Genomic DNA, 68056 nt, shown 5'->3' with positions numbered 1-68056 from the left:
TGTATATCTGTAAGTGTGTGTATATATGTGCGATTGTGTGTGCATGTTTGTCTGTACGTGTGTGTGTGTGTGTATGTACGTACGTACATGTAATTGTGTGTGTCTGTATACATGTTAAGTGTGTGTTTGTATGCACTTACATGTATGTGTGTGTTTGTTACTGTTCAGTGTATGCGTACCTGTGTATATGTGTGTATTTGTCTGTTTATATATATGGGTTTAGTGTGTGTTTATAAGTGTGTACGCTTGGTTGTAATTAGTCAAGTGTGTGTGTGTTCAGTGTGTGTTCAGTGTGTGTGTGTGTGTGTGTGTGTGTGTGTGTGTGTGTGTGTGTGTGTGTGTGTGTGTGTGTGTGTGTGTGTGTGTGTGTGTGTGTGTGTGTGTGTGTGTGTGTGTGTGTGTGTGTGTGTGTGTGTGTGTGTGTGTGTGTGTGTGTGTGTGTGTGTGTACATAACAAGCTCTTACTGCCTAAGAAAATATTTCTTTTTTCAATTAACCTCGACTCAAATCTTCATGTGTTCGGCAATTAAAAGTCCTTTTACAGCCACAAGTGCGTGTGTGTGTGTGTGTGTGTGTGTGTGTGTGTGTGTGTGTGTGTGTGTGTGTGTGTGTGTGTGTGTGTGTGTGTGTGTGTGTGTGTGTGTGTGTGTGTGTGGTTTTTAACAGGCCACAGAGGTCTGACCTGAACAGGAAGCAGGTTTCCTGGTCTCTGGTGATTAAAAGCTTCTTCCTGAGACGAGAGGTTGAAACGAGTTCTTTCTCTGACGGACTTGTAGCTGCGACTCTGAGCGACTCGAAGACTTTGATCCACGAGTCGACGAGTCAACGAGTCAACGAGTCAACTAGTCAACAAGTCAACGAGTCAACGAGTCAACGAGTCAACGAGTCAACGAGTCAACTAGTCAACAAGTCAACGAGTCAACGAGTCAACGAGTCAACGAGTCAACGAGTCAACGAGTCAACGAGTGGAAACATCAGTTGTAGTTGTTTGACTCACTTCATCAGAGGCTGCAGGATGTGAGAGATTTACCTTTTTAACTATTGAACTTTACTAAGACATTTTTTTTTTTATTTAGTGTAAAAAACACTTTTATCCTTTTTTTAAAATACTTTGTTTTCAGTAGAACTATTGAATTTGTTCGTCTGCAGTTTATCAACATTATTGTTTCGTTAAATGCAAGTTTAAAATGAGAAAGAACTAAACAAACAAAGACTAGACTTTCATAAAACATGACATGAAGAATTCTAACTCCGCCCTGCTCCCTCTCAGTGAACTCAGCAGCAGCCATTTTGACGTCAACACATGTTGTTGATTAAAAACAAGCAAGAAAAAAAACACAATGGAATAAAACATTAACTTCAAACATAGTGTTGAGGATTAAATATCACGATATAAAATATCGTGATACTGTAGTTACAAGGATATATGTTTAGTATTGTCAAGTACTTGACTCTTGTGTTGTGATAGTGTAGTAACAAGTATATATGTGTAGTATTGTCCAGTACTTGACTCTGGTGTTGTGATAGTGTAGTAACAAGTATATATGTGCAGTATTGTCGAGTACTTGACTCTGGTGTTATGATAGTGTAGTAACAAGTATATATGTGTAGTATTGTCCAGTACTTGACTCTGGTGTTGTGATAGTGTAGTAACAAGTATATATGTGTAGTATTGTCCAGTACTTGACTCTGGTGTTGTGATAGTGTAGTAAAAAGTATATATGTGTAGTATTGTCCAGTACTTGAATTTGGTGTTGTGATAGTGTAGTAACAAGTATATATGTGTAGTATTGTCCAGTACTTGACTCTGGTGTTGTGATAGTGTAGTAACAAGGATATATTTGTAGTATTGTCCAGTACTTGACTCTAGTGTTGTGATAGTGTAGTAACAAGTATATATGTGTAGTATTGTCGAGTACTTGACTCTGGTGTTGTGATAGTGTAGAAACAAGTATATATGTGTAGTATTGTCCAGTACTTGACTCTGGTGTTGTGATAGTGTAGTAACAAGTATATATGTGTAGTATTGTCCAGTACTTGACTCTGGTGTTGTAGTATTTACAGACCACATGACTCTTGATGAAGTCGTAACATCAGCTTTAAAAGCTGCTGGAGTCACTGTATCCTCTCGTCCTTAGTTATCACCAAGATTATATTATATTATATTATATTATATTATATTATATTATATTATATTGTATTATATTGTATTGTTTTATATTATGTTATATTATATTATATTGTATTATATTATATTCTATGAAATTATATTATATTATTTTATATTATATTATATTATATTATATTGTATTGTATTGTATTATATTATATTATATTATATTATATTATATTATATTATATTATATTATATTATATTATTATATCATATTAAATTAAATTAAATTATATGAAATTATATGATATTATATTCTATGAAATTATATTATATTATGTTACGTTATATTATATTATATTATATTATCACTCACTTGTACGTCACTCATCTAGAGCTACTAACAGACGTAACTACAGTCACTCTGGTCTATAAAACACTCTATAAATATAAATTACTTTCTTATACAATCACATCCTGTCGTATGTAACGTCGCACAATGATGACACATCAGAGCTGAGCCGACACACAGAGCAACTGGATCTGCTGTCCGTCAAAGTCAGAGTCAAACAGGCTGTAAAACATCTTTTATTGCTGCACAGACATGTTGACACCAAACAACTGCTCGGTTCTGACCAGATTAATGGACTCGGAGCAGGAAGTTATGTCGCCTTTAATTACAGGTTTATAAATACATGTCATTTAATATGACGACTTTAGGCAGATAAAATACTGAAAATAAATGTTGAAATGAATCTATATTTATTTAACTGAATAAACATAATACAGTTGTAAATAAAATACTAAAAATATGTTTTTAAATAAATCTATATTTATTTAACTAAATAAACATAATACAGTTGTAAATAAAATAATATAAATATAATTTAAAATAAATCTATATTAATTTAACTAAATTTAACATAAAAAGGTTGTAAATAAAATACTAAAAATAAATGTTTAAATAAATCTATATTTTTTTAACTGAATAAACATAATACAGTTGTAAATAAAATAATAAAAATATAATTTGAAATAAATCTATATTAATTTATCTGAATTAACTTAATACAGTTGTAAATAAAATACTTAAAATAAATGTTTAAATAAATCTATAATAATTTAACTTAACTAACATAATACAGTTGTAAATAAAATAATAAACATAGAATAAACCAATAAAATTATATCTAAATTAATTTTACTGAACTAACATAATACATTTGTAATTAAAATAATAAAAATATAATTTGAAATAAGTCTATATTAATTTAAGTTAATTAACATAATACAGTTGTAAATAAAATACTGAAAATAAATGTTTAAATAAATCTATATTAATTTAACTGAATTAACATAAAACAGTTATTTTCTAAACCTTGACATAATATTTTTGAGTATGTTTTGTAATCAAAAAACATTTAATAATTTGTTGCGACTATACACGTCATTATCATATTTCTTTCTAAATAAACTATACAATATACATTTAAAAAAGAGGAAATACGAATTATTATATACATTTTAGAGATTATATAAATCTAAAACTGTCAGTAAATAATAAATGCTACTAATTTAATCTCATTCTAAAGCTATAATATAAACGCTTTAAGGCTGTCATAGTAAAACAAAGTATCGAAAATGTAAATTAGGAAAGAAATCTTATTTGTGGTGAAAGATTGTTGATAAGTTAAGATATGATTGTATCAATATATAAGTCACAATTAAACTAAACATTAAAAGCCTTTTTTCGTTTGTATTTAAATAATCTGTCAACAGTGACGAGTTAGAAAAGAAGAAACATTTGAATAACAACACTGCCCTCTAGCGGCTTCTACTTGAAGCTGCCTTGACGCGCTCTTTTATAATAAACACGTGATTAAAGATGTTTTATTTATCTATACAATTTCTCGAATGACGGGAAAATATTAGTGTTTCAAAAATAGCAACACAATTGTGTCACTTTATCTTATTCTTAACATTTAATTTAAGCAGTTTCATCATTTTGAAAGTACTTTGCTACGTACTTTAATAACAATAATATTTATATTAATATTTATATTGATATTCATTACCTTCACTTTACATTAGTTTCAATCAGGTTTTATTTATACAAATATTTGGTAGCAAAGAATGTTTTTGTGAAACGTAACTTTTCAAATTGTATATTTACGTCAACAACGTTGTTAGAAACAAGAGTTTATTCATTTTATATAAAGTGTGTATTTACGTCAACAACGTTGTGAGAAACAAGAGTTTATTCATTTTATATAAAGTGTGTATTTACGTCAACAACGTTGTGAGAAACAAGAGTTTATTAATTTTATATAAAGTGTGTATTTACGTCAACAACGTTGTAAGAAACAAGAGTTTATTAATTTTATATAAAGTGTGTATTTACGTCAACAACGTTGTGAGAAACAAGAGTTTATTCATTTTATATAAATTGTGTATTTACGTCAACAACGTTGTGAGAAACAAGAGTTTATTCATTTTATATAAAGTGTGTATTTACGTCAACAACGTTGTGAGAAACAAGAGTTTATTCATTTTATATAAAGTGTGTATTTACGTCAACAACGTTGTAAGAAACAAGAGTTTATTCATTTTATATAAAGTGTGTATTTACGTCAACAACGTTGTAAGAAACAAGAGTTTATTCATTTTATATAAAGTGTGTATTTATGTCAACAACGTTGTAAGAAACAAGAGTTTATTCATTTTATATAAAGTGTGTATTTACGTCAACAACGTTGTAAGAAACAAGAGTTTATTCATTTTATATAAAGTGTGTATTTACGTCAACAACGTTGTAAGAAACAAGAGTTTATTCATTTTATATAAAGTGTGTATTTACGTCAACAACGTTGTAAGAAACAAGAGTTTATTCATTTTATATAAAGTGTGTATTTACGTCAACAACGTTGTAAGAAACAAGAGTTTATTAATTTTATATAAAGTGTGTATTTATGTCAACAACGTTGTGAGAAACAAGAGTTTATTCATTTTATATAAAGTGTGTATTTACGTCAACAATGTTGTGAGAAACAAGAGTTTATTCATTTTATATAAAGTGTGTATTTATGTCAACAACGTTGTGAGAAACAAGAGTTTATTCATTTTATATAAAGTGTGTATTTACGTCAACAACGTTGTGAGAAACAAGAGTTTATTCATTTTATATAAAGTGTGTATTTACGTCAACAACGTTGTGAGAAACAAGAGTTTATTCATTTTATATAAATTGTGTATTTATGTCAACAACGTTGTAAGAAACAAGAGTTTATTCATTTTATATAAAGTGTGTATTTACGTCAACAACGTTGTGAGAAACAAGAGTTTATTCATTTTATATAAAGTGTGTATTTATGTCAACAACGTTGTGAGAAACAAGAGTTTATTCATTTTATATAAAGTGTGTATTTACGTCAACAACGTTGTGAGAAACAAGAGTTTATTCATTTTATATAAAGTGTGTATTTACGTCAACAACGTTGTGAGAAACAAGAGTTTATTCATTTTATATAAAGTGTGTATTTACGTCAACAACGTTGTGAGAAACAAGAGTTTATTCATTTTATATAAAGTGTGTATTTACGTCAACAACGTTGTGAGAAACAAGAGTTTATTCATTTTATATAAAGTGTGTATTTACGTCAACAACGTTGTGAGAAACAAGAGTTTATTCATTTTATATAAAGTGTGTATTTACGTCAACAACGTTTTGAGAAACAAGAGTTTATTCATTTTATATAAAGTGTGTATTTACATCAACAACGTTGTGAGAAACAAGAGTTTATTAATTTTATATAAAGTGTGTATTTACGTCAACAACGTTGTGAGAAACAAGAGTTTATTCATTTTATATAAAGTGTGTATTTACATCAACAACATTGTGAGAAACAAGAGTTTATTCATTTTATATAAAGTGTGTATTTACGTCAACAACGTTGTGAGAAACAAGAGTTTATTAATTTTATATAAAGTGTGTATTTACGTCAACAACATTGTGAGAAACAAGAGTTTATTCATTTTATATAAAGTGTGTATTTACGTCAACAACGTTCTAAGAAACAAGAGTTTATTCATTTTATATAAAGTGTGTATTTACGTCAACAACGTTGTGAGAAACAAGAGTTTATTAATTTTATATAAAGTGTGTATTTACGTCAACAACGTTGTGAGAAACAAGAGTTTATTAATTTTATATAAAGTGTGTATTTACGTCAACAACGTTGTGAGAAACAAGAGTTTATTAATTTTATATAAAGTGTGTATTTACGTCAACAACGTTGTGAGAAACAAGAGTTTATTCATTTTATATAAAGTGTGTATTTACGTCAACAACGTTGTGAGAAACAAGAGTTTATTAATTTTATATAAAGTGTGTATTTACGTCAACAACGTTGTGAGAAACAAGAGTTTATTAATTTTATATAAAGTGTGTATTTACGTCAACAACGTTGTGAGAAACAAGAGTTTATTAATTTTATATAAAGTGTGTATTTACGTCAACAACGTTGTGAGAAACAAGAGTTTATTCATTTTATATAAAGTGTGTATTTACGTCAACAACGTCGTGAGAAACAAGAGTTTATTCATTTTATATAAAGTGTGTATTTACGTCAACAACGTTGTGAGAAACAAGAGTTTATTCATTTTATATAAAGTGTGTATTTACGTCAACAACGTTGTGAGAAACAAGAGTTTATTCATTTTATATAAATTGTGTATTTATGTCAACAACGTTGTAAGAAACAAGAGTTTATTCATTTTATATAAAGTGTGTATTTACGTCAACAACGTTGTGAGAAACAAGAGTTTATTCATTTTATATAAAGTGTGTATTTATGTCAACAACGTTGTGAGAAACAAGAGTTTATTCATTTTATATAAAGTGTGTATTTACGTCAACAACGTTGTGAGAAACAAGAGTTTATTCATTTTATATAAAGTGTGTATTTACGTCAACAACGTTGTGAGAAACAAGAGTTTATTCATTTTATATAAAGTGTGTATTTACGTCAACAACGTTGTGAGAAACAAGAGTTTATTCATTTTATATAAAGTGTGTATTTACGTCAACAACGTTGTGAGAAACAAGAGTTTATTCATTTTATATAAAGTGTGTATTTACGTCAACAACGTTGTGAGAAACAAGAGTTTATTCATTTTATATAAAGTGTGTATTTACGTCAACAACGTTGTAAGAAACAAGAGTTTATTCATTTTATATAAAGTGTGTATTTACGTCAACAACGTTGTAAGAAACAAGAGTTTATTCATTTTATATAAAGTGTGTATTTATGTCAACAACGTTGTAAGAAACAAGAGTTTATTCATTTTATATAAAGTGTGTATTTACGTCAACAACGTTGTAAGAAACAAGAGTTTATTCATTTTATATAAAGTGTGTATTTACGTCAACAACGTTGTAAGAAACAAGAGTTTATTCATTTTATATAAAGTGTGTATTTACGTCAACAACGTTGTAAGAAACAAGAGTTTATTCATTTTATATAAAGTGTGTATTTACGTCAACAACGTTGTAAGAAACAAGAGTTTATTCATTTTATATAAAGTGTGTATTTACGTCAACAACGTTGTAAGAAACAAGAGTTTATTCATTTTATATAAAGTGTGTATTTATGTCAACAACGTTGTGAGAAACAAGAGTTTATTCATTTTATATAAAGTGTGTATTTACGTCAACAACGTTGTGAGAAACAAGAGTTTATTCATTTTATATAAAGTGTGTATTTATGTCAACAACGTTGTGAGAAACAAGAGTTTATTCATTTTATATAAAGTGTGTATTTACGTCAACAACGTTGTGAGAAACAAGAGTTTATTCATTTTATATAAAGTGTGTATTTACGTCAACAACGTTGTGAGAAACAAGAGTTTATTCATTTTATATAAATTGTGTATTTATGTCAACAACGTTGTAAGAAACAAGAGTTTATTCATTTTATATAAAGTGTGTATTTACGTCAACAACGTTGTGAGAAACAAGAGTTTATTCATTTTATATAAAGTGTGTATTTATGTCAACAACGTTGTGAGAAACAAGAGTTTATTCATTTTATATAAAGTGTGTATTTACGTCAACAACGTTGTGAGAAACAAGAGTTTATTCATTTTATATAAAGTGTGTATTTACGTCAACAACGTTGTGAGAAACAAGAGTTTATTCATTTTATATAAAGTGTGTATTTACGTCAACAACGTTGTGAGAAACAAGAGTTTATTCATTTTATATAAAGTGTGTATTTACGTCAACAACGTTGTGAGAAACAAGAGTTTATTCATTTTATATAAAGTGTGTATTTACGTCAACAACGTTGTGAGAAACAAGAGTTTATTCATTTTATATAAAGTGTGTATTTACGTCAACAACGTTTTGAGAAACAAGAGTTTATTCATTTTATATAAAGTGTGTATTTACATCAACAACGTTGTGAGAAACAAGAGTTTATTAATTTTATATAAAGTGTGTATTTACGTCAACAACGTTGTGAGAAACAAGAGTTTATTCATTTTATATAAAGTGTGTATTTACATAAACAACATTGTGAGAAACAAGAGTTTATTCATTTTATATAAAGTGTGTATTTACGTCAACAACGTTGTGAGAAACAAGAGTTTATTAATTTTATATAAAGTGTGTATTTACGTCAACAACATTGTGAGAAACAAGAGTTTATTCATTTTATATAAAGTGTGTATTTACGTCAACAACGTTCTAAGAAACAAGAGTTTATTCATTTTATATAAAGTGTGTATTTACGTCAACAACGTTGTGAGAAACAAGAGTTTATTAATTTTATATAAAGTGTGTATTTACGTCAACAACGTTGTGAGAAACAAGAGTTTATTAATTTTATATAAAGTGTGTATTTACGTCAACAACGTTGTGAGAAACAAGAGTTTATTAATTTTATATAAAGTGTGTATTTACGTCAACAACGTTGTGAGAAACAAGAGTTTATTCATTTTATATAAAGTGTGTATTTACGTCAACAACGTTGTGAGAAACAAGAGTTTATTAATTTTATATAAAGTGTGTATTTACGTCAACAACGTTGTGAGAAACAAGAGTTTATTAATTTTATATAAAGTGTGTATTTACGTCAACAACGTTGTGAGAAACAAGAGTTTATTAATTTTATATAAAGTGTGTATTTACGTCAACAACGTTGTGAGAAACAAGAGTTTATTCATTTTATATAAAGTGTGTATTTACGTCAACAACGTCGTGAGAAACAAGAGTTTATTCATTTTATATAAAGTGTGTATTTACGTCAACAACGTTGTGAGAAACAAGAGTTTATTCATTTTATATAAAGTGTGTATTTACGTCAACAACGTTGTGAGAAACAAGAGTTTATTCATTTTATATAAATTGTGTATTTATGTCAACAACGTTGTAAGAAACAAGAGTTTATTCATTTTATATAAAGTGTGTATTTACGTCAACAACGTTGTGAGAAACAAGAGTTTATTCATTTTATATAAAGTGTGTATTTATGTCAACAACGTTGTGAGAAACAAGAGTTTATTCATTTTATATAAAGTGTGTATTTACGTCAACAACGTTGTGAGAAACAAGAGTTTATTCATTTTATATAAAGTGTGTATTTACATCAACAACGTTGTGAGAAACAAGAGTTTATTCATTTTATATAAAGTGTGTATTTACGTCAACAACGTTGTGAGAAACAAGAGTTTATTCATTTTATATAAAGTGTGTATTTACGTCAACAACGTTGTGAGAAACAAGAGTTTATTCATTTTATATAAAGTGTGTATTTACGTCAACAACGTTGTGAGAAACAAGAGTTTATTCATTTTATATAAAGTGTGTATTTACGTCAACAACGTTTTGAGAAACAAGAGTTTATTCATTTTATATAAAGTGTGTATTTACATCAACAACGTTGTGAGAAACAAGAGTTTATTAATTTTATATAAAGTGTGTATTTACGTCAACAACGTTGTGAGAAACAAGAGTTTATTCATTTTATATAAAGTGTGTATTTACATCAACAACATTGTGAGAAACAAGAGTTTATTCATTTTATATAAAGTGTGTATTTACGTCAACAACGTTGTGAGAAACAAGAGTTTATTAATTTTATATAAAGTGTGTATTTACGTCAACAACATTGTGAGAAACAAGAGTTTATTCATTTTATATAAAGTGTGTATTTACGTCAACAACGTTCTAAGAAACAAGAGTTTATTCATTTTATATAAAGTGTGTATTTACGTCAACAACGTTGTGAGAAACAAGAGTTTATTAATTTTATATAAAGTGTGTATTTACGTCAACAACGTTGTGAGAAACAAGAGTTTATTAATTTTATATAAAGTGTGTATTTACGTCAACAACGTTGTGAGAAACAAGAGTTTATTCATTTTATATAAAGTGTGTATTTACGTCAACAACGTTGTGAGAAACAAGAGTTTATTCATTTTATATAAAGTGTGTATTTACGTCAACAACGTTGTGAGAAACAAGAGTTTATTAATTTTATATAAAGTGTGTATTTACGTCAACAACGTTGTGAGAAACAAGAGTTTATTAATTTTATATAAAGTGTGTATTTACGTCAACAACGTTGTGAGAAACAAGAGTTTATTCATTTTATATAAAGTGTGTATTTACGTCAACAACGTTGTGAGAAACAAGAGTTTATTCATTTTATATAAAGTGTGTATTTACATCAACAACATTGTGAGAAACAAGAGTTTATTCATTTTATATAAAGTGTGTATTTACGTTCACAACGTTCTAAGAAACAAGAGTTTATTAATTTTATATAAAGTGTGTATTTACATCAACAACATTGTGAGAAACAAGAGTTTATTCATTTTATATAAAGTGTGTATTTACGTCAACAACGTCGTGAGAAACAAGAGTTTATTCATTTTATATAAAGTGTGTATTTACGTCAACAACGTTGTGAGAAACAAGAGTTTATTCATTTTATATAAAGTGTGTATTTACGTCAACAACGTTGTGAGAAACAAGAGTTTATTAATTTTATATAAAGTGTGTATTTACGTCAACAACGTCGTGAGAAACAAGAGTTTATTAATTTTATATAAAGTATGTATTTACGTCAACAACGTCGTGAGAAACAAGAGTTTATTAATTTTATATAAAGTGTGTATTTACGTCAACAACGTTGTGAGAAACAAGAGTTTATTAATTTTATATAAAGTGTGTATTTACGTCAACAACGTTGTGAGAAACAAGAGTTTATTCATTTTATATAAAGTGTGTATTTACGTCAACAACGTTGTGAGAAACAAGAGTTTATTAATTTTATATAAAGTGTGTATTTACGTCAACAACGTTGTGAGAAACAAGAGTTTATTCATTTTATATAAAGTGTGTATTTACGTCAACAACGTCGTGAGAAACAAGAGTTTATTAATTTTATATAAAGTGTGTATTTACGTCAACAACGTTGTAAGAAACAAGAGTTTATTCATTTAATATAAAGTGTGTATTTACATCAACAACGTTGTGAGAAACAAGAGTTTATTAATTTTATATAAAGTATGTATTTACGTCAACAATGTTGTGAGAAACAAGAGTTTATTCATTTTATATAAAGTGTGTATTTACGTCAACAACGTTGTGAGAAACAAGAGTTTATTAATTTTATATAAAGTGTGTATTTACGTCAACAACGTTGTGAGAAACAAGAGTTTATTAATTTTATATAAAGTATGTATTTACGTCAACAACGTTGTAAGAAACAAGAGTTTATCCATTTTATATAAAGTGTGTATTTACGTCAACAACGTTGTGAGAAACAAGAGTTTATTCATTTTATATAAAGTGTGTATTTATGTCAACAACGTTGTGAGAAACAAGAGTTTATTCATTTTATATAAAGTGTGTATTTACGTCAACAACGTTGTGAGAAACAAGAGTTTATTCATTTTATATAAAGTGTGTATTTACGTCAACAACGTTGTGAGAAACAAGAGTTTATTCATTTTATATAAAGTGTGTATTTACGTCAACAACGTTGTGAGAAACAAGAGTTTATTCATTTTATATAAAGTGTGTATTTACGTCAACAACGTTGTTAGAAACAAGTTTATTCATTTTATATAAAGTGTGTATTTACGTCAACAACGTTGTGAGAAACAAGAGTTTATTCATTTTATATAAAGTGTGTATTTACGTCAACAACGTTGTAAGAAACAAGTTTATTCATTTTATATAGTGTGTATTTACGTCAACAACGTTGTGAGAAACAAGAGTTTATTCATTTTATATAAAGTGTGTATTTACGTCAACAACGTTGTTAGAAACAAGTTTATTCATTTTATATAAAGTGTGTATTTACGTCAACAACGTTGTGAGAAACAAGAGTTTATTCATTTTATATAAAGTGTGTATTTACGTCAACAACGTTGTTAGAAACAAGTTTATTCATTTTATATAAAGTGTGTATTTACGTCAACAACGTTGTGAGAAACAAGAGTTTATTCATTTTATATAAAGTGTGTATTTACGTCAACAACGTTGTGAGAAACAAGAGTTTATTCATTTTATATAAAGTGTGTATTTACGTCAACAACGTTGTGAGAAACAAGAGTTTATTCATTTTATATAAAGTGTGTATTTACGTCAACAACGTTGTGAGAAACAAGTTTATTCATTTTATATAAAGTGTGTATTTACGTCAACAACGTTGTGAGAAACAAGAGTTTATTCATTTTATATAAAGTGTGTATTTACGTCAACAACGTTGTGAGAAACAAGAGTTTATTCATTTTATATAAAGTGTGTATTTACGTCAACAACGTTGTGAGAAACAAGAGTTTATTCATTTTATATAAAGTGTGTATTTACGCCAACAACGTTGTGAGAAACAAGAGTTTATTCATTTTATATAAAGTGTGTATTTACGTCAACAACATCATGAGAAACAAGAGTTTATTGAACGACGAACAAGATCAAGCGATGCTGAGGATCATTCTCTCTCTCCTCCTCCTCTTCCTCTTCTTCTCCTTCAGTTGTCCGGTGGTGTCGGCGAAGAACATCACGTCTTCTCGAGCCTCCACCTCGCGCTGCAGGAAGCTGAGGGCGGCGCCGTTGAAGCCCATCACGTCCTGCAGAACGAAGACGAGGTCAAGACACGTTCTACTCTGGTGACTCCAGGTGTCATCTACTCACTCGGATCTCCTGGACTTTACTGAGGGTGTTCGTGCGCAGCTGGTCCATGACGGGCAGAAGCATCTGGTTGCTGGAGATCTGACCGAAGTGGATCCTGGTGAGAAAATTACCATGGTTTCAAACTCGCAACCTTGAGCAACTGATGTTGTTTAGAAGGAACAAGAAAAAAAAAATGTATCTGCCAATCAAATGAGGTCTGAATCGGCAGATCTGTTGTGTGGAGTCCCTCAAGGTTCTGTTCTGGGTCCTTTATTGTTTTTGCTGTACTTGATTCCCCTCGGTAAAATCATTCAGAGATTTCCTGATGTTTCTTATCATATTTTTGCTGATAACATCCAGCTCTACTGCTCTGTTGATCCAACTGAGCCCCAGAAGCTGAACTTAGTCAATTGTTTGCTAGAAATCAAACAATGAGTGAAAACACTTTACAGCTAAATGTGGACAAAACTGAAACTCTGGTGATTGCTCCTGATGATAAGATTCCAGGGTTGAGTCAGTACTTGGGTGACTTAGGTCAGTCTGTCAAACTGAGCCTGAGAAACCTGGGTGTTGTATTTGATAAAGACATGTCTCTTGTTCAACACTGAAGAAAACTGACCAGAAACTGTTTCAACTGAGAAAAATCTCTAAACTTAGGAAAATGTTGTCGGAACATGATCTGGAGCTTGTAATCCATGCGTTTGTTTCTTCTCGTCTGGACTATTGTAACAGTTTGTTTTCATGTCTTAACAAGAAGGATGTGTCTCGTCTGCAGTTGATTCAAAACTCTGCAGCGAGAATTTTGAGCCGCTCTAGTAGAAGAACTCACATTTCTCTGATCCTTCAAACTCTTTACTGGCTTCCAGTTTCTTTCAGGATCATTTTAAAATTCTGGTTCTTACTTTCAGATCTATTCATGGTCAGACCTTCCATCAGTGATCTGATCCAGACTTACACCCCAGCTCGGGCTCTGAGGTCTGTGGATCAGAATCTACTGATGGTTCCTGAACACGGTTCAGGACCAGAGGAGAGAAATCCTTCCAGACTGTTGCTCCTAAGCTTTGGAACCATCTCTGTGTTTGATGATCTACTGACTCCTTCAAGAAACATCTGAAGACATTTTTATTTGTTCAGGCTTTTCCTTGATTTTCTGGAACTCCTGTTGTGTTATCAGTTTTATCTTGACCTTTAAAGTATATACTTTATTGAGTATTGTTTTGATTGTTTAAGCGCTTTGTGACCCTGGTCTGGAAAAGCCAAAAAAAATTACTTACTTACTTACCAAAGGAACAAAACAAAAAAAACGAACATTCAGAGTTAAACTAATCGTAGATCATCAAATACACTTTTTAGTCGTGTAGTGATGTGAGGACGAGAGGATACAGTGATGACTGAGGACGAGGGGATACAGTGATGACTGAGGACGAGAGGATACAGTGATGACTGAGGACAAGAGGATACAGTGATGACTGAGGACGAGAGGATACAGTGACTCCAGCATTTTTTAAAGCTGATGTTTGGACATATTTTGGTTTGAAAAAAAATGAAATCAGTTACGACTTCGTCAAGAGTCATGTGGTCTGTAAATACTACAACACCAGAGTCAAGTACTGGACAATACTACACATATATACTTGTTACTACACTATCACAACACCAGAGTCAAGTACTGGACAATACTACACATATATATTTGTTACATCACTATCACAACACCAGAGTCAAGTACTGGACAATACTACACATATATACTTGTTACTACACTATCACAACACCAGAGTCAAGTACTGGACAATACTACACATATATATTTGTTGCTACACTATCACAACACCAGAGTCAAGTACTGGACAATACTACACATATATACTTGTTACTACACTATCACAACACCAAAATCAAGTGCTGGACAATACTACATATATATCCTTGTTACTACACTATCACAACACCAGAGTCAAGTACTGGACAATACTACACATATATATTTGTTACATCACTATCACAACACCAGAGTCAAGTACTGGACAATACTACACATATATACTTGTTACTACACTATCACAACACCAGAGTCAAGTACTGGACAATACTACACATATATACTTGTTACTACACTATCACAACACCAGAGTCAAGTACTGGACAATACTACACATATATACTTGTTACTACACTATCACAACACCAGAGTCAAGTACTGGACAATACTACATATATATCCTTGTTACTACACTATCACAACACCAGAGTCAAGTACTGGACAATACTACACATATATACTTGTTACTACACTATCACAACACCAGAGTCAAGTACTGGACAATACTACACATATATACTTGTTACTACACTATCACAACACCAGAGTCAAGTACTGGACAATACTACATATATATCCTTGTTACTACACTATCACAACACCAGAGTCAAGTACTGGACAATACTACACATATATCCTGGTTACTACAGTATTACTATATATCGTATCATCAGAGTCCTGACACACAGTCCTGGCGATCGTCACTAAATAATACCTACTTGAGCAGGAAGAACATGCAGCGACAGACCAGCTCCACGTCCAGACCCTCCTGGATGTATCGGTTGAACAGGGTCAGCAGGTCGGGCACGTATGGAAAAGGTAGAACCAGCAGAGACACTTCCAGCTCACTGTAGGTTCAACACACGTCGTCACAGAGAAGCTTGAGAAACATCGTCGTACGTTACCTTGATCGGACCTTCTTGATGACGTCCAACACGTAACGCTCTCGCTGTGGGAGCAGAAATCAGTGAGTCGACTCCAGACCTTCAGTCCAGACTTGAATTTACATTGTACTTATCTTGTATTTACGTTGTACTTATCTTGTATTTACATTTGAATTACGTTGAAATTATATTGTATTTACATTGTATTTACGTTATACTTATCTTGTATTTACATTTAAATAACTTTGAAATTATATTGTATTTAAATTGTATTTACGTTATACTTATCTTGTATTTACATTGTACTTATCTTGTATTTACATTTGAATTACGTTGAAATTATATTCTATTTACGTTGTATTTACATTGTAATATATGTTGTATTTACATTGTACTTTTCTTGTGTATACTTTGTATTTATGTTGTAGTTATGTTGTATTTACATTTAATTTACATTGTATTTGTCTTGAATTTACATTGTATTTGTCTTCTGTATCGGTTGTATTTATCTTGTACTTAAGGTTGTTTATACGCTGTACTTATCATAACGTTGTATTCAACTTGTATATACGTAGTACTTATCTTGTAATCACGTTGTAGTTACCTTGTATTTACATTTGAATTACGTTGTTATAATCTTGTATTTACGTTGTACTTATCTTGTTTTAACGTTGTACTCATCTTGACTTAACGTTGCATTTACATTTTATTTATGCTGTACTTATCTTGTAATCATGTTGTAGTTACCTTGTATTTACATTGCAATTACGTTGTATTTACATTGTAATTAACTTGTTATTATTATATTTACGTTGTACTCGTCTTGTCTTAACGTTGTTTTTACAATTTATTTACGCTGTACTTATCTTGTAATCACGTTGTTGTTACCTTGTATTAACACTTTATTTACGTTGTACTTATCTTGTCTTAACGTTGTACTCGTCTTAACGTTGTATTTACATTTTATTTACGCTGTACTTATCTTGTAATCACATTGTAGTTACCTTGTATTTACATTTTATTTACGTTGTCATTATCATATATTTACGTTGTAATTATCATATATTTACGTTGTAATTATCTTGTATTTATGTTGTACTCACCGACACGTTTCCAAAGGCCACGAGAATAGGGTTAGGTTTTGGTGGCGGGATCTGACCAGAAGAAATACAAGGGTTCAAGTTAATACAGGTAGATATAAAGGAGGGGTAGGTGTTCCTCAAAACGTTGCATCATTTTTCACAGAGAACAAGGAGGCGACGTTTTCTGTAACGACTGTTTGAATTCTGACCAGTCGTGACTCTTGTGTTTACAAATCTAGCTCAAGTTGTTGTGCTCCGACTGTAACGATCCTCACCTGTTTCCCGGCTCTCTCGCAGGCGAGCCTGTGCTCCTCCATCTTCTTTCCTTCTTCTCTGTACAACTCCAGAGCCTCCATGATGCGCTCGGCCTGAACAGCAAGAACATAGAGATTCATGTGATGAAGAAATTAAACGTATGTAGACGAAAAATATTATTTTAAGATAAATACATGTCGAATCATTTTATTTTATTAAAAAAAAGTAAAAGAATTTACTGATTATTTATTTTTATTTTTAAGACTTAATCAAGTCTTAAAATAGAGAATATCAGCAATAATTTCAAGAAAAAAATAATTTAAATGGACGAATATTGTTTGTTTTTATTAAAAGAAGAAAAAATGCTTTGAAATTGATCACAAAAACATTTCTTTTAAGAAATATATGAAAGAATTTAACTAGAATTTTTTTTTTCTTATTAAAGAAAACCATCTTAGACTTGAGGACCAAAACAAATAATTACATTTAAGAAGAAAAATGACTTCAAATGTAAGAATAAAGTCTTGAAATGAGAAACAAATGTTTTTATAGGTAGAAAAGGAAGAATTTAACTAGTAATTATTTATTTATTAAATAAAAAGTAAACAAACATCATTTATTATAATCACTTGTTTAAGAAACGTTCTTAAAATAATATTTTTATTTATTATGAAGAAGACAAAATGTGTTAAAATGATCACTAACATTATAAAAGAAGAATTGATCTAGTATTTTTTTTTTTTTTATTATTTATTAGAAAATGTCTGAAAATTGATAAACATCAACAATAATTAATTTTCTCTTAAAAGGAAAAAAGTTCTTATAATGTAAAATATCACTATTTTTTAAACACATATTCTTTTACAATGTAAGATTTTTTTTTTATGTAAAATGTCTTGAAATTAGAGAAAAGCACTAATGTTTTTATAAAAAAGAAAATAATTAAAATGTGTTTTTTTAATTGAGAAAATCACTAATAATTAAACAAAATTGTTGTCTAAACAAAATGTAAGAATATCATTTATAATTGTATTTTATTAAAGAAAGAAAGATTGTTTATGAAGAAAAATGTTTTATAATCTTAATATTAAGAGAATATCACTAATGTTTGTAAAGAAAAGAAAATCCAAGAATTGAACTAGTATTTATTTATTTTTATTAAACTCTTAAAATTGACCAAAATCACTAATAATGTCTTTGTTTTTAAGAAAAAAGTCTTGAAATCGAATTATATTAAATGTATTTTATTTTAAATAAAAAAAGTCTTCAATAGAATAAAATCACTAACAAATGTATTTTTCAAAAGAGAAGACACTAATAGATAATAACCAAATAAATATGGTTTAAATATGTTATTTATAATAAAACAATAACATAAATGAAGCAAACTTTCAAACTCACAGCTCTGATTGTTTCCACTGTTTTCTTGGCAGCTGGTGCAGCTTCTGCTTGAGTCTCTCCAGGAACCTGCACAACATCTCACTTATTATTATTATTATTATTATTATTATAATTATTATTATTTAATGTCTCGTTACCACAGGCGCGTCTCCTTTGGCCAGACTCTCCTCGAACTCGGCCTCTCGCTCCTGCAGACACGAGTCTTCATGAACACAAGATAAACCAACATAACTCCGGCTCTAGTAAAGGACGACCAGACCATCTCTCTCTCCTCCTCCAGGACGATGGGTTCCCTCGTTCTCTCCCACAGTCGCAGAGACATGTCGTGCGACGAGGACACCATGTGGTCGCCGCTGGGACTGACGGACAGAGACCAGACCTCGCGATGGTGACCCTGAAGGTTTGGACCGACACACGGGTCAAGTTTAGGGGTTTAAAGAAATATATGGGGTTTTTTTTAATTCTCACCTCTAACGTCTGAACCAGTTCAAACTTGTCTGCGTCCCATTGTTTGATCTTCTTGTCTTTCCCGGCCGTGAAGAACAGATGCGTCTTCGGGAGGAACTGGAGGAACATGACACTGTGGAGAACAGGTTCGAAATATATTCAATATAGTGAAGGTTAAATAGGATTATACAAAAAAAGAAATGATATTTTAAAGGTTGTTAAGATACCAACAAACAACATGTTCCTCAAAAAGTCTTAAAAATAGAAGAATATCAACAAATACTTTTGTTTTTAACCATAAAAGAAGGTTTAAAATCATAGAATATCTATAGAATATAGTTTGATTCTATTAAAATAAATTAAGTCTTAAAATGGTAGAACACCACTAATTATATTATTTAAAAAAGAAAAAAAGTCTTATAATGGGAGAATGCCACTAATAATTGAAATGTTTTAAAGAAAAAAAGGGTTAAAATGGAAGGATATCGTGAGTCGTTTCATATTTTAAAAGGAAAAATGTTTTAAATGAAAGAAAATCATTTATAATTGTATTTTTAACAAGGAAAAGGGTTTAAAATGGAAAAAGAAAATCACTTATTATATTATTTCAAAGAAGAAAAAAACATTAATAATTATATTCATTATAGGATAAATTATTATTTAAAAAAAGGAACTATATTCTTGAAATGAAATATCACTTTTGTATTGAAAAAATAATATCACCTAAAATTGATTCTTTTTAGGTAGAAAAGTCTTAAAAAGGCAGAATATTTCTCATATTTTAGTTTTTAAGTAGAAAAATGTGTTATAATGTAAGAATATCACAAATACTTTTATTTGAAAAAAGGTGATGAAAAGGTCTTAAATTGGATGAATATCACTAATAATTTAGTTGTATTTTCTAAAGAAAATGTATTAAAATGACATCAAGAATGTATTAATTTTCAAAGAAGTATAAAAAGTCTTAATAATGATTTAACTTTTAGAGAAAATGTACCTGTCGTCGTGAGCAAACATGGATCGATGACAGTCGCCGAAGTCCAAACCCCAAATCTTCACGTTTCGATCAGCGGACCCTGTTGCAATGATCGTGCTGTCCTGTAGGGGGCAGAAGTCACTTTTAAAACGTTACAATTTATACTTTTACAGGTAAAAAAAAAGTGGAACAATGTTGACTTACGTGAGAAATGTCCAGACACAGCACCGGCAGCTTGTGACCGTACAGAGACAAGAAAAACTAAAACAGAAGAACGATTGTTTTAGTTTAGTTTGATTTAATTTCTCTGGAGGTTCTTCACCTTCAGCGAGTCGGCGTAGAAGACTTTGACAGTGCAGTCCAGCAGAGACACGGCCACCAGTCTCTGGTCCGGAGAGAACTTCACGCACAGAACGTCTTCCTCCAGCTGGAGCGTGCGAGTGTGTTTCAGCGTCAACCTCCTGATGGTGAAACGTATCAAACACAACTTTTAACTGAAAACACACTTAATTACATTGTAAAATATCATTAATTGGAATAAATCTGAGTTCATCCAAGTAAACTCTGTAATTAATTAATTAAAAACGTCAATCTTTGAACAGCAGTAAATACTACAAAGGTTTATGATTCTGAAATACTATAAATATATAATAGACTACAGTTCTTTATTGTTAACTAAACAATAAGTAAAACCTTTAACTATTTCTACTATGAGTATAAGTTTGCACCAACACTTACATTATTTTAAATGATAACAGGGAAGGAAGAGAAAAACTTAATTCTGTAGAACAATAAACATAAAATATCAAAACATGATTATTATTAGTTACTATTATTATTATTATTTATTACTATTATTAGTTAATTATTTAGTTAACCTTCAACTAAATACTTATGAACCAAAACAATCACTTGTATAATTCTTTTTTCTTTTTTTTTTTAATGAATAAAAAAACAAGAATAAAAATTACAACCAACATGTACATATATTTATATATTGTATAAATAATATTTTTTTATTTTTATAAATAGAGAATGTTTTATACATTTATAGTGTGATTCTAAAAATATATATATATATTTTTTTTAATACATTTGATTTTGTTTTATTATATAGTTGGTTTTCTTACACATTTAGATTTAATACATTTTAATTTTAATCAAATTTGGGTTTAATTGTGATTATAAAAAGTAAAAAAAATATTAATTGTAAAAATGTAAAAAGATATATATATATATATTTTTTATAAATAGAGAATGTTTTATATATTTATAGTGTGATTCTAAAAATATATATATATATTTTTTAAATACATTTTATTTAATTTTATCATATAAAAAAAACATTTTCTATATTTATATTTTGGAAACTGAGTTTGTGATTCTAAAAAGTAAAATAAATAAATAATAATAATTCATATTTTTAATACATTTGATTTGATTTGATTATTTAAACAAAAACATTTTCTATACTTATATTTTCTAGTTTAATTGTAATTGTAAAAAGTTGAAAACAATGAAAAATAAATAATAACTATAAATACAATTTATTATATTATTTGAACAAAAACAATAAGTAAATTATAATTAAAAACGTCAACATGGATCTATTATCCTGACGTCGGAGAATTGAACCCTCAACTCTAGAACCTACTTCTGACCGCTCCCTTCATCCTTGACCAGCTCAAAGTCCCAGAACTTCACGGTCTTGTCGGCGCCGCCCGTCACGAGGCCCCTCTGAAAACCACAACGCACCGCTGTAACAAACTTTATCGACAAAAGCCAAACGAACGGTGACGGCGCGTACCTGGTCCGGTGACAGGCACAGAGACCACAAGGATCCGCCGTGAGCGTCCACGGTCTCCAGCAGGACTCCTGAGGCCAGCTCGAAGATCTGCAGCTTCCCCGTCTGAGGAGAGACATCATGATTGACAGCTGAGGTGACGGACAGTTGGACGGCGAGTCCGTACTTTTGTTCCCAGGATGATCTGCCGGTCTCCGGGGACGAAGAGGGAGCAGAGCGCGTACTCGCAGGCCATGGTCCGGACCACCTGCAGCGTGGACCTGCACCAGGAAAGAACTGGTTCTTCACCCGTGTCCACTTTACTTTACACAAGTATTAAAAGACACCGAACCTGTTCCAGACTTTGACGGTGTCTCCGGACGCCGACAGCAGCGCCAGGTTGTCGGAGCTGAAGGCCAGAGTGCGGGCGTCGGTGCGATGACCCCCCAGGGTGAGGCGCGAGGTCTTGTTGGCGACCGGAGCCGCGTCCTGGGTCTTCAGGCTGTAGGTCTCGATGGTGTTGTTCTGCAGCAACAGCGCCACCTTCAGCTCGCCGCCGGCACATGACAGACAGTCCACCCACCTGAGGGTGAGTTTGGTTTTTAGTTCGGACGGAAGTCGAGACATTTAATTTTCTTTTTTTTATGTTTTTACATTTTAATAAAATAAATCAAAAAAATGTTATCCAATAATACCAATCATTTTCTAAATATACCAATTTTTAAATAATTTGCCCTTTAAACTCAATATAAATAACGATAAACATGACTTTTGTTTATTTAAAAATTAATCCTTTCCATATATAAATAATTGAATAAAAACTAATTTAACCTTTTATTTAGAAATGATTCAATTGTTAAATAAAAACCAATTCAACTTTTTATTTTAAAATTATTAAATAAAACAAATTAAATCTTTTTTCTAAATTAATCAATAAAAACAAATTCAAGCTTTTTTTATCAATAAAAAACAATTCATTATTTTATTTTTAAATGATTCAATAAAAACAAACTCAAACTTTTATTTTTTTAAATATTTAATCAAAACAAATTCAACCTTTTATTTTAAAATTATTAAAAAAAAAAAAAAAAATTCAACCTTTTACTTTTAAATTATTCAATAAAAACAAACTAAAACTTTTATATTTTTAATTATTTATTCAAAACAAATTCAACCTTTTACTTTTTTAATTATTTAATAAAAACAAATTCAACCTTTAATTGTTTTAATTATTCAATAAAAACAAATTCAACCTTCAATAACTAATGGTCAAATACAATTATTACTTAACGCTTATAAAACAAACATTTTCACAAAAAGGTTTCAACATAAACGTAAAATTAAATCATTCAATTCTCTGATGTTTGCGTCCATGAGTTGATGACGTCACTGACCTTATCTTGGCCGAAGCCTTGATGTTGCTCAGCTTCACGATCTCGTCCTTCAAGGTTCTCTTCACCTGCACTTCCTGCTGCGGGTCTGCGTCACCAGCGGCTCTACAGCAGAGGGCGCCAGAGAGCAGACAAGTTAGTGACGCACCTCAGTCGCGACGAGACTTAACGTGTTTGTCCAGATTTTTTTAATTCCATATGTTCTCATCAAACCTGATCAACAATGAACTTAACAATGAAGTTACGATTTATTTTGTTCATTTATTTATTGTAAATCTGTGGCTTCAGGATATTGAACCGTTTACTTATTTTAAATGATTATTTTTTATTGAAATATTGTATTTTTTTTTAAAGCATGGAGTTGTTTTTTTTAATAATCGAAAATATTTAAAAAATATTTATATACATTTTCCAAACTTATACATTATTGTAAAAATAGAATTTGACTTTCTAATACCAATAATTAAATAATATATATTTTAAATGTATTTTATTTTTTAAAGCATGGAGTTGTTTTTTTAATAATAGAATTTAAAAAATATTTATATACATTTTTCTTAATGAATACATTATTTTAAACATAGAGTTTGATTTTCTAATAACAATAATTTAATAATATATATTTTAAATGTATTTTTTATTTTTATTGAAATGTTTTGTTTTTTAAAGCATGGAGTTGTTTTTTTAATAATCGATTTATAAAAATATTTATATATATATATTTTCTAAATGAATACATTATTTAAAACATATAATTTAATTTTCTAATGTCAATAATTAAATAATATATATTTTAAATGTATTTTTTATTTTTATTTAAATGTTTTGTTTTTTTAAGCATGGAGTTGTTTTTTTTAATAATCAAATTTTAAAAATATTTATATACATTTTCTAAATTAATACATTATTGTAAACATAGAATCTAACTTTTTAATACCAATAATTAAAAAATAAATAATTTAAATGTATTTTTTATTTTTATTTAAATGTTTTGTTTTTTAAAGGATACAGTTTTTAGTTTTTTTAAATTCAACCCTGATCAAATACTGAAGTATTTTCTCCTACTTCGCCGCCTTCTTTCTCGCCTTCTTCATCTTCTTGTTCATGTTCTTCTGCACGTCCTCCTCGGACAGAACCGAGAACAGCTCCAGGACGGAGTCAGTTCCCTGCAAACGTCGGTGAAAACGAAACAATCATGAATTTGTATCCAGACGTCGGTGACGGTTGAAGGTTCAACGCTCACGTGGCAGGCGATGACTTGAGCTTTGGCGTCTGTGGCGAGAGACACGACTCGGGTTCTGGTCTCTCGGAGGATGGAACCGGCTTTAGAACACGTCAGAACCCTCTGAGGAAATGAACAAAAAACAAACGTTTAATCCTCATCTTCGTTATTAAAAAAAAACAATATTCAGTACAAAAACCTCTTCAGGACTTTCATCCATGCCGTCAGCATCCTCTTCATCGCCATCGGCTTCATCACGCAGGGGTTTCTTCACCTCAGGTTCTCCCTCCACACGTTCCTGAGCCAGAGTTACATTACAAGTGTATCTGAAGGACCAGCAGGTTCTACTCACCTCATCCAGGTATGTGATGTCCCAGGCTCTGAGCTCACTGTCGCCAGAACCTGTCAAGAGTCGGTTCTCCTCGTTCAACATCACCATCCCCCACACCTGCAGCAACGTTACACGAGTTGTTACCATGACTACAGTAGTCGCTTTAAGTAAATTAATAGAAGTTTTTTAAGAGACAAAGACCAATCACTCTCATCAAGTCATGGACATCAGTTTTAATTTGTTTTTAATCAAACACATTTTTGTTTTACATCAATTTGAAATATTACAATTTTCAACTATAATCCAACTATTTTCAACTATAATCAAACTATTTTCAACTATAATCAAACAATTTAACTGTAATCAAACAATTTTCAACTATAATCAAACAATTTTCAACTATAATCAAACAATTTTCAACTATAATCAAACAATTTTCAACTATAATCAAACAATTTAACTGTAATCAAACAATTTTCAACTATAATCAAACAATATTCAACTATAATCCAACTATTTTCAACTATAATCAAACAATTTTCAACTATAATCAAACAATTTCCAACTATAATCAAACAATTTTCAACTATAATCAAACTATTTTCAACTGTAATCAAACTATTTTCAAATATAAAATCGAACAATTTTCAACTATAATCAAACAATTTTCAACTATAATAAAACAATTTTCAACTATAATCAAACAATTTAACTGTAATCAAACAATTTTCAACTATAATCAAACAATTTTCAACTATAATCAAACTTTTTTCAACTATAATCAAATAATTTTCAACTATAATCAAACAATTTTCAACTATAATCAAACAATTTAACTGTAATCAAACAATTTTCAACTATAATCAAACAATTTTCAACAATAATCCAACTTTTTTCAACTATAATCAAACAATTTAACTATAATCAAACAATTTTCAACTATAATCAAACAATTTTCAACTATAATCAAACAATTTTCAACTATAATCAAACAATTTAACTATAATCAAACAATTTTCAACTATAATCAAACAATTTTCAACTATAATCCAACTTTTTTCAACTATAATCAAACAATTTTCAACTATAATCAAATACTTTTCAACTATAATCAAACAATTTTCAACTATAATCAAACAATTTTCAACTATAATCAAACAATTTTCAACTATAATCAAACAATGTTCAACTATAATCAACAATTTTCAACTATAATCAAACAATTTTCAACTATAATCAAACAATTTTCAACTATAATCAAACAATTTTCAACTATAATCAAACTATTTTCAACTATAATCAAACAATTTTAAACTATAATCAACAATTTTCAACTATAATCAAACAATTTTCAACTATAATCAAACAATTTTCAACTATAATTAAACAATTTTAAACTATAATCAACAATTTTCAACTATAATCAAACAATTTTCAACTATAATCAAACAATTTTCAACTATAATCCAACTATTTTCAACTATAATCAAACAATTTTCAACTATAATCAAACAATTTAACTGTAATCAAACAATTTTCAACTATAATCAAATAATTTTCAACTATAATCAAACAATTTTCAACTATAATCAAATAATTTTCAACTATAATCAAACAATTTTCAACTATAATCAAACAATTTTCAACTATAATCAAACAATTTTCAACTATAATCAAACAATGTTCAACTATAATCAACAATTTTCAACTATAATCAAACAATTTTCAACTATAATCAAACAATTTTCAACTATAATCAAACAATTTTCAACTATAATCAAACTATTTTCAACTATAATCAAACAATTTTAAACTATAATCAACAATTTTCAACTATAATCAAACAATTTTCAACTATAATCAAACAATTTTCAACTATAATTAAACAATTTTAAACTATAATCAACAATTTTCAACTATAATCAAACAATTTTCAACTATAATCAAACAATTTTCAACTATAATCCAACTATTTTCAACTATAATCAAACAATTTTCAACTATAATCAAACAATTTAACTGTAATCAAACAATTTTCAACTATAATCAAACAATTTTCAACTATAATCCAACTATTTTCAACTATAATGAAACAATTTCCAACTATAATGTAACAATTTCCAACTATAATCAAACTATTTTCAACTATAATCAAACTATTTTCAACTGTAATCAAACAATTTTCAAATATAAAATCGAACAATTTTCAACTATAATCAAACAATATTCAACTATAATCAAACAATTTTCAACTATAATCAAACAATATTCAACTATAATCAAACAATTTTCAACTATAATCAAACAATTTTCATCTGTAATCAAACAATTTTCAACTATAATAAAGTTGACATAAACTCAATGTCATTTCATACCAATTTAACATGATCATATTATAATTAACTTGTTACAGCACAAAAGTTGTTTCAACAAACAGGTCCATCTAGAAAGTCCAAGTATTACAACTGTGTATAATTCAAGCAATGATCCACTGATGCTAAATTTAGAGTCGCAGAAAAGCAGGTCTGGAAACAAAAGACTTGTCGCTCCTTCAAAGTGTTGACGCCCTGAGCGGCAACACTATGTTAAGTCTCTTGGTAAGCTGTCATGTATAAGAGTATTATGGGATGTCGGTGTCTCACCTCGCTGCGATGGCCGACCACGGTCTTGAAACAATGCTGCGTGTCCATGTCCCACCACTTGACGAAGCTGTCTTTGGAGCTGGACGAGAAAGAATGTGAAGATGGTTCAGTGGTTACTAGAGGAACTAGTTACTAGAGTAACTAACCAACCTGGTGACAAGAAGGCTTTTGTCTCTAAGAAACAATAACATGTTAAGATGATTCAAAAGCTACTAGAGTAACTAACCAGTAACTAGATTAACTAACCAGCCTGGGGACAAGAAGGTTTTCGACTCTCACAAACAATAGCATGTGAAGATGATTCAAAAGTTACTAGAGTAACTAACCAACCTGTTGACAAGAAGGTATTTGTCTCTCAGAAACAATGTGAAGATGATTCAATAGTTACTAAAGTAACTAACCAACCTGGTGACAAGAAGGTTCTTGTCTCTCAGAAACAATGTGAAGATGATTCAATAGTACCTTGAGTAACTAGTTACTAGAGTAACTAACCAACCTGGTTACAAGAAGGTTCTTGTCTCTCAGAAACAACATGTGAAGATGCTTCAATAGTTAATGGAGTAACTAACCAACCTGGTGACAAGAAGGTTCTTGTCTCTCAGAAACAATGTGAAGATGCTTCAATAGTTACTAGAGTAACTAACCAGTAACTAGATTAACTAACCAGCCTGGGGACAAGTAGGTTTTCGACTCTCACAAACAATAGCGTGTGAAGATGATTCAAAAGTTACTAGAGTAACTAACCAACCTGTTGACAAGAAGGTATTTGTCTCTCAGAAACAATGTGAATATGATTCAATAGTTACTAAAGTAACTAACCAACCTGGTGAAAAGAAGGTTTTTGTCTCTCAGAAACAATAACATGTGAAGATGCTTCAATAGTTAATGGAGTAACTAACCAACCTGGTGGCAAAAAGGTTCTTGTCTCTCAGAAACAATGTGAAGATGATTCAATAGTACCTTGAGTAACTAGTTACTAGAGTAACTAACCAACCTGGTGACAAGAAGATTCTTGTCTCTCAGAAACAATAACATGTGAAGATGCTTCAATAGTTAATGGAGTAACTAACCAACCTGGTGACAAGAAGGTTTTTGTCTCTCAGAAACAATAACATGTGAAGATGCTTCAATAGTTACTAGAGTAACTAACTAACCTGGTGACAAGAAGGTTCTTGTCTCTCAGAAACAATGTGAAGATGATTCAATAGTACCTTGAGTAACTAGTTACTAGAGTAACTAACCAACCTGGTTACAAGAAGGTTCTTGTCTCTCAGAAACAATAACATGTGAAGATGCTTCAATAGTAAATGGAGTAACTAACCAACCTGGTGACAAGAAGGTTCTTGTCTCTCAGAAACAATGTGAAGATGCTTCAATAGTTACTAGAGTAACTAACCAGTAACTAGATTAACTAACCAGCCTGGGGACAAGAAGGTTTTCGACTCTCACAAACAATAGCATGTGAAGATGATTCAAAAGTTACTAGAGTAACTAACTAACCTGGTGACAAGAAGGTTCTTGTCTCTCAGAAACAATGTGAAGATGATTCAATAGTACCTAGAGTAACTAGTTACTAGAGTAACTAACCAACCTGGTGACAAGAAGGTTCTTGTCTCTCAGAAACAATAACATGTGAAGATGCTTCAATAGTTAATGGAGTAACTAACCAACCTGGTGACAAGAAGGTCCTTTTCTCTCAGAAACAATGTGAAGATGATTCAATAGTTACTAGAGTAACTAACCAACGTGGTGACAAGAAGGTTCTTGTCTCTCAGAAACAATAACATGTGAAGATGCTTCAATAGTTAATGGAGTAACTAACCAACCTGGTGACAATAAGGTTCTTGTCTCTCAGAAACAATGTGAAGATGATTCAATAGTTACTAGAGTAACTAACCAACCTGGTGACAAGAAGGTTCTTGTCTCTCAGAATAAATAACATGTGCAGATGCTTTAATAGTTACTAGAGTAACTAACCTGGTGACAAGAAGGTTCTTGTCTCTCAGAAACAATGTGAAGATGCTTCAATAGTTACTAGAGTAACTAACTAACCTGGTGACAAGAAGGTTCTTGTCTCTCAGAAACAATGTGAAGATGATTCAATAGTTACTAGGGTAACTAACCAACCTGGTGGAAAAAAGGTTCTTGTCTCTCAGAAACAATGTGAAGATGATTCAATAGTTACTAGAGTAACTAACCAACCTGGTGACAAGAAGGTTCTTGTCTCTCAGAATAAATAACATGTGCAGATGCTTTAATAGTTACTAGAGTAACTAACCTGGTGACAAGAAGGTTCTTGTCTCTCAGAAACAATGTGAAGATGCTTCAATAGTTACTAGAGTAACTAACTAACCTGGTGACAAGAAAGTTCTTGTCTCTCAGAAACAATGTGAAGATGCTTCAATAGTTACTAGAGTAACTAACTAACCTGGTGACAAGAAGGTTCTTGTCTCTCAGAATAAATAACATGTGAAGATGCTTCAATAGTTAATGGAGTAACTAACCAACCTGGTGACAAGAAGGTTCTTGTCTCTCAGAAACAATGTGAAGATGATTCAATAGTTACTAGAGTAACTAACCAACCTGGTGACAAGAAGGTTCTTGTCTCTCAGAAACAATAACATGTGAAGATGCTTCAATAGTTAATGGAGTAACTAACCAACCTGGTGACAAGAAGGTTCTTGTCTCTCAGAAACAATGTGAAGATGATTCAATAGTTACTAGAGTAACTAACCAACCTGGTGACAAGAAGGTTCTTGTCTCTCAGAATAAATAACATGTGCAGATGCTTTAATAGTTACTAGAGTAACTAACCTGGTGACAAGAAGGTTCTTGTCTCTCAGAAACAATGTGAAGATGCTTCAATAGTTACTAGAGTAACTAACTAACCTGGTGACAAGAAGGTTCTTGTCTCTCAGAAACAATGTGAAGATGATTCAATAGTTACTAGGGTAACTAACCAACCTGGTGGAAAAAAGGTTCTTGTCTCTCAGAAACAATGTGAAGATGATTCAATAGTTACTAGAGTAACTAACCAACCTGGTGACAAGAAGGTTCTTGTCTCTCAGAATAAATAACATGTGCAGATGCTTTAATAGTTACTAGAGTAACTTACCTGGTGACAAGAAGGTTCTTGTCTCTCAGAAACAATGTGAAGATGCTTCAATAGTTACTAGAGTAACTAACTAACCTGGTGACAAGAAAGTTCTTGTCTCTCAGAAACAATGTGAAGATGCTTCAATAGTTACTAGAGTAACTAACTAACCTGGTGACAAGAAGGTTCTTGTCTCTCAGAATAAATAACGTGAAGATGCTTCAATAGTTAATGGAGTAACTAACCAACCTGGTGACAAGAAGGTTCTTGTCTCTCAGAAACAATGTGAAGATGATTCAATAGTTACTAGGGTAACTAACCAACCTGGTGGAAAAAAGGTTCTTGTCTCTCAGAAACAATGTGAAGATGATTCAATAGTTACTAGAGTAACTAACCAACCTGGTGACAAGAAGGTTCTTGTCTCTCAGAATAAATAACATGTGCAGATGCTTTAATAGTTACTAGAGTAACTAACCTGGTGACAAGAAGGTTCTTGTCTCTCAGAAACAATGTGAAGATGCTTCAATAGTTACTAGAGTAACTAACCAACCTGGTGACAAGAAGGTTCTTGTCTCTCAGAAACAATGTGAAGATGCTTCAATAGTTACTAGAGTAACTAACTAACCTGGTGACAAGAAGGTTCTTGTCTCTCAGAAACAATGTGAAGATGCTTCAATAGTTACTAGAGTAACTAACTAACCTGGTGACAAGAAGGTTCTTGTCTCTCAGAAACAATGTGAAGATGCTTCAATAGTTACTAGAGTAACTAACTAACCTGGTGACAAGAAGGTTCTTGTCTCTCAGAAACAAGGCCTGAGTGACGACGTCTTTATGTCCTTTGAGCCGGTAGAGTCCACACTCGTTGATGATGTCCCACACGATCACGTCCGTGTCCTGCACGAGAGTTCCTTCATGACAACTGTGTTTATTTTCAATGTCGTCAACTGACCTTTGACCCCGTGACCAGCCGGGCTCCCAGCGCGTCGTAGTGCATGACGGTCACGGCCGACTTGTGTCCGTTGAACGACACGCTGCTCTCGCCGCTGGCGAGGCTGAAGATCTTCACGGATCCGTCCTCGTAACCCACGGCGACGTGGGCGGCGTCGGGCGAGGCGCAGAGGAAGGTGACCTCGTGCTTCTGACCCTTGAGGATCAGCACCTGGTCGCGGAGGGCAGAGGTCAAGCAGACGAAATCCACAGCAGAGTCAAACTTCGACAACAACCTTCTCTCCTTTCCGCACATCCCAGACGAAGACGTGCTCGCAGGCTGCCACGGCAACGAAGCGACCCTTCTCTCCTCTCAGGGTCACGTAGCAGATGTTGGCCTTTTGGCTGCCGATGACCCCGAACACCGCGCTGGGCGCGTAACGCAGGTACTGCTTAGTTAAACCCATGACCAGCCTCGCAGGTGCAAACTCTGTCAGGGTGAAAAAATAACAATAGTTTTTCAACTATAATCAAACAATTTTCAACTATAATCAAACAATTTTCAACTATAATCAAACAATTTTCAACTATAATCAAACAATTTTCAACTATAAACAAACAATTTTCAACTATAATCAAACAATTTCAAACTATAATCAAACTATTTTCAACTATAATCAAACAATTTCAAACTATAATCTAACAATTTTCAACTAATAATCAAACTATTTTCAACTATAATCAAACAATTTCAAACTATAATCAAACCATTTTCAACTATAATCAAACAATTTTCAACTATAATCAAACAATTTCAAACTATAATCAAACTATTTTCAACTATAATCAAACAATTTCAAACTATAATCAAACAATTTCAAACTATAATCAAACTATTTTCAACTATAATCAAACAATTTCAAACTATAATCTAACAATTTTCAACTATAATCAATCTATTTTCAACTATAATCAAACAATTTTCAACTATAATCAAACAATTTTCAACTATAATCAAACAATTTCAAACTATAATCTAACAATTTTCAACTATAATCAAACTATTTTCAACTATAATCAAACAATTTTCAACTATAATCAAACAATTTTCAACTATAATCAAACAATTTTCAACTATAATCAAACAATTTCAAACTATAATCAAACAATTTTCAACTATAATCAAACAATTTCCAACTATAATCTAACAATTTTCAACTATAATCAAACTATTTTCAACTATAATCAAACAATTTCAAACTATAATTTAACAATTTCAAACTATAATCAAACTATTTTCAACTATAATCAAACAATTTTCAACTATAATCAAACAATTTTCAACTATAATCAAACAATTTCAAACTATAATCTAACAATTTTCAACTATAATCAAACAATTTTCAACTATAATCAAACAATTTTCAACTAAAATCAATCAAACAATTTTCAACTAAAATCAATCAAACAATTTTCAACTATAATCAAACAATTTCAAACTATAATCAAACAATTTTCAACTATAATCAATCAAACAATTTTCAACTATAATCAAACAATTTTCAACTATAATCAAACAATTTTCAACTATAATCAAACTATTTTCAATTATAATCAATCAAACAATTTTCAACTATAATCAAACAATTTTCAACTATAATCAATCAAACAATTTTCAACTATAATCAATCAAACAATTATCAACTATAATCAAACAATTTTCAACTATAATCAAACAATTTTCAACTATAATCAAACTATTTTCAATTATAATCAATCAAACAATTTTCAACTATAATCAAACAATTTTCAACTATAATCAATCAAACAATTTTCAACTATAATCAATCAAACAATTATCAACTATAATCAAACAATTTTCAACTACAATCAAACAATTTTAAACTATAATCAAACAATTTACTACTGAAATGGAACAATTTTCAGTATTATTAAGGTCGACCAGAAATGACTTCATTTTCACCGGTTCTAATAATCAATAACTTGTTATTGATCACAGGATACTTGTGTAACTGGAATCGTCTTTACAATATTAAATACTGGTTTAATGTGATTCGATTATTCTTTAATTTTTACAAGACAAAACACAAGATAAAAGCCTCACAATAGTCTTAAAACAACGAACTAATACAAACACGATCTCATAAACAGTATATTAGTTCGTGCTCGTTTTAAATCATGTTATGTTTACGAGAAAAATGTCCTTTTAAACCAAATAAAATGTTTTACTTATTTTACAAAACACGCTTGTGTGACGAGGGGGTGATTGTTTTGTGTTTCAAGAACACCCGAACTCGGAGCTTATGCCTGTGCGGCCACGGTTCCTATCCAACAAACTGTCTCCGCTCACCCGGGATCCCCTTTGAAGGGAAACGAGCGTAACCAACATCACCGCCGTGTTGCTATACCCACGTGGAGATATTTAGAGCCAAGTTTCGCGCAACTAACTGGATTTTGTGCATATTTACGGATACCCTACTAGTTAACAGGTGTTTAACGCATCTTCACTTGTTTCAAAAAGGTTAACTTTACGCAAATGATCTTGTTTTACCTTAGAAATGCTCTGTGTGGAAGAGTAGCGGTTGTGTTGGTGTCAGTGAGGCATCTCAGACATAACGAATCGAGAACAGATGAACAAGTACATCCAAGTTTAAAACTTTTATTTTTTATAGAAATCACACTCATCAATTTTAAATTATTTCAACGTGTCATTTAATGAATATGTTGCAATTTAAATTTTAAAAAAATTGTTAAATCGTTGTTTTTAACAGCACGGATCTAATCGATTGCTCTTGTCTAAATGGAAAGCGGAAGTGAATTCGTCAGGTGTTTATACTTATTTATATTATTAAAACATTACAATTCAATGTCATCATTATGCTTTATTTGAATCAAGTGATTCAAGAATCATGATTTTTTTATTTATTTAAACACAGATACAACAAAAAAAAATGTCAACGATCGTGTCAGCTGATATGGTTTATCAAGCTAATTCAATCGAGAACGCCAGTTCCGGAAATTGTAAATGCATTAAAACATCGTTTTTTTTCTTTCAAATACATCATCAATTTAAAATACATATATAGATAACAGAGTGTTTATCGTCCCCAAAAAATATTCTGTATTTAAAATACTAACCAGTATCGTAATCACAACCCATCGTTATTAATAACCGCTCATATTTTATGTATTAAAAATACATTTATTTCTTCAGGTTTTAAACAGTGTTGGCTAAACTATAAATAGCCACGTAATGAGGAAATGTACATTTTAAACGTTGTTTCATCGACGTCTTACACTGAAACGTTAAACCGGATCCTGCCGTGTGCACTCGCTTTGTTACGCTAGCGAGCTCCTAGCAGCTCTGCTACATGTGTAAACTAAACTCCTACATTTTTTGACGTCGTCTCTTTTATTCAGGATTAATTCGTTCATTGTCATGACAACAACGATGAGCGATAAGACTCCATCGATCTTAAGCTGACGTGCTTCGATATTTCCATCTTTTTTTTCCCCGACTGTCAAGGTGAGTAAATGTTCTTTAATGGTCAGAAGATCCGAACATGACAAACACAACAATATTTTCTCACCTTGACCTTCATGTTGACTTAGTTTCCTATGATTTTTTTACAGGTAAATCCTCAGTTTGTGACTTAAAACCACCTTAAATATCGTAGTTTAGCGTTTTAAGATTTAAACTGTTGTGTGTTTTATTTCTAACTCTTAGAACCTAATCTTAAAAAACAACAACACATTCTAAGAAGCTCGAGTTCCTCATGTTAGTTTCTCTAGTGTTGAAATTCCAAAACTTCCCACACTTGTCAATGTGCGTGTTTAAGCAAATATAGTTTATGTTTTTTTTACAATAGACATGTTTGCTGTTTTAACAAGATGTCAGTAAAAACATCAATCGCTTTTTTTTTCTACGGTGTCCCAGCAATTCAGATGTACAACCTGTGGAACACATTTGTAAATTTTGATACAAATGACCATTTACTGAAACACATTTGCAAACTCTGAAATTTCCCCAAAACAAATTGGCACATTTACAAACTACTAACGAATAAAAAAATTGAAACAAATGTACAAACTATGAATCACGTTTATAAACTCTGAAACAAATTTACAAACTAGGAATCACATTTACAAACTCTGAAACGAATTTAAAATTGCCTTGAAATTTTTTTTTAACTATGAAACACAAACAAATTTACAATTTCCTGAAACAAAATTTCCTGTCAACAAATTTACTAACTCAAAATTAAATTTACAAATTTGCAATCTATGAAACAAATGTAAAAAAAAAAAAAAAAAAAATGTGAAACAACTTTACAGTTTTCTGAAAAACAAATTTACTAACTCTTCAGCACTTTTGCAAAATATGAAAAGAATGGCGAATTATGAAAAATTTGTGTAACCTTTAAAACAACTGTATCAACTCATGAAAAAATTTACCATCTCTGAAAACAAGTTTACAAACTCTCAAACGCATTAAAAACACTTTTGAACACCAAAACAAATTTACAAACTATGAGACACATTTACATTGTCCTGAAACATGTTTATAATTTCCTGAAATATATTTACCATTTATTTTACTTTACAAATTGTGGTAAATATTTAAAAAATCCAAATTTGCAATCGTTGAAACAAATGTAAAAACATCTGAAACAACTTTACAATTTTCTAAAAAACAAATTTACAGTCTCATAAACAAAATTTCCTGAAACTAATTTACAAACTCTGAAACACTTTTACAAATTATGAAAAGAATGATGAACTATGGAAAATATCTTAAAACCTCTAAAACAACTTTACAGTTTCTTAAAACAAATGTATAAACTCAAAATACAATTTACCGTCTATGAAGCACATTTAAAATTTCCTGTAAGATGTTTATAATTTCCTGAAATATATTTACCATTTATTTTACTTTACAAACTACGATAAATGTTTAAAAAAAATCTGAAACAAATTTTGAAAACCACAAAAACAGTTTTCTGTAAACAAATGTACCATCTCAAAAAACGAAATTTTTAATTTCCTGAAAACTCATTTAAAAACTCTACTATACTGTACTTTAAATTATGAAATCAAATACAAGCTATGAAAAAAATCTTAAAAACTGAAACAACAAAGCATCTACTAAGTAAAATGTCCTAAAACATATTTCCAAGTTGAGAATCACATATAAAAACTGTATTTTTTTCCTCCAGTATATATATATATATATATATATATATATATATATATATATATATATGTATATAGTTTCTTAGTTTACACATATGTTGCAAACTATAAAAATAATTTAAAAAAACTGCAAAACAACACGTGTGATGTTTCGAGATCTTTCATTGCGCACAAAGTTAAACAACTAACTTTCTGTATTTCTTCTAGAAGATCTTTTTATAACGCCAGTGTGACCCTGTGATGCCGGAGGGGATGGATCCTCTGGGCGCTCGCTCGCAATTCGTCGACGTCCATTCTCTCCCCAGCTGGCAGCAGCAGGCCGAGGATGACCAGGAGGTTCTTCCTCATGACGGTCTGCAGAGTCAGCAGTTCTTCCCGTCGCCGTTCCCTTATAGAGCCGACATCAACCGCAAGATCATCCTTTTGTGAGTCTTTGTGTCACGTTTACTGTGAAGGTTGAACAATCTCTGGATACAGGTTCAAACATCTGTTATATAAACAAGGAGATGAAGATATAGATATAGATATATAGATAAACAGTAGATATATAGATAAAGATAAACACTAGATATATAGATATAGATAAACACTAGATATATAGATATAGATAAACGCTAGATATATAGATAAAGATAAACACTAGATATATAGATATAGATAAACAGTAGATATATAGATATAGATAAACAGTAGATATATAGATATAGATATACAGTAGAAATATAGATAAAGATAAACACTAGATATATAGATATAGATAAACACTAGATATATAGATATAGATAAACACTAGATATATAGATATACAGTAGAAATATAGATATAGACATACAGTAGATATATAGATCTAGATAAACAGTAGATATATAGATATACAGTAGATGTATAGATATAGACATACAGTAGATATATAGATCTAGATAAACAGTAGATATATAGATATACAGTAGATGTATATATATAGATAAACAGTAGACGTATAGATAAACAGTAGACATAGATATAGATATACAGTAGATATATAGATAAACAGTAGATGTATAGATATAGATGTACAGTAGATATATAGATAAACAGTAGACGTATAGATAAACAGTAGACATAGATATACAGTAGATATATAGATATAGATAAACAGTAGATATAGATATACAGTAGATAGAGAGAGAGAGAGAGAGAGACTAGATATAGAAATATGTATATACAGTATGTACTGTGTATATATAGAGTAGATGTATATATATATATATATATATATTTACAGTAGCTATAGATAAAGAGTAGTATATATATATATATATATATATATACATCTACTCTATATATACACAGTACATACTGTATATACATATTTCTATATCTAGTCTATATATATATATATATATATATATATACATATATATACATATATATGTATATATATACAGTAGATGTAGATATAGAGTAGATATAGACATTCTTATTTATTTATTTATGACTGTGTAACGACCAATGACGTCTCAACATATTTACTCTGGATTTAACAAGTTGATGTCACAGGAAGCATCTTAGCTCATTTCATGCTTCCATTAAAGTGTTTTGTGCGTTATATACAGATTAGACATTTAGTTGATAAGTAATACTTTTTTAAATTTATTAGATATTGTTGGGGAAGTCGGTCCCTTTTCATACTGCAGTTTTAACGTTACTTCAGTGTTTAAACAGACGTTTATTCTAATGTCTGTGTTTTGTAACTTGAATAAATAAAGGTTTTATTAAAACCAATATTAGCACTTAATCTCATGTCGCACAAACCAGTAGAATAATGCAAATTTTCAAATAAGAATGTATAATAGTCCAGAAAAAGATATTAAAAAAGATAAATATATACATTCAAATATAATTTATAAAATAAAAACAAACTAGCAAATACAATTTAAATATACAAATGCATACATGAAAATACATATATAATAATTAATGAATGAAACATGCAAACATTTTATAAATATGTAAATAAAATAAAATAAATAAAATGTACAATATTAACTCCTTTTTTCCAGTTTTAATCTTCAGCATTAAACAGGTTTTTATTCCGAAGTCTGGAGTTTTTTTAACCAATATTATCTCTTACCTGTGGTGTTATCTTAAGGGTCAAAGTGACCCGGCTAGTTTCCATAAAAAATAAAAATATAAATGTTATAAATCAAAAATAAAAAAATTAATATAATATAAACACATTTAAAGAATTAATTAAACAAATACAATTTTAATAAACAAATACATTATTAAACATTCAACAATTCCATAAGTATATAGGTATAATTAATAAGTAAATAAATGAAATATAAAAGCATTTTCTAAGCAGTTTTTGTTTTTTTTCACTGGATTATTTTTGATACATATTGAAGTTTTTTATATTCATTAAATGTTAGAAAAACTGCCTTTTTTCCACAGTTTTAATCCTCAATTTTTAAAACAGGCTTTTATTCTGAAGTCTGTTTATCTTGTTGATGTTTGTTGAACCAATAACATCCCTTCAGGTCACGTCGTGTCTTTTAGGCGAAATTAAATTGACTGTAATTGATGATATAAACGTTCCCTCAAAACTCTAAATCATCACAATTATATTAGTGTTTCTTGTCCTTCTCACACATAATTCAGTCCTTGTTCCAATAATGAAGTGAATTTAAAGTCGTACCGAGAGAACAAACCCTTGAAAAAATCCTCTTTGCTTCAGCGTCACATGAGCAGCTCAGCGTTTGCTGCGAGTGTCTCCATGAGAAGCTTCTTGTTCTTTCTTGTCCCTTCGAAACATTCCTGCCTCGTGTCCAGGACGTCCCTGAGCGTCTAAAGATGAGATTATTCTGACACTCGTCGTCACCATTTACTGAAGCAACTAGTGTTGTATGAAGAAGAAACTAGTCCATGATACAAAACAACAAATGATCATCTGTCGTTTTAAAATCTTGACTATTCAAGTTGTGATGTTGTCGTCCACTTCAAACTGTGTCACGTGACTTCTCTGGGTGCGACGGCTTCAAAAAACAAGGATCTTAGACGACTTGAAATTCCTCTTTTTCAAGTCTCTGCATCACTTCCTTAGATTTGTAACTTGACCCTCATTGTTCTGTTTAAACATTTCTATAGGTTAGAGAAGCAATAGAACATGTGATTTAATTACAAAATACAGGCTAAAATATTGTTTCTGTGTTTTATTCCTTTATACTTACAAAACATATCAAACTAATGAAAACTTCTGTTTATTTATTTAGTTTTTATTCATCTAGTGTTCAGTGCAAAAAATTGTCATTTAGCAGCTTTAACTTTAATTTACGAGACACTGGTTTTATTTTTATTGTATTTTGTTTATATTATTTTAATGTATTTTATCAATCTTGTTATATCTTTATTGTATTTATCTATTTTATTTATCTCTTTTTATTTTATTAATCTTCTTTGATTTTTATTGTTTTTTTTATTTATCTCATTTTATTTGATAAATATTGTTTGTTTGTATTGTATTTTAAAACTCATTTTATTTTATTAATCTTGTTTTATTTTTTAATAATCTCATTTTAATTTATTTTATTCTTTTTTTCTATTAATCTGGTTTTAATTTTGTTGTATTTTTTCATTTTATTGTATCACTCCTGTTTTCTGTTTATTGTGTCTTATTTTAATTTATTTTATTAATCTAATTTTATTTTATAAATATTGTTTAATTTTGTTCGTATTTTAATAATCTCATTCTGTTTTATGTTATTAATCTTGTTATTTTTTTTGTTTTTTTTTATTAATCTAATTTTATTTTATTAATCTTGTTTTATTTTTTATATTTTTTTATTAATCTAATTTTATTTTATTAATCTTGTTTTATTTTTTATATTTTTTTATTCATCTCATTTTATTTTATTAATCTTGTTTTATTTCCATTTCATTAATCTTGTTTTATTTTTATTAATCTTTTGCTTCATTGTATTATGGATTTTATTTGAATCCTTAATTTATTGTATTTTATTAATAATATTGTATTTTATTAATCTCATTTTATTTCATTTATTACTCTCACTTCATTTTATTGTATATACTTGATCTTGTTTTATTTCATTAATCTTGTTTTATTTCTATTTCATTAATCTTGGTTTATTTTATTAATCTCGTTTTATTCACATTTCATTAATCTTGTTTTATTTCTATTCCATTAATCTTGTTTTATTTTATTAATCTTGTTTTATTTCTATTTCATTAATCTTGTTTTATTTTATTAATCTCGTTTTATTTACATTTCATTAATCTTGTTTTATTTTTATTCATCTTTTGCTTCATTGTATTTTATGGATCTTATTTTATTTTAATCCTTAATTTATTGTATTTTATTATTATCACTTTATTTATGGTATTTTATTAATAATATTTTATTTTATTAATCTCATTTTACTTCATTTTATTACTCTCGCTTAATTTTATTTTACATACTTGATCTTGTTTTATTTTTATGTATTTTAATATTGTCATTTATTCTATCGACCTCACTTCATTTTATTGTATTTTATTATTATTATTTTATTCTCATATTATTTTAATGTATTTTATTACACATGTATTTTATTAATCTCAATGAATCTTATTTTATTGTATTTTATTTCATTTTATAGTTTATTTTAAAGTGCACAACACAATGCTAGTGTTGAATCCCCGTCACTAAAGCTCTGTTGTGTCTCCAGCTCGGGCGACGTGTCCGTCTTGAACTGCACCGCCATCACAAACACCAGCAACGAGTTCCTGAGCGACAAGAACCCGATCTCTGACAGCGTCCACGCCAACGCCGGGCCGGAGCTCAGGGAGGAACTCGTCAAACTCAAAGGTGAAGAGTTGAGAGGTTTTTTTTCGTTCCTCCTCATGATTTACTCGAACCTGTCGTTGATCAACTTAAGTCCCTGAGAGTCGAACACATGATGCTCAGCTGAGTTGAATTAGAGACGCAAACCTCTGGAACCTTTACTTTCTCTCGGCAGGAGTTTCCATCCCATAATTACAACATCTTTAAATCTTTATTGTGCAACAGTTGTGTAAATTTATTTTAGCCATTGACGACGCAAAATATTAAATGTAAATCGAATTAATAAAGTTCCATAAAAATAAAAAAGATAAATAAATGTATATATATATATTTTTAATTAATGGAAAATATATTATGAATTGATTCCGTTTAAAAAAAAAAATTAAATTAAAAATATACAAATAAATGACATTAAATAAAAAAAACATATATAAATATATTAACTAATAAAACTAAATAAATTATACAAATAAATGAATGTTGACATGGAATTGTTGTTAGGATTAAAGGTTGTTTTTTTTCATCCTTGTTACGCACTTTATATTATTTTATAGTACTTTATATTATTTTATAGTACTGTATATAAATGTGTATTTCTACAACACCACAAACAATCGTATTAAAAAATAATTGAAGGATAAAATAAATAATAACATTAAAAAAAAATACATTATTAATTCATATTTATTAAATTAATATAAACAAGTACATCAATGAAATACAAAGAAAACATAAATATTTAAACTATTAAAGGAAACAATTAGGGAATTTTTTAATGTTTTTTAATTCATACCCCACGTTAAAATAAATCATTTTTTACTATTCATATTATTTACATTTTCCTTTTTCATTAAAACAAACACAAGAAAAATGACGACATCACCGTACCTCCCCACAGAATAAATATAAATAAATATAATATAATATATATATTTATTTAAATGTCAACGTTGAATCATCAGTCACTGTACTTGTTTTTTGAAGACTCTTACATTACATTACATTGTACATTTAAAAAAAGTTTAAAACCTTGTAACTGAGCCAGAAATACACTTATATTTTGTGTTAAAACTTTAATACAGCTAAGAAACTCTTTATCTTCTCCAGGTTGCCGCACAGGAGAAGCGAAGCTCACCAAAGGCTTCAACCTGGCAGCCAGATTCATCATCCACACCGTCGGACCCAAGTTCAAGTCCAAGTACAGGACGGCAGCAGAGAGTTCGCTGTTCAGCTGCTACAGGAACATCCTGCAGCTCGCCGTGTAAGAGCCTCGCCGCCATTAGATCTATATATATACTGTATATAGTTTTTATATATATTTAACATCATTATCTTAACATGAATTTTATATATATTTATATAAATAACATCATTATCTGAACAAATAATAAAAATATACAGTATATTTAACATCATTATCTAAACATGAAGTTTATATATATTTATATAAATAACATCATTATCTGAACATGAATTATAAAAATATATATTTACCAGCATTATCTGAACATGAATTATAAAAGTATATATTTAACGTTATTATCTGAACATGAATTTTATACATATTTATATATATATAACATTATTTTCTGAACATAATGTGTCTTAAAAAATGCTTCAACCGTATAAAATGTTAAATAAAATGAAACAAATAAATATGAAGTAACATTTATTTATTCTTATATTTATTTAAATCCCTTACAGATAAAAATGCAAAGTTTAAATAAAGACTGAAATGTATAAATTGCTTTAGAATCCGAAACTTGCATTGCCAGTGTTGTAAATACATGTAATTACTAATAAATGTAGTATAATAAATGTAATACATACAACGTAAATAATGATAAAATATAATATACCATTAAAATCTTGTAATAAATGTAAAATAACAACTTAAATAAATGTAATACAACAACTTAAATAATGTAATTAATGTAATATACAATATAAATCTCATAATGGATGTAAAATATATGACTTTAATCTTGTAATAAATACAACTACTACTACTACTACTAATTCTACTACTTCATCTACTTCCACTACTACTACTTCCTCTACTACTACTACTTCTTCCTCTACTTCTACTACTACTTCTTCCTCTACTTCTACTACTACTTCTTCCTCTACTTCTACTACTTATTCTACTCCCAGTACCACTACTTCTACAACTTCTACTACTACTACTTCTTCTACTTCTACCACTACCACTCTGCAGCGAGAATTCTGACCCGCTCAAGTAGAAGAACTCACATTTCTCCGATCCTTAAAACTCTTCACTGGCTTCCAGTTTCTTTCAGGATCAACTTTAAAATTCTGGTTCTTACTTTCAGATCTATTCATGGTCAGACCTTCCATCAGTGATCTGATCCAGACTTACACCCCAGCTCGGGCTCTGAGGTCTGTGGATCAGAATCTACTTATGGTTCCACGCACACGACTCAGGACCAGAGGAGAGAAATCTTTTCAGACTGTTGCTCCTAAGCTTTGGAACGATCTTCTCTCTCTTTGCGCTTGATGGATCTACTGACTCCTTTAAGAAACATCTTAAGACGTTTCTATTTGTTCAGGCTTTTCCTTGAATTTCTCGAACTCCTGTGTTGTTCTCAGTATTATCTTGATCTTTGAAGTATGTACTGTTTTGAGTATTGTTTTGATTGTTAAAGCGCTTTGTGACCCTGGTCTCGAAAAGCGCTATATAAATAAATATTACTTACTTACTTACTTACTTACTTACTTACTAATTCTACTACTTATGCCCCTACTACTCATTTACTACTACTTCTACTACCACTACTACTGCTTATTCTACTTCTACTACAAATTATACTTTTTTATTTATAGTTTATTTCAATGTTTTCACATCAGTCTTTTTTCTTTATTCCATCATTTCAACTGTTCCAATTATTTAGGTTTACACATTCAGCAGATTCAGCATTTACTGTATTTCCTTCTAGAAATGATGTTTACTAGTTAAATGCGTCTATAACGGTTCAAACTAACGTTGACGTTAGAAGCTGCACTTGTGAGTCGTTGACTTGTCTCTCCAGAGAACAGTCCATGTCGTCTGTGGGCATCTGTGTGGTGACGACGGCGAAGCGAGGGTATCCACTGGAGGACGCTACACACATCGCTTTCAGTGAGACCACGAGAAAGATCTGCATGTCCTGAGTGTGTTTGTAACGCCATGGTTGCTGCGACAGGAACGGTGCGCAGGTTCCTGGAGAACCACGGGAACAGTCTGGAAGCTGTAGTGTTCGCCGTCTCAGAGGCCGAAGAGGTTTGTGCCACGTTTTCGTTGTTTTCTGACTTTTCTCGACTACCTCGTTTGTTCGTTCCTCCAGCCCGTGTACAGGAAGCTGCTGCCGCTGTACTACCCTCGCTCCGAGCAGGAGGAGAAGGCCAGTGTGGGTCTCTTACCCCCCGACATCGGGAACTCTGAAGGAGAACCGGTCGTTCCCGAAAGACAGATCCGGATCACTGAGAAACCAGGAACTCTGGAAGGTATGAACCTCAAATGTTTCTATTAGAGTATATATATGCATGTGTGTGTTTATTTATGTGTGTGTGTACATGTGTATTTGTATATATATATATATATATATGTATATGTATGCATGTATGTATGTACTGTATATATATGTATATGTATGTGTGTGTGTATTTATATGTGTTTATACATGTGTATTTGTATATATATATATATGTATATGTATGTATGTATGTACTGTATATATATGTATATGTATGTGTGTGTGTGTGTGTGTGTGTGTGTGTATATTCACAGACACACATATATATGTGTGTATTTTTATATATATATATATATATATAGATATGAAAATGCAATTAATAATAAACAATTCAAGAAAGTGAGCTAATTAAAATAAAATGAGATCAATATAATACAATTAAATTATATAAATTACATGAAATATAATAAAATAAAATGAGATTAATAAATAAAATAAAAGTATATAAATTAAATCAAATAAAATGCTATATAATACAATGAGATTATTAAAATACAAATAAAATAAGATTTATTGAGATTAATAAAATACAATTCAATTTTATAATTAAATAAATTACTATACTGACTCCTTTAAGAAACATCTTAAGACGTTTCTATTTGTTCAGGCTTTTCCTTGAATTTCTCGAACTCCTGTGTTGTTCTCAGTATTATCTTGATCTTTAAAGTATGTACTTTTTTGAGTATTGTTTTGATTGTTTAAGCGCTTTGTGACCCTGGTCTCGAAAAGCGCTATATAAATAAATATTACTTACTTACTTACTTACTTACTATAAAATTAGATGATTAAAATACAAATAAAATAAGCTTAATTGCGATTAATGAAATACAATTCAAATATATAAATTAAATACTATATAATAAAATTAAATTATTAAAATACAAATAAAATAAGATTAATTAAGATTAATAAAATACAATTCAATTTTATAAATTAAATAAAATACTATAAAATTAGATGATTAAAATACAAATAAAATGAGATCAATAAAATGAAATATTAATAAAATACAATAAATAAAGTGATATTTTTACCTACAATAAAATAAAGATTAAAAAACTTTTAATAAAAAAAAAAAATTAAATAAAATTGTATATATGTAACACTATATTAATAAAACATTAAATTAAATTATTATTTTAGACGGTGGAAGTGGACGTAGAAGTAGCAAAGGATTTGAATACAAGAAAAAACTATTATAAAATTATTATTTATTATTTATTAATTGTTATTTATCCTTTGGATAAGAAGGACAGAAGGTTAAGACCCACTTGTTCATTTTTAGTTTAAATAATAAAAGGTTTCAAATGGATCAGAAAGTTCTGTCCCTTATCTTATCTTAAACACATCTTTATTGGTAACACAGTCTAGACTCAGAGGAACAAAAATAGATTTTCTCACCACCTGAGACACGTTTGTTGGACGTAGAATCCACGTGTTAGAGACACAACAGGTGGATGTTCGTCGAGCAGGTGACTCTGAACTCAGTGACAACTATGTGCTGAACTGTGTGTTGAACGAAGCACATCATTGTGTGTTTGAAAATGTCCCCTCGCAGGGGCCGCTCTGACTCCGAGGCCGGTCATGTGACCGAGGTATGAATGGACCGGGTTGAAGGAATTCCAGCTTCGCTACGTCGGGATTACATCCTGACAAAAAAACGAATTTAAAAGTAACCACTGGGTGGCAGCGACGCTATTATCAGAGTTTATATATTACATTTATTATGAATATGGTTGTGAAATATTACATTTATTATGAATACGGTTGTGAAATATTACATTTATTAATAAAGTTCTATCTATCTATCTATATATTACTTTAATTATGAATAGTGTTGTTAAATATTACATTTATTAATAAAGTTCTATCTATCTATATATTACTAATCATGAATATGGTTGTGAAATATTACATTTATTATGAATACAGTTGTGAAATATTACATTTATCATGAATACGGTTGTGATATATTACATTTATTATGAATATGTGGTAAAATATAACATTTATATTGAATACGGTTGTGAAATATTACATTTATCATGAATACGGTTGTGAAATATTACATTTATTATGAATATGTGGTAAAATATAACATTTATATTGAATACGGTTGTGAAATATTACATTTATATTGAATACGGTTGCGAAATATTACATTTATCATGAATACGGTTGTGATATATTACATTTATTATGAATACGGTTGTGAAATATTACATTTATCATGAATACAGTTGTGAAATATTACATTTATCATGAATACGGTTGTGAAATATTACATTTATTATGAATATGTGGTAAAATATAACATTTATATTGAATACGGTTGTGAAATATTACATTTATATTGAATACGGTTGCGAAATATTACATTTATCATGAATACGGTTGTGATATATTACATTTATTATGAATACGGTTGTGAAATATTACATTTATTATGAATACAGTTGTGAAATATTACATTTATTATGAATACAGTTGTGAAATATTACATTTATAATGAATATATAAATGGAATAAATACAACAAAAATCTTGTAATTAATGAAATATATACAACTGAAATCTTGTAATACATGTAACATATACAACTGAAATCTTGTAATAAATGTAATATATACAACTTAAATGTTGTAATACATGTAATATATACAACTTAAATTTTGTAATACATGTAATATATACAACTTAAATGTTATAATAAATGTGTAATTATATATACTAAACTAAAATTAGTATCTGGAACTTGTATTGCCAGTGCCATAAACTTAACTTCAATCATGTAATAAATATAATATACGATTAAAACGTCATAACAAGTAATATAGTAGTAATGATAATAGTAATATAAATTACTTCAATCTCGCCATAAATGTAATCCATTCAACATAAATAATGTAACAAGTGTAATATATGCAACTAAAATCTTGTAATAAATCAGAATTATTAACTTTTGTTGCCAGTGTTGATTTAAATAATGTAATAAATATAAAATATAATTTAAATCTTGTAATAAATGTAAAATATATGACTTTAATCTTGTAATAAATATAATATATACAGCTTAACTCGTGGAAATGAATGCAATACGTACTACTTTAATCTTGTTACAGTTGTATTATACAACTTAAATCTTGTAATACATGTAATAATACGACTTAAATCTCATAATAACTAGTAAGTAAGTAAATATAATGTAATATATCCAATTAAATCTTGTCTTAAATATATTTTGGGATATTAATCTTGTGATAAATATACTATTTATGACTTTAATTTCATATTGTACTATATACAACAGAAACCTCGTAGTATATATAGATTAGATAGACTTTATTATATATATGTATATTATACATACATGATATTATCCTTGTTATAAATGTATTATTACTTTAATGTCATAATGAATGTGACGTATACAACTTAAATCACGTAATCAAATTCAATGTCAAACATTAATAAATGTAATATTTACGACTTTAATCTGTTGAGAACATTTTCCGAAGATCCTTTGATGACGAAACAAAATCCGTACATTGTTCCGTATCTTCTTGTTTCGAGTCCAGACGACCGAAGACTCACTAACGTGAAAAAATAATAATAAAAACCACCCAACGAGTCAATCTGAGATCCAACATGTTCGTGGATCAGATGTCGTCGAGAGCCTTCAGTTGGACGTGAATGAGAAGCAGAACTTGACACGTCTTCGCTCCGGAGCGACTGATGCGAAACACATGCTTTTTCTCTCCTTTCGTTTCTTAACCTTCGCTCATTTTCGTTGGACCGAAAATTGATCGCATCTAAAAAAAACGCACCGTCAGCTAAAACATGGTTCAGGCAACAAGTCGCTCCCTCTCCCCATGTCACGCTCGGTTAGGGTTCGTTCAGACGGGCGACGGCTGGAGGAGGTTTTCGAGCCAAAGATGAGGGAAGAGGATTTGATGAAGGAGGAAAGAATATGGAAGAGAAATATTGTCCTCCTTTTTTCTGGCTCTCATCGCGTTTAACAAAGAACAGATGTTTTAATGTGTAGAAATCATGTTCAATATAGTCGTCAAGTCATCGACCTCCACCTGGTTTCCCCTCACAGACCATATAGAAGACTCCTATAGTGACCCCCCTGGCGATGGTTGAAGGCCAGAGGTGTGAGCTGAAGGACCTCTTTGGGGGGATCCCCCTCCCTGAGACCGACCAAAGGAGTCAAATAGGAGCGACCTTCGACCTAGGAGTCCAACCTCTTAAAATAATTGATTCTTCTCGCTCAGATCCAGTTAAGGAATCCAGTCCTTTAGACCACCTTGGTCCCCCCAACACATTTGAAAATGAAAGGCCTGTTTTCCTCACAAGGGTCTGGTTGAGTCCAATTTAATGTAATATATCATGAAACATAATCCTCTGAAGTAGCAATTATGAGTGAAAAAACTCAACTATTAAATCCAGCTGCCTCACATCCAGTGTTTGAGGTTCAGAAGTTCTTACGTTACGAGCTCAAAAACACCATTAAAAACTCCTAAAAAACAGGTTTAACCAAATAAAAAGATTGTTTTGAAGCTGCTATGCCTTAAGACGACCACAGGATTCCACCTTAAAAGACATAATGTTGAGATTCCATGTGTGTGTTCCGTAGCAGCTGCTTAAGCTCTACAGTAGGAATGTGTTGACGAGGCTTCATGAAACAGCTGATGAGGTATCATGACACAGTGTCATCGTTTTAATAGGCCACTAGATGGCACTATACGTTTGAAAACGATGCCAGGTTTTATTAGAACTAGTGAATCAATCTAGTTTAAAATGATGACACTGTATCATGAACCATCATCAACACTTGGTGATACGATATATTGCGATAGTGTAGTAACAAGTATATATGTGTAGTATTGTCAAGTACTTGACACTGGTGTTGTGATGGTGTAGTAACAAGTATATATGTGTAGTATTGTCCAGTACTTGACTCTGGTGTTGAGATAGTGTAGTAACAAGTATATATGTGTAGTATTGTCAAGTACCTGACTCTGGTGTTGTGATAGTGTAGTTACAAGTATATATGTGTAGTATTGTCAAGTACTTGACTCTGGTGTTGAGATAGTGTAGTAACAAGTATATATGTGTAGTATTTTCAAGTACTTGACTCTGGTGTTGTGATAGTGTAGTAACAAGTATATACAGTATGTGTAGTATTGTCCAGTACTTGACTCTGGTGTTGTGATAGTGTAGTAACAAGAATATATGTGTAGTATTGTCAAGTACTTGACTCTGGTGTTGTGATAGTGTAGTAACAAGTATATATGTGTAGTATTGTCCAGTACTTGACTCTGGTGTTGTGATACTGAAGTAACAAGTATATATGTGTAGTATTGTCCAGTACTTGACTCTGGTGTTGTAGTATTTACAGACCACATGACTCTTGACAAATTCGTAACTGCTTTCATTTGTTTTTTAACCAAAATATGTCCAAACATCAGCTTTAAAAGCTGCTGGAGTCACTGTATCCTCTCGTCCTCAGTCATCACCGTATTTCAATGTTCCCTATGTCTGTGGAGGGCGTAACGGCTGAAAGGTGAAAGTTTAACGGCAAAACAAAAATCAATGAACACTGTTAACATTTGCACTTTAATCGCGAATACTAAATGTTACCCTAGATTACAATATAAAAAACTGTAAAATAACATTTAAACCCAACTCTTCTGACTCATGTAGTAAATGTTGTATCTTTCTCTCCAAGACGCAGTAAGTTCCTCATCATGACCATGTTTTCAACTCATTACTTTATAAAGTTGCTCTGAAATCTGGGCGAACGAGAGGTTACGAGAGTCCACTATGATGTAACAATGTCTTCACTCCTCCTCCAGCTGTAATCACGCCCCGCTTTGTTTATACAACTAGTCTTTAGGAGGCGGAGACTTCCGAGTATTGATGACAGGCGGTGACAAACCTCCATGTTTGACCAAATCACATCAGAGTGGGTGTGGTTATGGTCAACACGATTTAATCTCCAGAAAAACAGTGTTTTTTTCAGTGGGCGGAGCTTAAGATAAAGAAATATCTAATATTTCATTGAAAAGAGAGTTTTGTACAAACACACACTGATGATACAATAGAGTCACACATCACAACAACACACACACACTTTAGTTGAACTTTATCGAGATCTTATAACCATCACCATCGTTGCCTCACATCTGCTTGTGTCGCACCTGAGCGTCGCTGGTTTTCGTGAGTTCAGACTCTGGTGTTTGTGGTTTAGCGTCGCCCTCCGGTGGTGATCCCTGTTGGCGTGAAGCTTCAAAGCACCTCCGAGGTGTCGATCCATCGCTAGCATGTGCGAGCGAAGCCTCGTAACGACACAAACCGAGAGACGCTTGTTTGGACCGAGAGAACCGAGCGTGAACATGGAGTGAAAAAACATGGAGCAGGAGAAAAAAACATGTGGTCGACGTCTGTCCGTGAAGCCGGACCAACTCGATGTTTGCTTCTCTCTCTCTCTCTAGATGACTCCGAGGAGGAGAATCTGGAGTCGGATCTGGGTCAGGTGGGCAATCACGCTTTCGCCCGGATGGAGGGAGACGTGGACAAACAACGCAAACTGGTCCTGCAGGGCCAGATGTCCGAGGCGGCCATGCAGAAGCAGCACCAGAGGAAGTAGGTGAACTCGCCGTCGGAAAACACCCAAATCTGTTGACACCATATGTACCAAGAAACTCAACTGTAGTCGTCTTTGTATCCTCTCGTCCTCAGTCATCGCTGGGATCTTGTGTGATCTGGGACCTGTTGTGATTGTGACAATTAAACCTAGTCTAAAGCCTAGGAGTATGTATTGTCAAGAATATGAGATGATGTGTATCAAGAAACGGGGTCAACGATCTGTCGTGATACTGTAGTATCAAGGATATATATGTAGTATTGTCGAGTACTAGACTTTGGTGTTGCAGGATTTACAGACCACATGACTCTTGACGAAGTCGTAACCGCTTTCATTTGTTTTCAGACCAAAATATGTTCAAAGATCAGCTTTTAAAAGCACTGTATCCTCTCGTCCTCAGTCATTGCCAGGATCCCTCGGCAAGAATGTGGCGGTACAATATATATATTACGATACAAGGACAACAATACGATATACTGTAGGAACAAGCATATGTTTGTAGTATTCACTGTAGTCGTCACTGTATCCTCTCGTCCTCAGTCATTGCCAGGATCCCTTGGCAAGAATGTGGTGATACAATTTATATATATATTACGATACAAGGACAACAATACGATATACTGTAGGAACAAGCATATATTTGTAGTATTCACTGTAGTCGTCACTGTATCCTCTCGTCCTCAGTCATTGCCAGGATCCCTTGGCAAGAATGTGGCAATACAATATATATAATTACGATACATGGACAACAATACGATATACTGTAGGAACAAGCATATGTTTGTAGTATTCACTGTAGTCGTCACTGTATCCTCTCGTCCTCAGTCATTGCCAGGATCCCTTGGCAAGAATGTGGTGATACAATATATATAATTACGATACATGGACAACAATACGATATACCTTAGGAACAAGCGTATATTTGTAGTAGTCACTGTAGTCGTCACTGTATCCTCTCATCCTCAGTCATTGCCAGGATCCCTCGGCAAGAATGTGGCGATACAATATATATATTACGATACAAGGACAACAAAACGATATACTGTAGGAACAAGCATATGTTTGTAGTATTCGCTGTAGTCGTCACTGTATCCTCTCGTCCTCAGTCATCGCTGGGATCTTGTGGGATCTGGGACCTGTTGTGATTGTGACAATTAAACCTAGTCTAAAGCCTAGGAGTATGTATTGTCAAGAATATGAGATGATGCGTATCAAGAAACGGGGTCAACGATACGGTCTCTCGTGATACTGTAGTATCAAGGATATATATGTAGTATTGTCGAGTACTAGACTTTGGTGTTGCAGGATTTACAGACCACATGACTCTTGACGAAGTCGGAACCGCTTTCATTTGTTTTCAGACCAAAATATGTTCAAAGATCAGCTTTTAAAGCACTGTATCCTCTCGTCCTCAGTCATTGCCAGGATCTCTCGGCAAGAATGTGGCAATACAATATATATAATTACGATACAAGGACAACAATACGATATACTATAGGAACAAGCATATATTTGTAGTATTCACTGTAGTCGTCACTGTATCCTCTCGTCCTCAGTCATTGCCAGGATCCCTTGGCAAGAATGTGGCAATACAATATATATAATTACGATACATGGACAACAATACGATATACTGTAGGAACAAGCATATGTTTGTAGTATTCACTGTAGTCGTCACTGTATCCTCTCGTCCTCAGTCATTGCCAGGATCCCTTGGCAAGAATTAGGTGATACAATATATATAATTACGATACATGGACAACAATACGATATACTGTAGGAACAAGCGTATATTTGTAGTAGTCACTGTAGTCGTCACTGTATCCTCTCGTCCTCAGTCATTGCCAGGATCCCTCGGCAAGAATGTGGCGATACAATATATATAATTACGATACATGGACAACAATACGATATACTGTAGGAACAAGCATATGTTTGTAGTATTCACTGTAGTCGTCACTGTATCCTCTCGTCCTCAGTCATCGCTGGGATCTTGTGGGATCTGGGACCTGTTGTGATTGTAACAATTAAACCTAGTTGAAAGCCTAGGAGTATGTATTTTCAAGAATATGAGATGATGCGTATCAAGAAACAGGGTCAGCAATACGATATATTGTGATAATGTAGTATCAAGGATATATTTGTAGTATTGTCAAGTACTAGACTTTGGTGTCGCAGAATTTACAGACCACATGACTCTTGACAAAGTCGTAACTGCTCTAATTTGTTTTCAAACCAAAACATGTCCAAAAATCAGCTTTAAAAGCTACTGGAGTCACTGTATCCTCTCGTTCTCAGTCATCTTGGGTATCTCACAGGACTATTTTGATTCTTTAGCTGTGGAGGACGTAATGACTGCTGCCATCTAGCTGTCAGAGGTTTAATTTCAACAGAAAAATGAACAAAAAACAAGAATATTTGCATGTTCATAAAAAAAAACTTTTATTTTAAACAAAATGTATCGAACTGTAAATCATAAGATAAATATCATATAAAATATGATTTTAACCCAAAAAATACTGCCACATATCGTCATATTGATATTTTCTAACATCCATACTTGGAACCAAAATATTTTTTTAATTTTTTAAGTGTCAGGTTTGATGAATAATTAGTTTAAACATTATTATTATACTTTTCATTGTCCAATCATTCAAAACCCACGAGAGAAGAGAAAAAAATACACTTATAAATACATGAAAATACACTTTTATGATTCATTCTCTGATCTTGTAGCTAAAGTTGCTGTTTTTTAAACACAACACAAGCTGCTGGAGTCCACTGTATCCTCTCGTCCTCAGTCATCATTCTTCCTTTGGCTGTGGAGGACGTAATGACTGCTGACGTCTAGTGGCCAGAGGTTTAATTGCAAAACCAAAATGAACACATCATTAAATTTTGCATGTTGATTATTAATAAAAAATATATATATTAATAATTTATTTTTCCACACGTTATTGAAATATAAACCATAAAATAATTATGGTGAGACCTAACATTTCATTTGCGGAAAAAGGTAACATGTACGATGTTGAAGGGATAAGTTTATAGAAATACTTGTTAACGAATGTGTTTTTATTTCAGCTACAGTCGCTGGTTGTGTCGAGCCAGAGCCGAAGATCTGTCGGACATCGCTGCACTTAAAGCTTTATATCAAACAGGTGCGTTTTTTGTTGAAACTTTTTTGGTCTTTTCACAATAAAAGTGAACAAAATCCAAAACGAAACAGGAATTTATCTTGTATAGCAAGCCTTAAAATTGCTGTTTTTTAAAGTCTGGTTTCGGGTTTTTCTCACCATTGGTCCTAAACGCTGGACGGGTTGAGTGAGTCGCAAATCCTTCAAAATTGTTGGATCCAGATGGTTATCCCAAAGTTTCTTGTTCTGTTTCTCTAAACGTCCGTTTTCTTTACCCCTTAATCCCTTATGGGGGTTGCGAGGGGGGCTGGAGTCTATCCCAGTTTCCTCGGGCAAGAGGCAGGGGACACCCTGGACAGGAAGCCAGTCTGTCGCAGCACACACAAAGACACACAACCATTCACACACACACTCATACCTACAGACAATTTCCCCCCAACCTCTGTATGTTTTTGGACTGTGGGAGGAAACCGGAGTTCCCGGAGTAAACTCACACAGAAAGAGAAGTGAACCGGCAACCTTCTTGATTTCTAATTCTGTCGGAAACTTTTGAGATATTTTTCCGAACTAAAGATGAATAAAAGCTCTGATTATTTCCACGTGTCTCCAGTAGAGGGCGCTGCAACCAGTTTTATTGAATTCAGTTTTTCAAATTCTTGAACACATTTATTTGGACTGTTGATTTTTGGCCACAATTACTTGGTGAACGATGAACAATATCCTACCCGTGATACTTTTGTTGAAGTGATACAGTTGTTGGCTTGAATCCCAGATGAAACGTCAATGATTCACTGAAGATTTAAACGTGTTCGTTATGAAAGTCTCACCTTCACAGCAGTGAAACACGTGTTTCTGATCACTTTAGTTTGTCGTTGTCGTTGTGTGTTTGTCTGTGTGTGTGTGTGTGTGCAGGTTAGTGTGCGTGTGTGCGCGTGTGCACCTTTGAGTGGGTATGCATGCATGTGTGTGCCTGTGCATGTGTGTGTATCTTTGTATGTGTGTGTCTTTGTGCATGTGTGTGTGGTGTACGTGCGTGTTGTCGTGTGCCTGTGCGCCTGTGTGTGTACGTGTGTGTGTGCGCGAAGGTGTATGCATGAAGGTGTTTGTGTGCGTTTGGTTGTGTTTGTACATGTGTGTGTTTGTTTGTATCTTTATGTGTGAAAGTTGCAGTTGTCTGTGTGCACTTGTGTGTTCGTTACTGTGAGTTTGTGGGTGTGTGCGCCTGTGCGTTTGTGTGTGTGTGCACCTGCGTGTGTGGGTATGCATGCATGCATGTGTGTGTATACTTGCGTGCTTGTGCAGGTGTGTCTTTGTGTGTGTGTGTCTTTGTACATGTGTGTGTGGCTTTATATGTGTGCATTTGTATATGTGTGTCAGTGTGTGCAGGTGTATATATGTGTGTGTGAAAGTGTATAAATATGTGTGTGTTTTTGCAGGTGTGTGTTTGCACGTGTGTGTCTCTCTGTGTTTGTGTGATGCCTTCACGTTTGTGTTGATCTTTCTCATGTGTGTTACAGGTGTTGACTTGTGCGGCAGGACTGTGGTGGTCGTGGTCGGACGAAACATCCCAGTGACGGTGATCGATCTGGAGAAGGTGAAGTAACTTCCTCGTGTTTTTATTTTACAAACAACCTTCTCTGAAGAACAGGATTCAAATCTGGAACCGAAACCAACAAATACAAGCTCAGAAGATTTTTGTTTAGTTCACGCGTGAATTTAACAAATTCTTCAGTCAAATTACTTTAGTGTGTTTAACAGACTTTGTTGCAGATGTTTGAACATTTGTGTGTTTTCAGTTGTTTTCATTCATGAGTTTGTGTAGAAAAATAAACAGACATAGAACCAGAAACAGTCCAATCAGAACTAGTTAGTCTTCACTAATCAACTTCACCACACGATTGATCTTCTACTGTTTAGTAGTTTGTGTTCAATAAAAATGTCACATGATCAGTTCATGCTTCAACAATGTGGCACATTTTTACATCTTCTACTGATTCTTCTTGAACCAGGAACACATTAATTTCATTTTGTGGGAAAAAAATCACTTTACAAATGAATGTTTGTCTGTTTGCAACAAACGCCTCAGAAGTTTGTTCTTGTCCGACCGTTCTGTTGCAAATGTTTCACTAATTTAATTTATATTCCGCTTGCTTTAGTTATTCCTGATGACAATGTCATAAATATGCAGAAATAAATGGAGAATTTTTATTTTATTTATTTATTTTTATTTAAATTTACTCTCATAGACCAACATCCTCATATTATAAACATTTTAGCTAATTGATAAAGCTTTAGAAAATAATTAAACTGCTTTAATATCACAATTAATGCATTTTATATATATTTTTAATATATTTATATACTGAAATGTCCATATATATTTTTTTGCCTTTACATTTATAATATTTTTAAACATAGTTCTTCTATGGTTAATATTTCAATAAAGTGTAATTATATATTTAAAACAAATAGTATATTTTTTATTTACAATTAACATGAAAACATTTCCAGCGGTTCTTCATGTTGGTGGTGCAGTTAAACTTCCGGCCGCTAGATGTCAGCACCCAAAAAAAAGCGAAAGAATTAATTTGTTCCAAAAGGCTGCCAAAAGACCAAAATGCCGATAAATCGTGGGTTGTTTTTGTAAAATGGATGTTTTATTGAAACAAACTATGAAGTAATTATGATTGCAAACATGTTTTTAAACTTTAAATCACTACATCAAAGTGGATAAAATAGTTTAATTGGTTTTGTGTCCGTGTGATCGTGACGGTTTAATAAAGTTTTTCTTCTGCGTCCACAGGCTCTGCTGTACTTCATCCACGTGATGGATCACATCGCGTCCAAAGAGTACGTGATGGTTTACTTCCACACGCTGACCGGGGAACACAACCACCTTCACGCCGACTTCCTGAAGACGCTCCACGACATCGTGGACGCCAAGTGAGTGGCGCTTCGTTCCGTAAAACCGTTGCTAAAGCAGACGAAACGATACAAAGACGACCGTTTAAAATCCAACGATGGGTTTTTAATTTGATCGACGTTTCATCCGGGAAATATAATCCCTTCAAAAACAGTTTTGATGTAAAACTTGTGCGAGTCGTCAAATCATCATCAGCGGTTTCTTTGTTGAGCGTTCCAGGATCGTACGGAAGATCTGACCCCGGCGCGACCTTCGTGTCTGTGAAGTCTTATTGTCACCCCAGGGTCACATTAAGAAGAAGAAGAAGAACAATCTGTCAAAAATGTTTTTTTCCTTTTTAAGTTTCCTCTTTAAATCTGGACGCCATGTTTGCAGCAGCAAAACTAAACTTGGAGAACTTTGGTTGAAAGTATTGAAAGCAGATCCTGAACTGGATCCACTTTTACGTTGAAATCGAAACCGACGAGATGTTGAGCTCGAATAGAAAAATAAACATTTGTTTACTTTTAAAATCCTAAGATGACAAAATAGACTTTAGTTTAAGATCAGAGAGTTTATTATTGAAAATGACAAAAAAAATGCAGATTTTAATCGTTTTATTTCTCAACAAGTTTATCCAGATTCGTACAGAATCTTTCATTAGACGTAAAACATCGAGTTAAACCGTTAAACTCCAACTCTACTGACTCGCATGTTTCAAATGTTGAAGTTTCTTCTCCAAGACGCAGTAAGTTCCTCATCATGACCATGTTTTCAACTTATTACTTTATAAAGTTAGTCTAAAATATGGGCGAACGAGAGGTTACAAGAGTCCATTATGACGTAATAATGGCTTCACCTCCAGCTGTAATCACGCCCCGCTTTGTTTATACAACGAGTCCCTTGGAGGTGGAGACGTCCGGGATCGATGACGCGCGGTGACAAACCTCCACTCTAGACCAATCGCAGCAGAGTGGGTGTGGTTATGGTCAACAAGATTTCATCTCCAGAAAAAGAACGTTTTTTCAGTGGGCGGAGCTTATGATCATTTTCGAATGACAATATTTCATTGTTTTTATTCATTTTTATTCTCTTTGAACCTTATTTTTTATGTATTAATTATAATTCTTGAAACTGCACTTTGTTATTAAAAATGATAGGATCCAGTAAAACACTTACACATTGTACTCAAAAGAAACGTATGATGAAAAAAATAAGAAACACACAAAAAAACAACATTTTAAACTGAAGGTCAACTTGCAACAGAAACAATAAAGTTGGAGATAAAAATAAAGATGCAATTTAAAAAAATGAAGCACAAATTTTAGTTGTATTTGATTAATCGCGATTAATCACATCATTTTAATCGCACCCAAAAATAGCGGAGAAAGGTCACACACACAAGATTTTAACCCAAAAGTCAACTTGCAACGGAAACAATAAAGTTTGAGATTAGAATAAAGATGCAATTAAAAAAAAATAAAGCACAAATTTTAGTTGTAGTTAATTAATAACATTGTTTTAATCACACCCAAAAATAGCTAAGAAAAGTCACACATACACAAGATTTTGACCAAAAAGTCAACTTGCAGAAAAAATAAAGTTGGAGATTCAAATAAAGATGCAATTAAACAAAATAAACCACATTCTATTTGTAGTTAATTAATCGCGATTAATCGCATCATTTTAATTGACCCCAAAATAGCTGAGAAAAGTCATACGCACAAAAATAACGTTTTTAACCAAAGGTCAACTTGCAACAGAAACGATAGAGGGAGAGATAAAAAAGATGTTTTTATCATTTTTATTCTCTCTCTCATTTTTATTTTTCTTTACACTGAACTTTGTTTGGCCAAAGTTCTTTCCATGATTTTTTTAAATAGTTATGATCTTTTTTATCTTTTTTCTTTATTTGTTTTTCTAACTGTTTTTTCTTATTATTATGTGTATTGAGTATTTTCTGTTATTTATACTATGTTTACTGACTTTCACATCTATTTGATGTTTATTACTTGACTTTATTTACTTGTTATATTTTCTTTTCTTAACTCAAATTTATTAATCTTTGAAGAATAAAAGCGAATCGATGCAAAAACATTCATGAACTCAAGTGGGTCCAGTTCTTTGAAAGACCCTCAGAAGTCCCAGTACGTCATGTGACCCCCTTTGAAAAGAACTCGTCGCTCGCCAACAAACTACTTTGTAAAAGAAAAGAGGTTTTAAGTGGATTAAGATTAAAGCCAAATAGTTTCATGTAAAAATGTCTCTTGAATATCCATCAGTCCCGTGGGATATTAAAAAAAATAAGCATAAAATAAGCATTAAAAATGTACGTCTGTTCTCGACTCAAAGCCTGTTTCTTCTCAAACACTCATTATCATGACTCAATATTAAACGACTCAATATTAAATGAGTCAATATTAAATTCATTTTTTTCATCTTTTCAAAACACATATTTGCCTTTTGGACTTTGAAGCCAAACCCTGGTCACGTGTCTTTGATACAAACAGCGCGACGCGAGCAAATGAAACATTTGAATTTACACTTTTGAAACATTCAAGGAAAAAGGATTCATGGAGGAATTTTCACTTCAGATTATGGGTTACAGATATTAGATATTAGAGGAAACTAAAAGATCTGCGATTAATTAATCGCGATTAATCGCATCGTTTTAATCACTCCTAAGAATGGCCGAGAAAAGTCAACACACCAAAAAAACATTTTGACCAAAATTGAACTAGCAACACAAATGGTTGGAGAATAAACATAAGATGCAATAAAAATAAATTTTAGTTTAAATTAAATCATTGAATTAATCGTGTCATTTTAAACATAGCTGAGAAAAGTCAACACACAAGATTTTAACCAAAAGTCAATTTGCAACGGAAACAATAAAGTTGGAGATTACAATTAAGATGCAATAAAAAAAATTAAGCAATACATTTAGTTGTGGTTAATTAATCAGGATTAATCGCATAATTTTAATAACACCCAAAAATAGTTGAGAAAAGCCAACACACACAAAAAAAAACATTTTAACCAAAAGTCCACTTGCAACAGAAACGATGAAGCTGGAGATTACAATTAAGATGCAATTAACAAAAAGCATTAATTTCGGTTGTGGTTAATTAAGTAAGTAAGTAAAGGTTATTTGTAAATAAATCGCGATTAATTAAATCGTTTTAATCACACCCAAAAATAGTTGAGAAAAGTCAACACAAAAAAACAACATTTTGGAGAATAAACAATAAAATAAAAAATAACACAAATTTTAGTTGTAATTAAATCATCGAATTAATCGCATCAATCGCATCATTTTAATCAAACCTTAACATAGCTGAGAAACCTTAACACAGAAGATTTTAACCAAAAGTCAACTTGCAACAGAAACAATAAAGTTGCAGATTAAAATTAAGATGCAATTAAAAAAATAAATAAAACAATAACTTTAGTTGTGGTTATTAATCGCGATTAATTGACTTATTTTAATCACGCAAAATAGTTGAGAAAAGTCAACACACAAAATAAAATACATTTTAACCAAGTGTCAACTAGCGACAGAAAAAGTTAAGATGGAGATTAAAATTAAGATGCAATTAAAAACAAAAAGCACAAATTTTAGTTAATCGCTATTAATCGCTCCTAAACACAGCTGAGAAAAGTCAGCACAAAAAAATTGTGTTTGTATTTTATTTAGATTTGTCAGAGAACAAATAAAACATTTAAAAATACACTTTTAAGACATTAAAGAAAAGAGGATTCATGCGGGAATTTTCACTTTAGATTATGGATTATACGTAAAAGAAAGTTGTTAACGCAGGAGTAAACCTGCCGCAGCTTAACGACGAGGAACTCTGGCGCGAGGATGAAGTTTGTGGCTTCATTATTTTGTTCCCTGTAGAGTCGAGCGCCGCACGAGCAGCTCCTGGTGAAGCTCCTGGTGATCCTGACGCTCCACGACCTGCTTCACTTTCAATCTCATTACGAGCCCATTACTCAAGTGTTATGGCCCCAGTGGGCTCCCATTGTTTCGCTGCCAAGAGCCCAAAACACAACCTGGTTGTTCTGCTTCTGTCACTTTTATCCACACGAGTTTAAGACCTTTTCGGTTTATTTTTTGGTTGATGCAGGAGTTTGTCTAACGTTTAGAGATCAAAGGTGATTTTTTTTTTCTCATCTTGCGCCGCTTTATTTTAAACAAAACTCATGTGTTATGTTTACAACATAAAAAACTGATTCTAAAGTAGAAATAAAGATAGTATTTCTTATAATAAACCAATTGTTGCATAAAAGTATATCTATTTGTTTTAATATTTTATGAACTAAAATCTCCGTTAGATTTGAAGATAGGAATTTCAGTTAAATGTCAGCAAAAGACTTCTAAAGCAGCTCCTGCAAAGTTGATAAAAAGAGATCACAGGCAATTATTTTTCTCATCTTGCGCCACTTTATTTTAAACAAAACTAGTAGATTCAAACGGAAATCCGGTAAAAAGTAGCAACTGAAGTAATACTGCAATTAGAAAAAATGTTGGCTTTGAACATAAAAAGTTCCAAAATAAACTCCAAAATGAAAAAAATGGTTTTATTTTAAACAGGAGTGTCGTTGATACATTTCAATTTTATTACTTGTATTCATGTATATGTCATCAAATATTTATCCTTTAAAGACCTTCATACTTGTGTTAGATGCATGCGATGATGTGAGTGGAAAACATATGCAGAAATGTCAGCAAAAGACTTCTAAAGCAGCTCCTGGAAAGTTGACAAATGTTTTCCCTGATTCTCATACATGTAGAGTAAAGTCTCGAATTTTGACTTTAATCAAATTTTTAGATTTAGATTTTTATTCATTATTTTTATGTCTCTTCTTTTATTTTATTTAAAAAATAAAAAAAAGCAAGAATTTTATTTGTAGTTAATTGATCGCGATTAATCGCAGCATTTTAATCACACCCAAAGATACCAGAGGAAATTCACACACAAAAGATTTTGAACCAAAAGTCAACTTGCAACAGAAACAATAAAGCTAGAGAATAAAACGAAGATGCAATTTAAAAAAGAATGCACTCATTTTATCTTTAGTTAATTAATCGCATCATTTGAATGCACCAAAAATGAACTTTTTTCATGAGTTCATTGCTGATGATGATGTGAGTGAAAACGAATGCAGAAATGTCAGCAAAAGACTTCTAAAGCAGCTCCTGGAAAGTTGACAAATGTTTTCCTGAGTCTCATACATGTAGAATAAAGTTTCGAATTTTGACTTTAATCAAATTGAACATATTTTTAATTGATTTTTATTCATTATTTTTATGTTTGTCTTTTATTTTTGTGTGTTTATTTGTTTTATCCTGGCAATAACAGCTTCTAAAGTAGAAAAATATAATAATTCTAATAATAAACCAAATGTTACATAAAAGTACATCTACTTTTTTATGTTTTATAAACTAAAATCTAGTTATCAATCTCCGTTAGATTTCTAGATGGGAATTTCAGTGAAATGTCAGCGAAAGGCTTCTAAAGCAGCTCCTGGAAAGCTGAAAAAAAGTAGTTTTTATACCTAATTTAGTTTCTGCTTAATTTTAAATCCTAAAAGAATTTTCCAAGTTTATCCGAGAAAAACTGTTGTTGTTTTTCTTTTTCCTCTGTTTTCATTAAAATCTTAATAAAAATGTGTTTTTTCTTTCAGGTTCAAAAGCAACATGAAAGCGTTTTACTACGTTCATCCAACATTTCGCTCCAAGGTAAGAAGATTAACATTTTTTCAACGTCTATCCAGAATAAAAAAGAAAAAAAATACATGAAAAAAAAAATGAAATATATAATATTGAAATATCTGCAGCCACTGACGCACAATCTTCAGTGAAACTGCTCGACAACAGATACACAACTGATTGTGTTTGTCTCAGGTCTCCACCTGGTTCTTCACCACCTTCAGCGTCGCAGGCATGAAGGACAAGGTTCGATATCTTGACAACCTGCAGCAGCTCTTCACCTGCATCCAACCGGAGCAGATCGACATCCCGCCCTTCGTGCTGGAGTACGACTCCCGGGTACGACTTTTATTCATGCGTTTCTAACCGGTGCTGCCGAGGGGTAAACAAAAAGATCTGTGATTAATTAATCGCGATTAATCGCATTGTTTTAATCGCACTTAAAATGGCCGAGAAAAGTCAACTTGCAACAGAAACGGTTTGAGATAAAGAAAATAAGATGCAATTATAAAAATAAAGCAGTTATTTTATTTGTAATCAATTCAGCGAATTAATCGCATCATTTTAATCGCACCGAAACAATGCTGAGAAAAGTCAACCCACTAAAAAAAAATTTAAACTAAAAGTCAACTTGCGACACAAACCGTTGGAGATTAAAATTAAGATGCAATGCAAAAAATAAAGCGCAAATTTTAGTTGTTTTTAATTCATCTAATTAATCGCACCTATACATAGCTGAGAAAAGTTAACACACAAATAAAAAACAAAAAGAACAAGATAAAAAACACACAAAGCATTCTGAAAAAAACCATAATAATAATAATCAACACAAAAACACAGCACTCACAAAACTTCAAAACAATAATAATTTTACTATCCAGTTAAAGACTTGCACATTGTTCACAAAAGAAACAAATGATGTAAAAATTAATCGCTCCATTTTAATCGCACCTAAACATGGCTGAGAAAAGAAAAAACACACAAAAAAACGAAGGTCAACTTGTAACAGAAACGATAGAGTTTTAGATTAGATAAGGATGCTATTAAAAATAATAACGCACAAACTTTAGTTGTAGTTAATTAATCGCATCATTTTAATCGCGGCCAAAAATAGCTGAGTAAAGTCACACACACAAGATTTTAACCAAATGTCAACTTGCAACTGAAACAATAAAGCTGGAGATTAAAATGAAGATGCAATAGAAAAAAGAAAGCACACATTTTAGTGGTAGTTAATTAATCGCAATTAATCGCATCATTTGAATCTGCCACAAATTTACTTTTTTCATGGGTTCATTGCTAAATCTTCTTATGAAGGTGAAGGAAAAGAGAAAGAGTTTGTCGTCTGTTCACCACAAGCGTAGACGACTCTTGGTCTCTCACTCCGATGATCAGTTTTCGCTCGATGATGACGAACCAGAGATTCTTTCCAAGAACGTTGAAGAGACGCTCGAGCTGCTCGTGTCTCATGAACATCCAGCTCTGATGCTGATGCTCACTCCTCACTCCAGGAGGTTGTCATGGTGACGCAGCTCAGAATGTTTGGATGAACCTGATGAAGTGTGTAGAAGCACTTTGTCGCTCTTTTGCTCACAACATGTACTTGTTACCAGTGTCTTCACAATCCTGCAGGTTTCACTTTGAAACAAGTATATATATATATATATATATATATATATATATATACAGTATGTACATACATACTGTATATACATGTGTATATACATATGTGTATATATATGTACATACTGTATATACACATGTATATACACATGTATATACAGTATGTACATACATACTGTATATACATGTGTATATACATATGTGTATATATATATGTACATACTGTGTCGATACAGTATATAAGTTCTTTTGAGGCACAAGAAGTATTAAATAAAAGACACATTTAGATAAACATTTAGATTTTGATACATTTGATACATAATATTAATACATTAAAAAAATACATAAAAAAAGAAAGTACAAAAATACCAAATATTATGACCACACGATCAGTATTATATATTTAAACAAATGTGTATATGTATATAAATATATATATATATATATATATGTGTGTAAATACTGTATGTATATACATATGTATGTATATGTAAATACTGTATGTATATACAGTACATATTTACATACTGTATGTATATATATACATACTGTATAGATACAGTATATAAGTTATTTTGAGGCACAAAAAGATATTCAAAAAGCATAAACACTTAGATTTTGAGTTGAACTATTAATGCATAAAAAAATGAAGTACAAAAATACCAAAATATTATGACTACACGATCAATATTATATACTCTTAACAAATGTGTAAAACACTAATACACATCAAAGGTAAAATATGGTTTGGTTCGGATTTGTTAAAAAAGAAAATACATTTAAAAAGATCAAAATGTAAATGAAGTTGCTACACTTTTGCTAATGATTCTGGGAATTTTGAAGGAAACGGCTTCAAATATTTTTGTAGTTCTTCACTAAAGCGATGTGTAACAATACTGTAGTAAACGGACCAAATAGAGACGCAGACTCTGATGCTACCTTTCAGTTTTTCCTCTAAAATATAGAAAATGTTTTGGCGGTTTATTTTTCTGATTCAAAATTTTGCCCCCAAATAAAACTGACAGAACACAAAGTACGTTAAAAGCACACTTGTGCTTCATCAACATTCCTGAAACAAATATTAGAAAAAGTCTATAAATCTGTATATTTTCCTTTGTAAATATGTATTAAAATGAAAACCTAAACAACCTTCGGTCGCACTCCACAAATCTGTTGTATTTCTTTCGGTGTGGCGGCCATTTTTGTGAACTTAAACGACGTTCAAATGTTGCCAACGATTCTACTTATCCAGGTTTCAATACAAAGACGTCCAAGTTCCACGGTCCAAACACTGGGGGGCGCCAGAAACACTATTTTCAGTCTGACATATTAGGGCTTTAATGCCATTTTATGCAGTTCATATCTCTGTAAGTCCCATAATGCACTGCAACGGTTGGAATTGATTGACAATAAGATTCACTTTGAGCCTCTCTTTTCTCCGGGTACTCCAGGTGAACGGACCCTATCGTGCCTCTCAGTCCTTCGGCCTGTGACAAGAACCACGTTTGGACCAAAACCTTGAAAAATCACCAAAACCTATTTTTTGCCAAAAGGACAAACTTGAGGCGAAAATGAAAAATGTGAGCAACATGTGGAGTTATCGGAGCCATCTGCCTTATAGCTCAGCTCTAAATCACGTGACGGACTTTGAACTCTTTGACTTCGATCCTTCGCTGGAACCGGTTTCACGGGTCGACACCTCTGCTGGGATCCTGGTTCTGTCCCGTCCGGACTCTGAAGTTAAATGTCTGGGAATCATGACCACGTTTATTTTTTCTGCACCTTCTGGATCGAATTGTTTTGTTTTGTCAAAATTGCAGATGAGATTATTTTGATCACCGTTTATTTTTGACACGACGGGTGTTTTTGTTCACTGAGAACATTCCAGGGTTTGAAGCTTCACAGATATTTTTACAAACACAAGGTTTTCTTCAAATGTCGATCTTTCGTAGTTTCCTCTGTTTACTGTGATTCACTTTTAACGTTATTTTTTAATTTTCACGATGATTAAAGTCATTTCTGATGTTCTGTCACTTATGCAGCCGCCATCTTGTAAATGAAAGAAATGTATAAAGTTTTAAACCAAAAAAAATTGTTTTTATTTGAGTCACTTTCTTAGAGATTAATTTTTCCTTCGTTACGTTTCAATAATTATTGGATAAAAAATATGAATCCAACAGAAAAGTTCTCAACATCAGTGAATCATCTTTAGATTTATTTAAAAACTTAGATTTGCTCTTAAAAAAAAAACACATTTTGGCTAAAACAAACCAAAATGGAAGTGGAATCTCATGACAGAAATGGAGGCTAATGACAGGAAGTGGAATTTAATGAAAAGGAAGTCGAAGCTAATGATTGTAAGTGGAAGCTAATAGAGAGGAAGTGGAAGCTAATTACAGGAAGTGGAAGCTAATGACAGGAAGTAGAAGCTAATGAAGAGAAATTGGAATCTAATGACAGGAAGTGGAAGCTATTGACAGGAAGTGGACACTAATGAAGAGGAAGTGGAAGCTAATGTCAGGAACTGGAAGCTAATGACGGGAAGTGGAAGCTAATGACAGGAAGTGGAAACTAATGACAGCAAGTGGAAGCTAATGAAAGGAAGTGGAAGCTAATGACAGGAAGTTTAAGGTAATGTCAGGAAGTGGAAGCTAATGACGGGAAGTGAAAGCTAATGACAAGAAGTGGAAGCTAATGACAGCAAGTGGAAGCTAATGAAAGGAAGTGAAAGCTAATGACGGGAATTGGAAGCTAATGACAGGAAGTTAAAGGTAATGTCAGGAAGTGGAAGTTAATGACAGGAAGTGGAAGCTAATGACAGGAAGTGGAAGCTAATGACGGGAATTGGAAGCTAATGACAGGAAGTTAAAGGTAATGTCAGGAAGTGGAAGCTAATGACGGGA

At 31.4% G+C, this 68056-nt stretch overlaps 2 protein-coding genes across 4 annotated transcripts; one reads left to right on the top strand and one right to left on the bottom strand.

Moving 5' to 3' along the window:
* Positions 1-13006: 13006 nt before the first annotated feature.
* wdr3 (WD repeat domain 3) lies at positions 13007-35295 on the bottom strand. Of its 2 annotated transcripts, none has more exons than XM_087804040.1 (27): positions 35167-35295; positions 31852-32045; positions 31578-31787; positions 31404-31522; positions 27535-27613; positions 24914-25009; positions 24761-24859; positions 24583-24684; positions 24405-24505; positions 23343-23444; positions 22301-22531; positions 22136-22229; positions 21973-22074; positions 21820-21902; positions 20488-20626; positions 20370-20426; positions 20187-20287; positions 19211-19322; positions 19002-19136; positions 18880-18930; positions 18743-18808; positions 17362-17454; positions 17108-17158; positions 16026-16069; positions 15840-15968; positions 13320-13413; positions 13007-13255 (listed from the first exon to the last, which is right to left on the bottom strand). In XM_087804040.1, exons 2-27 carry the CDS (start codon positions 32020-32022, stop codon positions 13100-13102), a joined length of 2817 nt encoding a protein of 938 aa, XP_087660166.1. In that variant the 5' UTR covers positions 32023-32045; positions 35167-35295; the 3' UTR covers positions 13007-13099. The 2 variants fall into 2 exon arrangements, with proteins under 2 accessions (XP_087660166.1, XP_087660165.1); XM_087804039.1 differs by lacking the exon at positions 35167-35295 and adding an exon at positions 34128-34181.
* Positions 34917-67245, top strand: gdap2 (ganglioside induced differentiation associated protein 2). Of its 2 annotated transcripts, none has more exons than XM_087804042.1 (14): positions 34917-35102; positions 36980-37194; positions 41476-41615; positions 42699-42852; positions 44642-44730; positions 44795-44871; positions 44936-45095; positions 51624-51774; positions 54860-54936; positions 56430-56506; positions 57716-57855; positions 63506-63560; positions 63726-63869; positions 66605-67245. In XM_087804042.1, exons 2-14 carry the CDS (start codon positions 37010-37012, stop codon positions 66644-66646), a joined length of 1491 nt encoding a protein of 496 aa, XP_087660168.1. In that variant the 5' UTR covers positions 34917-35102; positions 36980-37009; the 3' UTR covers positions 66647-67245. The 2 variants fall into 2 exon arrangements, with proteins under 2 accessions (XP_087660168.1, XP_087660167.1); XM_087804041.1 differs by having other exon boundaries at positions 36977-37194.
* Positions 67246-68056: the final 811 nt, after the last annotated feature.

The sequence above is a fragment of the Callionymus lyra genome, chromosome 12, assembly GCF_982586985.1.
Source record: "Callionymus lyra chromosome 12, fCalLyr1.hap1.1, whole genome shotgun sequence".
In the NCBI taxonomy this organism is placed as follows: Eukaryota; Metazoa; Chordata; class Actinopteri; order Syngnathiformes; family Callionymidae; genus Callionymus; species Callionymus lyra.
The sequence above is the reverse complement of the archived record's forward strand: the minus strand, read 5'-3'. Positions and strand labels throughout refer to the sequence as shown.

Bases quoted from the DNA above. Each gene is read 5' to 3' on its own strand.
- wdr3 (XM_087804040.1), bottom strand. From the start codon at position 32,022: ATGGGTTTAACTAAGCAGTACCTGCGTTACGCGCCCAGCGCGGTGTTC. The intron at 27,614-31,403 runs GTTAGTTAGTTA...TTTCTCGTCCAG, and splicing joins AAGAACCTTCTTGTCACCAG to CTCCAAAGACAGCTTCGTCA. The intron at 22,230-22,300 runs GTTCGGTGTCTT...TTCCTGGTGCAG, and splicing joins ACCGTCAAAGTCTGGAACAG to GTCCACGCTGCAGGTGGTCC.
- gdap2 (XM_087804042.1), top strand. From the start codon at position 37,010: ATGCCGGAGGGGATGGATCCTCTGGGCGCTCGCTCGCAATTCGTCGAC. The intron at 37,195-41,475 runs GTGAGTCTTTGT...TTGTGTCTCCAG, and splicing joins AACCGCAAGATCATCCTTTT to CTCGGGCGACGTGTCCGTCT. The intron at 51,775-54,859 runs GTAGGTGAACTC...TTTTTATTTCAG, and splicing joins CAGAAGCAGCACCAGAGGAA to CTACAGTCGCTGGTTGTGTC.